The sequence below is a fragment of the Nuphar pumila genome, chromosome 6 (genome assembly GCF_984573655.1).
Source record: "Nuphar pumila chromosome 6, dmNupPumi1.hap1.1, whole genome shotgun sequence".
Lineage (NCBI taxonomy): Eukaryota > Viridiplantae > Streptophyta > Magnoliopsida > Nymphaeales > Nymphaeaceae > Nuphar > Nuphar pumila.
Genome location: NC_143254.1, coordinates 5,320,417 through 5,382,498, shown reverse-complemented (window position 1 = coordinate 5,382,498; position 62,082 = coordinate 5,320,417). Strand labels below are relative to the sequence as shown.

General features: G+C 38.6%; 1 protein-coding gene across 1 annotated transcript; it reads right to left on the bottom strand.

The window, feature by feature from the left end:
- Positions 1-11,656: 11,656 nt before the first annotated feature.
- Positions 11,657-60,262, bottom strand: LOC149833733 (DNA-directed RNA polymerases II, IV and V subunit 6A-like). The gene is made up of 6 exons (XM_090010982.1): positions 60,159-60,262; positions 13,034-13,067; positions 12,780-12,949; positions 12,628-12,679; positions 12,213-12,280; positions 11,657-12,118 (listed from the first exon to the last, which is right to left on the bottom strand). The coding sequence occupies exons 1-6, from the start codon at positions 60,191-60,193 to the stop codon at positions 12,049-12,051; spliced, it is 429 nt and encodes a 142-aa protein (XP_089867108.1). The 5' UTR covers positions 60,194-60,262; the 3' UTR covers positions 11,657-12,048.
- Between the last annotated feature and the right edge of the window lie 1,820 nt (positions 60,263-62,082).

The window sequence follows — 62,082 nt, the reverse complement described above, 5'->3', positions numbered from 1 at the left end:
GACCAAGATCGATCTATCATTCAAGCTCAATGAAAAAATTACATGATGTGGGCATCCGCAATGATAAATAATCTCAAAGGAAAGAAGCTTTGAGGTTATATAATAAGGGATTATTTCGGAACCTCAAATTAAACTCACAAATATGAAAGGAGGTCAAAAAAAAGCTCTTGAGGGAGATGCTCGCCTCAAAGCAATAGAAGACTATCAACGTCAAGTGAAAGATTGGAAAAACAACCATGCGAAAATCCTAGCATGGTTTATGAATAATTTTGAACTTTAGGTATGTGCAAATATTGTAAAATTTTGCTCAGCCAATGAAGCTTGGTTTTCATGAAAGATATGTATACCCAAAAAGATCTTGCAAGAGCATATTTTTTGCAAGAGAAAGTTAAAATTACAAAATAAGAAGATATGGTCATCCAAGCTTACTATAGTGCTCTAAACCTTTTGTGGAAAAAATTGGCTCTTTTAGAGTCTAAATGGGTGGTTATAGAGGATGTTGAGCTTAGACAAAAAAAAAGGGAACAAGATAGATTGTTTCAATTTTTATTTGAGCTTCGTCCCAAATTTGAACAAGTGAGATCCTCACTCTTTCATAGATCCATTCTTCCTCTATTAGAGAATGTCATTGTCGAAATTACTTAAGAAGAGACTCTGCATGGCATGAGTAAAAACATAGATGATGTTCTTGTCGTATCTAAACCCGGCAATCATGTTAAAACATACAAGCTACCTCATTTTGGAAAACAAGAGAATGGTGGAAGGAAGATGATTATATGTCATCATTGTTATGAGCTGGGACACATCAAACCCGCATGCTCAAAATTAAATGGGACTTTCAAGCCTAAGGTAGCTTTTGTTGAGGAATTCTCCACTAAGGAAGATAAAGACAAAAACGGGGATCTTAAAGACACTCTTGGTCAAATATCCATGGCTCTCCAACAAATCTTAAAAGCTACTTCATCCACCTTCGGTGTCATCATTTCCTTTTCATCACCTCCCGGTACATATTCTTGGATTTTAGATTCTGAAGCTTCTTTTCACATGACTCCCTATGAAAATGTTTTAACCAATGTATGCACCAATTTAAAAATATTGTGTGTCTCTACGGTCGATAGAACTTTTCTCAAAATAAATGGCATTGGAATTCTAGATCCTAAAAATTTTTAAAACTTTTTTGTTCCAAAAGTAAGAATAGTTCATAAACTAAATCTCAATCTTTTTTTCGTTTCCCAAATAGCCGACCATGGATGTGAAATATATTTCTCATCTCAATGGTGCTTTATGCAGAATCTCCAGTCTGGAAAGCGGACCGGGCAAGGTCATAGAAAGAGAGATCTTTACTACATGGATCACTTGACACTCTCTACAAAATCTTTTTGTACTTATGTTCAAGATAAAAGTATTGAAACTTGGCATAAAAGACTTAGACATTCAAGTTATTCTAAAATGTATCTTTTTTCTTTTGGAAACAAGTTTTGTAAAGAAAAAGATATCAATTGCAAAGATTGTATTTTTTAAAGAATGAAGTATATTTCATTTCCTACAAGAACCTTTATTTTAACTAGACCTTTTGAATTGGTGCATTCCGATGTGTGGGGACCATCTCTGGTTTTATCTAAAGGTAGTTATTCATATTATGTGACATTTATCGATGATTATACTAGATATGTATGATTTATTTTTTTAACCAAAAATTGGAAGTCTTTACCTTTTTTAATGAATTTTGTGCAAAAATTTAAAATCAATTTCAAGGTCACATATTCATTCTTAGATCTGACTCCGAAGGAGAATACTTATCAAATGAATTTCAAACATATTTAAAACAACATGGCATTTGTCATCAAAGATCATGTCCAAGAACTCTACAACAAAACGGTCTAGCAGAAAGAAAATATAAGCATATCTTAGAAACCACTAGATCATTACTTATTTCTAAAAATATTCCTAAAAATTTTTGGGCCGAAGCCGTGTTAACCTCCACTTAATCAATCGAATGTCGTCTTCAAAACTAAATAATATCCTTTTTTATGAAAAACTTTTTAAAATCTCACCCGATTTCAATCGTCTTCATATTTTTTGATGTAAATGCATTGTTCTTTTACATAAAAGAGATAAATTATCACCAAAGGCAACTGAATGTGTATTCTTAGGATATGGTAAAAATCAAAAGGGCTATAGATGTTATGATTATAATTAAAAACAATAAGTTATATGTTTCAAAAGATGTAACATTTTTAGAAGATGAGAACGGATTTAAAATATTAGACAAACAAATGATGAATTATATGTTTTTAAATGATCTTTTAGAAGATACAAATGATGAATCTTTAAGTTATTCAAAAATATTAGAAAACACACATAATAGTGAAGACACACATAATATTGAAATATCACCAACTAATGGTGACAATCTACATGTTTACACCTGGCATGAGCAAGAGAAACCTATTAGTGCTTTAGAAAAATTATTGCGGCTTAATGAACCTTTAGAAGAAACTTTCCTTAGGCGCTCCTCTAGATAATCAATTCCACCTAATAGGTTTGTTTCATATGAATCTCTCTCACCAAATTATAGAGCTTGTCTAATAGCCTTACATTAATACTATGAGTCTTCTCATTACAATCAAGCAAAAAATATATCGCATTGGATTGAAGCAACGAGAGTAGAACTAGATGCCTTAAAGAAGGCTAAAACTTGGGAAATAATTTAACTTCCTCCAAATAAAAAAGTTATTAGATGTCGTTGGGTTTACAAAGTTAAGACAAAAAGTGATGGTTTTTTAAAATGATATAAAGCAAGATTAGTGACTAATGGATACTCACAAGAATACGACATTGACTATAAGGAGACCTTTACTCTTGTTGCTCGAATGACTAGTGTTTGAACCCTAATTGTTGTAGCATCATCTAAGAAATGACTTATATTTCAATTAGATGTTAAAAATGTTTTTCTTAATGGTCAATTAAATAAAAAAAGTATATATGGACCCTTCGTCGGAAATTACTCTTGAACAAGGTCAAACCCTTAAATTATTAAAATCTTTATATGGTCTTAAGCAAACTCCTAAAACTTGGTATGATAAATTTAGTGTTATCATGATCAAGTTAGGATTTCGTACTTGTTATACTGACACTGCTCTCTTTGTTAAAAGTGCATGTAATAGTATTGTTATTCTTTTACTTTATGTTGATGATATAATCATCAAAGACAATGATGAAGTGGTATTATTGATGTTAAAAATATGTTAAAAAATAACTTAAGGAGGCGCTTGATACATGAGTGCTACGATACTACTTGGGCAGGTCACCCAGGGCAACAAAGGACCTTGGCATTGTTAGAACGTGTGTTTTACTGACCGCAGATGTGCGATGATGTAAATGCTTATGTGCAGACTTGCTTGATTTGCCAACAAGATAAGTCCATCAATCATAGACCCGGTGGACTACTGGAGCCCCTATTTGTGTCAAGTCGTCCGTGGGAGTGCATAACCATGGATTTCTTTGTGAGCTTGCCGAAAGCACAAGGTTGCAGTTCGATTTATGTGATTGTGGATAGGTTCTCAAAGTATGTTGTCTCCGTGTTTGTTCCTACCACCTGCTCAGCTGCAGATACTGTAAAGTTGTTTGTATGGAACATAATCAAGCATTGGAGAATTTTGGAGCATCGTCAGCGATCGTGATGCACGTTTCACTGGTAAGTTTTGGAGAGAAGTGTTTCGCTTAATGGGGACAAACTTACATTTCAGCACAAGTTTTTACCCATAAATCGATGAACAAACAGAGAGAATAAATGGTATGCTGGAGGAATACCTGTGGCACTTTGTCAGTGTCAACCAAAGGGATTTGGTTGATTTACTTGATGCTGCTCAATTCTTCTACAACCTTCAAAAGAGCGAGTCATCCGACCACAATCCTCACGGTCATCTCCCCGTAAAGTTTGAGGAGGGGTGTTAATATATATATATATATATATCTTCTAATATATCATAATACTTGATAGGGGTATTATGATCATTTCACTCAATACCCGATAGGAGTACTTTTTTTGTATTTATTTTATTTTTTCTTTTTTTCTTTTTTTTCTTTTTAGCCACTTAAGGGGGGGGCACCATAGAGTCGTTGGGCCCCCCCAACCGTCACAATTGTAACCGTTGGGGGCTCCCATCAACTCCATGGGAACCCCCTTTTTGGCTCTTCTTTTGAGGTCATGTGGCCTCCCTTCCTCTCATTTCTTTGTTTATAAATAGGGTTGAACCCCTTTGTATTTTCTTCATGTTTGAGAGCTCTCTCTCAATAAAGAGGTTTTTATATTTTTGTCTTTCTCAAGGCTTGTGTATGTATTGTCCTTTAGGGGACTTATTGTCTCTTTTGTTTGTCCATTGTAGGACATTACAAGTGCTTATAGCACTCTTTATATTTCCACATATCTCTTTACAAGGCGGTTTTGGGGATTGAATTATTCAGCTTGCCTGGCTGCTCAATCCATTGTTTTCATGGTGATTTAGTAGCATCCAGAGCCTAGTATGCTATCAAAATGATCGTGGACGCTCACTGTCATGTCCACTTCAAATTCATGGGTGAAGTGAGAATCAAATTCAATCAACTAGAGCGTCTTATTAGCTTTGGACTTCTGTTGACACTCATTTCTTGCATGGTGAATGTTCATTTTTTATACCCTCAAGTGGTGATGGAATCTGAGGTTGTGAAAAAATGGGTCTATATATCTTGTTGAGGAGGAGAAATAGAGCTCTGAATAGGGTCAAACCAGACGCACCATGCACTGACCTGTTTAGGCTGCCTGAGCCCATATTTACTACACTCCTAATCTTATATCTCTACCATATGACTTTGATCTAGCTAGGATCTAATATTTTTGCATTACGTTTAAGAATGTGGTCGTTGGTTTGATTAGAATACTCAAAGTTGCGACTCAGTTCTGGACCTAGGCTCAACTAAGTCAGACCCTTGTTTTGTTGACAGCATTAACTAAGAAAAGAAGAGGGGAAAAACCAAAAAAAAATTACTTATTTTCATTGAATTTTCATGTCAAGTTCATGTATCCTCTTGGCAAGGTCAAATATCCCTATGATGACCATCAAAAAATGAATCATCTTTGTGCTCTCCAAATAGTGGTCTTTTGAGATGTCCAGAGAAATATTTGGTGCTTCAGACTTTAGAGAGGGAAGGCGCTTCTCGTGTCTTGCACCAAATGTTTGAATTGCATTTTGGTAAATTTTCAAGAACCTCGTGACTCGGTTTTTGTGAGAACCTATGTGTAATATTATAGACCGCATGAAGTGGGGGATGATAATGCCCCTTTGACCTCAAATGTACTCGTGGAGGTTCAATAGGTTCATCATTTTTCTACTTATGGTCCCAAAAGCAAGTCTATGAAACAATAAAAATAACATCTCTCTCTCTCTCTCTCTCTCTCTCTCTCTCTCTCTCTCTCACACACACACACACACACACACACGCACACTCATTGGAACGAATGATCAAAAAATTGGTGTCAGGATGGAAGTCTGGTCCTAGATCATGTTCTATCATCGATGCATTCTTTTTCTTCTAAAATAGATCTTGAACCAGGCTTCATTCCCCTCATCATTTTTCTTGTCCAAGGTGACCAGGCAACATTTAATTTGCAACTATGAGATGTTAGGTATATTCCCATTCTCTCTGCCAGAGTTCCATCACATCTAGGTAGGTTCTTCCCTCCATGAGATAATACAACAACAACAAACAACAACACCTACGCCTTCATCCCAAAAAAAATTGGGGTGGGCGATATGAACCAAAAAAGAAAATCATTCTGGGTCTTCCACATGAATCCCTCTCCTCCAATCATTTCTATCCAATGCCATCTAGGTAGGTTCTTCCCTCCATGAGATAATACCATATTAAAATTGTTCCTCCTTAGAAGTTTGTTTAGTCATACTATTAGAGGCATGATCATCTCTGGCTATTGATTTTCCAAGTTTGTTTTGTCTGGTTGATCGGATAGTTTGATTGCAAGTAGATGAGACGCAGTTACAGAAGCTAAGCCATCAGTCTTTTTCACCAGGCATGGCCCTTTCAACAGAGCAAGCTTTGATAAATATTTTTGCATGATGAGTTGAATGAGATTGCCTGATGGTTAGCTGGCACTATCATAATAAATCAGTCTCGGGTTTGAATCTCAATATCTCCTTATGTGTGTGTGTGTGTTTCAAACATTGTTATATCTTGTCTAGTACATATGCTAAGACTTAAAAGGCATGAATATTGCACCAAGAATGGTTTTCTTAAAATTGTTACAAAAAACAAACATGGTCACGAGACTGATTACAATTTATCGATTAAGCGCACTACGCTTAATTTCTTGGGGCACCCACTATCAAATAAACATCAAACATCAAAAGCTCCAGCTGAGTTTACATCGACTCTAGTTCTTATCATTATTGAATCTCATATTCTGCATATTCTTTGCATTGTGCAAAGCAATCTACACAGCAGTTGTGGTTGATGAATCTGAGTTGGTGACCTCTGCAGCTTTCTGGTTGCCCTCTTCTGCCTCCTTAAGCATCTTCATCATCTCTGATTTCTTCTCCGCCAAGGCAGTGATCTTCGCATCAATCTTCTCTATCTTCTGCCTGATCTTGGAAGGATCAGTTAGGTTCTCCTTTGTTCCCTCTTTATCTTTCTTCTTCTTCTTCTCTCCTTTCTTTTCCTTCTCAACCGTGTTGCCATTTTCATCATGGTGGGCTTCCTTGCTCTTCTTGTCTTTCTCTTTCTTTGGTTTTTCCTTGGCTTCACTGTCATTTGTACTCCCATGGTCTTTGTCCTTCTTTGAGTTTTTCACCTTCTCTTTTTTCTCTTCTTTCTCATGGTCTTCCATTGCCTTTGTCTCTTGTTTTCCTTCCATTCCCGCTTGCTGGTGGATTTTGATGCACTAGTGAAGCAAATTCCAAAAGAAATGGTGTAACGAGGGCACGGTTGGAAGCGAGAAAGATGTAGGAAAACTGATGCAAAATGAAAAATCCATACGGGTTGTCCGACCGTTCCAAACAAGCGAGACTTTTTCACTGAAAGAGTTTTTCTAAAAAGTACACTTTTTGATAAGAAACATTCCTCCATGAAGGGAGGTGGAGGAATGTTTCCTACCAAGAGAAAATTTATTTTTGTATTCCTCACCACCCATCTCATCACATCTCACCACCACCTCCCACCATCTCGATCACCACCACCATTCATCTCACCACCATCACCACTACCCTCCTCTTCTCTCTCATTTTTTCACATTTTTTCCTTATGTTTTTTCTCATGCTAAACAAACAAGCAAAAACTTTTTTTTTTTTTTGGAAAACTTCCTATATCAAAAATTCTCATAAATTTTTTTTTTTCCTATGAGAGTTTTTCTTTCTTCCAAACGTGCCCTAAAGATGCTAAGAGATTATTCATGCAAATGCATGAACTCATAATAAAAACAAGTGGTGCTAAATATGATTGATTTTCCACACGAATATTTTTTAGACAAGGAATCTTCTTCGGGACACGTGACTTAATGAGTCCGGCCCCTTACAAACTAAACCCGGTTAGGACCAATTAAGATAAGGTGAGATGTGATTGCATACTTTAAGTGTGTTGCTTCCACCATCTGTTCTTGGTCTCACAGATGACAGGCTGTATCCTAAGTAGTGGGAAGCAGATCAGGTCAACATGAGTGTTTTTTCTCATGCCGACATTGTGACCGTCTATTTGCATTTTGGATGAATGCCACGTGGTTTTGTTGACTTTTGAGCTTTTTAAAATGCAAATCGAATGGCCACGATGTCGGCATGAGCAAAAATGCTCATGTTCAGCATGACCTGATCTGCTTCTTAAGTAGTGCACTTGGTTTGGGCTTCAAAATGTTTTTTTTTTAATACTAGGCCAAGAAAAAAACCTTCATTACTAAAGACACTTTGGCAGGCCTTTAGTTGGTGAAACCCTTGAAGGTCTACCAGGCAAGGGACACTTCCTTTAATTAAAATGCTTTCTTGATAACAAAAAAAAAACTTATCACATTTTGCATGGTTCACCCATTCGGTATATCTTCATCATGATCTTTGTAAGTAAAACATGGATAAAATAAAATTATGGTATAAATTTATCAAATGGTTCAGAACGCAAGTGCAGGTGAAGTTCTCTATACACTTTTATTGTTTGAGCCACATTGTTACTGCCTAAACAAACATGAACACAAAAGCAGACCGAGTGTGGATCTAGTCCTTTGACATAGGATGGGTTTCATCCTACATTCAATCTTAGCCGTCCAATCAATGGCTAGGATTGGTCCACATTTTCACCTGGATGTGGACTAATCCTAGTCATCCAATCAATGGCTAGGATGGGTCCACATTTTCACTAGATGTGAACTAATCCTATCCAGCCAGATGCTTCAGCTGGATGGCCAGGATCGACATAGCCCATCCTATGTCAAAGGACTGGATCCTTTTTTAATCAAACCAGGCTCTCTCTAGGATCGCCTCAACTTGGTTTTGTGTCCACAACCACCGACTAGAGCCATTGTTTCGCCAAAAATGATAAGCTCTTACCTTTGTGTCGTATCCGATGAACAAATCCGGCGAACACTGCTAGATGGTAAAAGATCAACAAGATCCAATCAAAGAAATGAGCCAAACATCCACTGGTATGAGGCAGTCTATGCATACAACTATTTATAGGGAAAGTGGGAGGCTAGGAACCAGGAAACTTGTTCAACCCACGAAACCAATGGAACCAAACATGTAGCTAAACGATCACTAGGGAAGTTGCAACCAATAACCACTCAAAAAGGGGAGCAGATCCAATACTCGGTCGAGTACCTTTTCATTGTACTCGGTCGCAATGAATGAATGCCACGTGTTCATTCAAGAAAGCCCCCTCCCCAATGAATGGATGGATGGCATCCAGTGTTTGGACCGAGTACCTTGCAATGTGCTCGGTCAGATCACTAGATCTCCTCTCGCCCAAAAAGTGGGGCTCCAACGTGAAGTCAGGCAGGCCAAGCATGTGAACCTTACAGATTGACCACACATGTTGGTCTTAATCAATTGTGACCAAGTGAAATGAAGGACAATAAAAAAGAAGGCAGGGTGGTGCATACCCTTACCTATGTCACAATGATTCGTGGACACGAGGATGCATGACTTAGATTCCACTCGCAAGTTTGAATTTGTTTCAAAAATGGAACATGAGAACACGGGATTTTTTAATTTTTAAAATTTTAATCAATAAAAACTTTTTTTGAATAGATTTTTTATTAAAATAAAATTAAAATATAATAAAGTATTATTTGAAACATTAAAATAATGTCATACGTGTCCCTGTATGTGTCAGTGTTTGCTTGTGTCACCAAAAAACATGCAGCCAAAATGGCGTGTCCCTGTGACATAGACCCTTACCTAGGGCTTTAAGAGTTTGACATGGTCAGGCTCCAACCCTGCCCACACCTTATGACCAGCCAATTGAATGTTGTCTAATCTGAGTGGGGTCCACATTTAAATTGCTAAAAAGGGAATGGAAACGAAAAGCAAAGTTTTGGAACTTGATAGTGGAACATTGGATTTGGATCCTGATCAAAATTTTGATCCCATGTGTTTCATCTATGCTTATCGAAGAATAACTGGATGTATGGATTCAGCCTGGCTCTGTATGAAAGCACCATCATATGCTAAACTTGACTATACGGCATCGATCCATGATATAGAGAAATTGGAATATTCTACATCTGTCCAGCAAAAAGGAAATCTTGTTTTTTTTTTCCTTTTTTGTGTATTGAAGCTTTTCTCACTCAACTTTAGGGGTGTCAATGGGTCAGATATGGTTGGGACCCAGGTAGGTTTGAACCCAAATATGACTTTGAGGTGCTGGTACCAGGTCTGGACTTGGGATCGGCAGGACTCGGCATAACAATAACCAGACCAGCGTCCTATAAGAATTATATAAACTAGATCCGGCCTATACGCCCTATACCCTATAAAATAGTATTTTTTATTTTTTACATTTAAAATTTGCAGATCCTTATAAAAATAGTATTTTTTACATTGAAAATTTGCAGATCCTATTCAAAACTTGGGTCAGACCTGAGTCTGGTGTGAAATTTCACAAACCATATCAAGCTCCATATACTAATCAGATTCTTCTGGTGTAACTTAGATTTTAATCGGGGCCTCCTTCTTTATCACCAAACCCTGACCCTATAGGGTTTGGTCAGGGTCGGATCCAGGTCCGAATCAAACCCAATGGTTGACCGCCCTACCCAGTTTGGCGCTGCTTTGATCTTGTTTGGCATTTGGTAGGATCTGGTTCTAACTTTCTTAAAAAACTATAGTATATGAATAATGTACCTAGAATATCTAAGGTCATTTTGAATCGAATGTGGGTTAGGTTGGTCGAATAATGAAGTTCGATTAGTGGGTGATTGAAATCCTGGTTTTCTTGGACATTTTAATATTCATGGGACAACCTGATTTTAACATGCAATGGTTGTAAAAATAGCTGAAAATGTCAGAGAAAATCTAGTCCAATTGGTTTTATTTCGGACATGATAAGTGAGAACCAAGAATGTTATTAAAGAATGGCAATGGATTCATCATTATTTCCAGATATTGATCTGTCACAGTAGCACAACTCGACAGGCTCGGACACAGACATGTTTGATTGTTATTTTAATAAATTTTAGTGGGATTTCACTAAAAATGCTTCTTATGTATTAAATTATAACAAAATAGTTTGTTATTCATTAAAAAAATTTGTCTTCGTGTCCTTTTTTCAAATAACATTTTGAATTTCTGCATTGTACTCACACCACGTGTTGTGACATAGACGAGGACACTATTTTTTAGTTTTTAACCAATAAAAAACTATTTTTAATATTTGAATACATAAAATGCATTTTGAATGATGTATTATTTGAACTGATTAAAACATATCCATAAGTGCCAGTTTTCTGTGTCACGAGTTCGTGCGTGCCCCTGACGTTCCTACTCAGATTTGCTTAATGGGATCAATTTTTGAGATTAAGACCAGCATTTTATGTTCAGATTCGGAAAAAAAAAACTAGCTTTTTGTGGATATTACATGTAAAAAATAAACTTTTTCCAGTCTTCTTTTACTGGATCTAGCATTATCATATGCACTACGAACATGGAGTCAATCTTGCTAAATTGGATCTCATTAAAACTTATACATATTTTGGAAACAGTTTGGATTCAAATTTGGATCAAATATGATGATGGAGTTGGACTCTTGACCTTAAGATGCTCTGAATGAAGCCAAGTCGTTTTAGCGAAAATATTACAATCTTATCACGATTTATACCGTTTTAACTTGGACAAAAAAACATGCGGATTTGCTTTTTATGTACTTTGTATTTTTCTTTATTTTTGCATAATTTATTTCTTTTTACAGATTTTTGTTCAACAACAAGATAAAATAAAATAAAAAATCAGTTTTCAAGAGATTTTCACTGCCATTATTTTTCCAGCAAACAAACTAATGACCAGCTTGGGCGACTGTCTAAGGCCAAACCTGGACCAAGACCCACACCCAACTTGACCCAGCAAACAAACTAATGACCAAGTTAAGTTTAATATAAAAGACAGACGCCAAACATGGAGGATTTGTGTACAGCAGCAAAATTTGAACAATCCATGTATAAAAGTGCAGGACAGGACTCATACCCAGCATGGTACCAGGCCTATAGTATCGCACCCTGTTTTGAATAGTAGTTCAGTGTAGTCTAGTTAAAGTTATTTTGCACAAATCAAGTAGTGCGGATATATAAAACTCAATCTCTCCAAGGACCGCACAGAGCAAAATTAGCCTTAGTAAGAAGAACGAGATAGAACCCTGTCCAAGCAAGGCCATCAAAAAAAGAAAAGGTTCAGAATATCAACCCTACTGTTGACTATATAAGTACTTATCTTCATGGTTATAGTAGAACGTCCTAAAAGTAGGAAAGGAAGAGAGTCCTCATAGACGCATAAGAAATGGCATTGGCCTTCTAAGGCAAAGGCATTTCTAGTCCCCTCCCACCTGCCGCTTCCATGAGTCCTCCACAATCAGTTCATCAACTCCCCAATCTTCGTAGCTGCCAAAATTTCATACCATTTTAGCAAGTTTAGTCAACCATGTACATAGGGCAACTCTAATAAAATAGAAGGTATGGTAGTCCAAAGGTTAACCTTCCATCAGGCAGGTAACGCCGGATTGTGAATGGTATCTTGCGCTCCCGAAGTTCCTTCATAGCAATCTTCACCACACAGAAACAACAATCAGTATTTGTTTGGCGGCGATGTGAAAGAAGCAAAATAATCTCATAAAATTGGAAAATTAGCCAGTGTCAGACTATCTAAAGAAAACATCAGAAATTTAAAGTGCGGGAGAAATACAATACTAACACAACAACATTTGCCTTCCACAGAGGAAGACTAGTTTGTATCATTATTGTAATTACTTTTGGGAGCTCATGCCAAAAAACTCAACAGGGGATTTTCACAACAGGCCTTAGACAAATCATAGGTAACACTGCGTCAAAAAAGTCCAATAGAATCTATAAATCACGCTAGTTTTCAAGAGAACACTAGCTGTCCACAGTACCTCTAATGGATCTGTTTCACCATTCAACTCTACCATGACAGGCGCGTTCATACTGCACAAAAAATGTAGAGCTTTAAAATAAAGAACAGATGTAGAGCCGTTGTCGACGAAAATTGTTTTATGAATGAATTATATACAAGATGAACATAAACCTGATTTGCAGCGCACGTGTACCCAAGATCCTGGCACGCTCATACTTTGTCATGTACTTTGATGTCTTCCGAGGTCGCTCAACTGTTTCCTCTTCTTTTGTTTCTGTTTCAGTTCCAACAACAGTATCTGGAATATCATCAGTGTTCTCTACTTCCTCTTCTGCTCCTTCCTGTATGTAGGTTCATAGGCATTTCATTCATTCCAGTCAAATGAAAAATATTGCAGCCAATTAGTAATGCTTCATGCCCCTTACCTCAAGCTCAGGCTCTGGAGGCTCTTCCTCATATCTGCAACAACAACCATGTGGTTAGGACATGAAAACAAATAAGACAGACAAAAAGGCAAAAGAACTCATTATAGACACTCAATGTAGTTAAAAGCTGCACAAACACATTTCTCCAGAATCAGGACTAAAACAAAGTTCCCACAAGTTAAGCTTACTTTAGATTTTAGTCATTCCTTGGCTGGCACAGAAATCTAAGCGCACGTTGGAAGTGTGAAAATGGGGGTAGGAAAGAAAAAAAGTCAACCTTTTGATGGTTCTAGATGAGAAAAAATACAACAACAACAACTACGCCTTCATCCCAAAACAATTGGGGTAGGGGATATGAACCAAAAAAGCAAATCATTCTGGGTCTTCCACATGAATCCTTCTCCTCCAATCATTTTTATCCAATGCCATGTCCTCAGTGAGGTCAAAGCATTGATATCCTTTCCTATCATCTCCATCCAAGTCTTCTTAGGCCTACCCCGACCTCTTTTAACTAATATATTTTTCCATTTCTCCATCCTTCTATAAGGATCATCATTAGGCCTTCGCCGAATATGTCCAAACCACCGTAAACAATTCGCTTTCATCTTATTTTCAATGGATGCAGCGCCTACCTTCTTACGTATCTCCTCGTTTCGAATCTTATCTTTTATTGTATTTCCACACATCCATCTAAGCATGCGCATCTCAGCTACACGCATTTTTTGAATATGATGTCTCTTGGCAGCCCAACATTCCATATCATATAGTAAAGCGGGCCTAATTGTCGTCCTATAAAACTTTTCCTTCAACCGCAATGGCATTCTACGATCGCACAACACTCCAGTTGCATTTTTTCATTTCATCCACCCAACCTTTATCCTATGATTTACATCTCCATATTTTTGAATGATAGATCCCCAATATTTGAAACAATCATCCACCGGAACTTCTTGCTCACCCATCACTACTTCGTTGCTTACTAAACCGACATTCCATATATTTTGTCTTACTCTTACTCAACTTAAAACCTATGTCACACGGACTCGGCTAAGGAGGTGCCGCACCCGAGTCGACACGCCCCGACACGGGTGCGGACTCGGGTGCGGCTTCGGACTCGGCCCGGACTCGGTCAACGCCGAGTCGGACTCGGTCAACGAGTCCAGGCCGAGTCCGTCCACATTTTGGACTCGGTCAACTTTGACCGAGTCCAAAAATGTCCGTAAAAAACCAATTTTTTTATTTTTTATTTAAAAATATATATATAAAAACTGTGACAGTGCTGCAGTCACAGACTGTGACTGTGCACAGTCACAGACTGTGCAAGGTCTGTGCAGTGTGCACAGTGCACAGTCACAGTGTTGTGGACTGTGCACAGTCACAGTCTGTGACTGTGTTGTGGACTGTGCACAGTCACAGTCTGTGACTGTGCTGTGGCATTTTAAAAATAAAATAAAATTATATATATATATATATATATATTTTGTCGAGTCCCCGTGTCTAAAAATTTTAAAATTGTGCTGCACCCGTGTCGCACTCGCACCCGCACCCATGTGACATAGCTTAAAACCTCTTGCTTTCAATGTCTGTCTTTATAATTCTAACTTAGCATTAACCTCAACTCTAGACTCATCAATCAAAACAATATCATCAGCAAACAACATATACCACAGCACATTTTCTTGAATTGATCTCGTAAGCTCATCCATCACTATAGCATATAGGAAAGGGCTTAATGTAGATCCTTGATGTAACCCAACCGTTATAGGAAAATTGGTTGTCACCCCTCCACAAGTGCGGACATTGATTACTACTCCTTCGTACATATCTTTAATTATACTAATGTACTTGAGAGAAACACCTTTCTTCATCATTGTCCACTAGAGAACATCCCTAGGTATTCTATCGTATGCCTTCTCCAAATCAATAAAAATCATATGCAAATCTTTGTTCCTCTCTATATCTCTCAATAAGTTGTCTAAGAAGATGTATAGCTTCCATAGTTGATCTTCCAGGCATAAAACCAAATTGATTCTCCGATATCATGACAATCTTCCTCAACCTAGACTCAATCACCCTCTCCCAAAGTTTCATAGTATGACTCATGAGTTTTATATCACGATAGTTTGTGCAATCTTGTATATCACCCTTATTCTTATATAGAGGCACCAAAGTACTCTTCCTCTACTCATTAGGCATCTTATTTGTCCGCCAAATCTTGTTAAAAAGATTTGTCAGTCATTCTAAACCTTTCTCTCCCAAGCATTTTCAAGCCTCGATAGGTATACCATCTGGGCCAACTGCCCTTCTTGATTTCATTTTCTTCAAAGCCTCTGCAATTTCTTTCTTTTGAATCTGGCGCATGAAGTCACGATTCATCTCATGAAAAGGAATGGAGAAGTCTCCAAGATCCTGAGCATGACTTCCATTAAATAGCTTATCAAAATAATCTTTCCATCTCTCCTTAATCTCCTCATCTTTGACTAAAACCCTTTGTGTTTCATCTTTGATACATTTAACCATACCCAGATCTCTCGATTTCCTATCTCTCATCTTTGCAAGCCTATAAATATCCTTCTCGCCCTCTTTGGTATCCAACTTGTCATAAACCTTCTTATATACCTTATCCCTTGTGTTTCGAACTACTTTTTTAGCTTCCTTCTTTGCTATCATATACTTCTCCAAATTCTCATTATCACAGACTCTTACTTAGATTTCTATAACACTCGCTTTTAACCTTAATAGCTAATTTGACATCCTCGTTCCATCATGATATATCTTTACCTAGCGGTGCACCGCCTTTAGACTCACCCAATACCTCCTTAGCCACCTTTCTCATGTCACTCGCTATCTTATTCCACATTGATTTTGAATCCTCCTCGAGACACCAATCAGTTTCCTTAACTACCTGCTCTACAAACATTCCTTGTTAAGCTCCTTTCAGTGCCCACCACTTAATTCTAGGATATATCTTATGTCTATCCCTTTTGCGGCATTTTCTAATTCTAAGATCTAAAATTAAGATTCTATGTTGTGTAGCTACACATTCTCCCGGTATAACCTTACAATCGATGCAACAACCCCTATCTCTCTTTCTAAGTAGGAAAAAAATCTATCTGACTTGTATTAACCCCATTTTAAATGTTACTAGGTAAGACTCCCTCTTCCTAAGCTAAGATCATATCATAGGACAAACCAAAATCTAAAATCCTTTCTCCACTTTCATTTCTTTCTCCTATACCATAGCCTCCATGGATACTCTCAAATCCATCCCTACTAATGCCTACATGTCCATTAAGGTCACCGCCGATGAAAAGTTTTTCCCCATAAGATATCCCTTGTACTACTTCATCTAAATCTTCCCAAAATTGATGATTAATGGAATCATCTAAACCTACTTGAGGTGCATAAACACTAATAATATTAATAATATTCGTACCTAATACTAATTTAATAAGTAAAATCCTATCACCCTTCCTACGGACCTCAACTACATTATCTATAAACTCACAACTAATAACAATTTCTACTCCATTCCTATTCCTATTCCTATTTATTCCTTTATACCAAATCTTATATCTCCAAGGTTCTATCATTTTTGCTTTCTCATCTACCATTTGGTCTCTTGTAGACATAAAATATCTATCTTTCTCCTACTCATAACATCTACTAACTCTGCCAACTTACCAATTAAAGACCCTATGTTCCAAGTGGCTAACCTAATTTTATGGTCTTGAACTATCTTCTTTACCCCCACCCGTCCAACAAAGTGAGGGAACCCTTGCCTATTTGACACCACACCCGACGCCGGTGTGACGCATCGCTTCTGGGCGATGACCTAGCAACCCTTGCCCATTTATCACTGCCTCCGGGCCTATAGAGTACAGTGTGTCGCTCAGTAGGGAACGCCCCAACGAAATTCTCATATTGGTTCATATTCATAGGGTGTGAATAAGTTTTTATGTTGGTTGTCACTGGCCTACCGCAACCCTCCTCCTTTATCCAGGCTTGGGACCGGCAGTGTATAACTAAACAATTATACACAGGCGGAGTATAACTTTTGTAAACTGTTTTTTTTTTTTGGAGAAAAACCGCTTTTGCTTTTCATATTAAAAATTTCTCCATCTCAAGACAGAAATTTTTCACATAAAAAATTTCATATTTGTTCTCACACCCTAATCCACTTTGTGGACAGGCTAAGACGCTGCAAGTTCCTCCTTGCCCTGCTGACTTCCTCCCTGTTAAGAAGTGTAATATGTGCTACCCCTTCTTATGTACATGACATTATTTATAAGGGTACAATTGTATTTTGCCTCAATTAATTGTAGGGCTGTAGAGTCCACCATTTTTGTCTTGTAGTGCCATAGAGGGATAGACCTTCATATATTGTTGTAACCATTCATTTGGTACCCTAATGAAGTTTCCTTTGTTTTGAGCCTTCTACTTCTCTCCTTAGTGCATCTTCTTCTTCCTTTTGCGATACTCCCTCCTTCCTTAGCTCTCAGGTTCTCCTCTCAGAGAGAGAGAGAGAGAGAGAGAGAGAGATTCTTCTCCTTGCAACTTTCTTGAGTTAGAAATTGGCCTAAGAAAATTGTCGAGATTCTTCTCTTTGCAACTTTCTTGAGTTAGAAATTGGAAAATGACAATTTTCTGATAGTCCTCCACATCCATTACTTTTCAAACAAAAAAGTTCCAAGATTCTGAAAATGATCTATATCTACCTACTTGTATGCTGCTACATTCATCTATTTCACCTTTAAGCAACCCTCATCGATAAAGGAACTTGAAGCACTTTATATTAGACCTCCCATCATATTTAAATCAACAGTAGCTACTTATACATAGGAAGCACATGAATTGAAAATGGTTAAATGGGATGGTACTTGGCAACAAGCGATAAAAGCAGTTGGAAAGAAAATGGATGCTCAAGAGAGATTCAGTTACTCCTATAGTATTATTATGGTAATAACAACCTACTATCATGTGGAAAGTGCAGGATGTTAGGGGCTCCAGTGACAGTATATGCCATGAAATCAAAACATAAACCACCGTTGTTAAAAGAGTCAAGACACTCTCTTGCTAGAACCTCAACAGGTATCTCCTTTTTCCAATCATGCATTAGCCTATACCCGAGTTCATTCCTGTATAAGTATGTTTTTTATTTGTATGTTTTTATTTGTATCCAGACCCAAAACACTATTCACCTTTTTCACCCCCCCTCAAGTTGATCATGGTTATGGACCATGCACAACTTGCCTTTAAGCGTCCAAAAATGATCCTTGGTTAACCCTTTCGTAAATAGGTCTGCAACTTGTCTTTCAGTATTGACGAACTCTAGATGTCTGATCCATGTGACTTCGGCAGTAGCAGCAGCCATAGATCTATACTCAGCCTCAGTACTTGATCTAGCGATAGCCTTTTGTTTTCTACTGCTCCAAGAGACTAAATTTCTTCCAATGAAGACACAATATCCTGATGTAGATCTCCGTTCATCAGGATCTCCTGCCCAGTCTGCATCACAATATACAGTAAGTCTATGATCATCTTTGCCATATGGTTGTGGTGAGTATATCAATCCATCCCCAATAGTCCCTTTCAGATATCTAAGGATTCTCTTGACAACTTCTATATGTCCAGTACGTGGCGCATGCATAAATTGAGACACTTGATTGACTGAATAAACAATATCAGGTCTAGTGAATGTGAGGTACTGTAACATTCCTATTATGCTTTGACACCTGGTGGGGTCATCATACATATTTTCATCATAAGCGCTACGTTTTTTATGAAGCACGCTCGGAGTTCCCAGAGGTTTGCAGTCTTTCATGCCTGCCTCGCTGAGAACATCTACGGTGTACTTGTGCTGAGTGAGTGTCAAGCCATGAGCCTGATTATCAACTTCTACACCAAGAACATAGCGTAGAGCTCCAAGATCTTTTATTTTGAACCTCTGACCTGGTAAGTCTTTTACTTCTTGGATGTGGGCCGCAGAGTTTCCTGTGATAACAATATCATCGACATATATTAATAACAAAGTGGTCACAGTCTCACTTCTAAAAATAAATAATGAGTGGTCCAGCATGAAACGTGAAAATCCATGTTTCTGAATCTCTAGTGAGAAGTTGTCAAACCAAGAGCGAGATGCTTGCTTCAGACCATAGATAGCTCTTTTTAACCTGCACACATGAGTTTTACAATTTTGTTCTTGATATCCAAGGGGTTGCTCCATGTACACTTCCTCCTTCAAGTCCCCATGCAAGAAAGCATTTTTTACATTAAGATGACTCAACTTCCATCCATGTTCAACAGCCACTGAAATAATAATTCAAATTGTTCCCATTCTTACAACCGAACTAAAAGTCTCATCATAGTCTTGCCCTGCTTCTTGAGTGAATCCTTTTGCCACGAGCCTTGCCTTGTATCGTTCAATGGTTCCATCTGGCTTGTACTTTATCTTGTAGACCCATTTACATCCGACAACATTTTTGTCAGGTGGTCTAGGAACAACTTCCCAGGTTCCACATTCATGCAAGGCTTGCATTTCATCATTCATGGCTTCTACCCACTTGGTAGAAGTAGTTGCCTGATAGTACATAGTGGGCTCATCTTCCTTATTGAGAGCAGTTAAAAAGAGTTGAAGATCCAAGGAGAAATTGTTGTAGCTAACTCACCTGTCAATGGGATGTCGTATGCGGCTTGATTTTCTGACCTCAAGAGTGTGAGAAGGAGTCGGATTACTGACTGAGACATGATCTGAATGGCTTGATGTTGTCGGTCTCTGTCTAGAATAGACAATGCCTTTGTATATGCCCGGTACTTTCTCTGAATTTTGTGGCCCCGACGTCTCAGTGTTCTCAGACATCTCTTATTCTTGCTGCACGCAATCTGATGAACATGCTTCATTGGAGCGAGCAAAAAGTTCTGAACTCAACCAAGGATAGTAAACTTCAGTTGGTATATTCGTTGCATCAGCTCTGTCATAAAAATTTTGTTCATCAAAGACAACATTTCTTTAGATTCTGATACGTTTGTTGGTAGGATCATAACACTGATATCCTTTGTAGTCATCTGTGTATCCCACAAACCTACACTTCTGGGCCTTGTCCTGAAACTTGTTTCTCAGCGACTGATCAATATGCACATAGCAAACACATCCAAAAACACGCAGATCATGATAACTAGGATGAGCTCCAAAGAGACAGTGATAAGGAGACTTATTTTCCAGAACGACCATGGGCAATCTATTTATCACATACAAGGCAGAATGAAAAGCTTATGTCAATAGGTTGATGGGAAGATTGCTGTCATGAAGCATACTCATGGCACTTTCAACAATATGTCTATGTTTTCGTTCAGCAATGACATTTTATTGAGGAGTGTGAGAGCATGACACCTTTCTTCCTATTCCGTTATTTCGAAAAATAAAAAAATAAAATCACGAGATGAGAATTCCCCACCTCCATCACATTGGAAAAATTGAATGGACTCAGAAAATTGATTTTTGACCAAGGAAAGGAAATTTTGAAACAAAGAGAAGACTTCTGACTTATTTTTTATGAAATATATCCAAGTGTATCGAGAATAACTATCAACAAAGATTAGATAATATATGCTTCTAGACCCAGAGACAATTGGGGCAGGTCCCCACACATCAGAACAAATAATCTCAAAATGTTTTGAAGCTCTCTTATTAATGGAATGGAAAGGCAATACATGACTCTTGCATGAAAGACAACTAGAACATTTATGACTACTCTCATCCCCATTAAGACTTTCTTTTGGAATGAGATTATTAGAAACAAGTTTCTCAATAAAATGACTCCCACAATGTCCTAACCGACTATGCCATAAGAATGGCTTATTACATTCAGAGATACTAAAAACACTGGAAGAAGAGGATGAACACGACTCTAACGAAGGCTTCGAAATCAGGTGAGCAGGGCGAACATCATGACATGGAGCTTCTTCAAAGACATACATGTTGCCTCGTCTCTTTCCTTCAGCGAATGTTTCCCTCGTGCGTAAGTCCTTGACCTGCACAGAGAAGGGAGTGAATTCAACTGAAGCATTATTATCATCAATAAGTTTGGAGACGGAGACAACATTTTTCTTAATGTCAGGAGCATGAAGAACGTCAGAAAGAGTAAGAGTGGAATGTGACATGAAAATGACAGTCTTTCCAACATGAGAAACAGGATGGTGGGATCTGTCTCCAGTGACAATCTTACTTTTTCCGAAATAAGGAATATGGTTAAAAATTTTACTTGCATCGCCGGTTACATGAGTTGCTGCCCTTGAATCGACAAACCATGTGCCTTCATCACTCTGCTTCAATTTTAACTCTGACAAGGCAGATATCAGCAAATCTTTAATCTCTCCACTGTCTCTGGTATTTGTGAACTTTCTTTTGGTTTCTATCTGTGGACCCTTTCCTTTATTCTCTGGATTATGCCAACAATTCGGCTTGATATGCCCCTTCTTGTTACAAAAGAAGCAAGTAGGAATGGATCTTGGTCCCTCCGCATGAGCTGACATGTTTAGAGTGGGAAGCAAACCACGCCATGTAAAACCCATGTTTCTTTTAAAAAAAAATTGTATTGGACCCGGGTCGGTCGGGTCCGGACCCGACCCGGGCTTCTTTTCATTAGGGTTTTAATAACCCGACACAGGAGAAAGGGTTTTGAGAAAACCCTTTCCCCTGTGCGCCGCAACCCTTCCCGCGCCTGCGACCCGATAAGGGAAGCCAATCGAGGCTTCCCCGATTTTTCGCCCTCGAGCTCTTTAAGAGCACTGTAGGGAGGGCGAGGGGAGGCACGCCTCTCTCTCGAAGCCTTCGAACCCCTCGCGACGACCCCCCTCCTCTGTTGTTGCACTCGACACCAGCGCCATCGCTGCGACCCACGCCGACGCCGGCCACCGCCTCCGAGGTACGCCATCTCCAACCTCTCCTCCTCCCTCTTCTTCTCTCTCTTTCCCCCCTTTTCTCTGTCACCTCGCCGGGAGGCCGACAAGCGGCGCACGGCCCCTGCCCCCCCCCCCCCCCCTCTCCTCTGTGTTCTGCGAGGGAGTCGACAGGAGGTTGGTGGCTCCTGTCGCCCCAGTCTCTCTCTCTCTCTGGCAGGGGTTAGTCCCCCCCGTCGCCTCTCGATCTCATGAAGGCAGGGGCAATGCCCTGCCGCTTCCTGTTTCTCGGCTGGCAGGGGCAATGCCCCTGTCGCCCTTTGTTTTGCTGGGCTGGCAGGGGCTCGCCCCCTGCCGCCTCTTGGCATCTGGAAGGGCAGGGGATATCCCCCTGCTGCCCCTTGATTCTCGGCACGTAGGGGGCTTGTCCCCCTGTCACCCCTGTTCCGATCTCCCCCTCCCCATTGGGGTTGTTGGAGAGCCGGCAGGGGGGGCACTCAACCCCTGCGGCTCCGTGAATTTGTCAGGCAGGGGCCGAGGCCCCTGCCATCCCTTGATTCGTCAGGCAGGGGCCAGCCCCTGCCATTCCCTATTTTGGTCAGGCAGGGGCCAAGGCCCCTGCCATTCATTTTTGTGCCAGGCAGGGGCCGAGGCCCCTTCCATTCCCTGTTCTTCAGGCAAGGGGGCTGAGGCCCCTGCTGTTCTCTGTTCTGCGAGGTAGGGGTCGATGCCCCTGCCCTTCATTAGTCTGTCTGGCAGGGGCCAAGACCCCTGCCATTCTGAGCTGGCATGCAGGGACCAGGGTCCCTGCCACTTGTTACCTTCGTGAGGCAGGGACTGAGGCCCCCGTCGGCTGTTTTGTCAGACAAGGGCCGAGGCCCCTGCCATGCGTTACCTTGTTTGGCAGGGGCAGAGGCCCTTGCCCTTCGCTTATTTGTCAGGCAGGGGCTTAAGCCCCTAAGCCCCTGCTATTTATTGTTCAGTCGGAAGGGGCCGAGGCCCCCTGCCGCCTCGTTGCTGTCGGCAGGGGCTGGCCCCCTGCCACCTCGCTATTTTCGACAGGGGCTCATCCCCTGTCGCCCCGCTGTTGTCGGCCGGCAGGGGCTCGCCCCCTGTCACTTTTCTGTTTTCGGCCAACAGGGGCACACCCCTGTTGTCTCTCTCTTTTTCGATCGACAGGCCTGTTTTTCTATTTCTCCGCATGATAAATAAAGTAGCGTTGAATTCTCATACTTTTGCAGACATCGCATCGAACCCCGCTCTAGCTCCGCGGCCTGAACCTCGTATCATCTACACTCGTAGACGCACACAGTTGCACAACATCCCGAGGTAGGAGAAAGTCGCACGAAGAGTTTGTATGAATGAAATAAGCTATAAGGATTTCATGATCGATTGGTTTATTTTGGCATACATGCTTACCTATAGGATTACTTAACTGGTGATTGTTTGTGTTGTGTTTCTGCATCCGTATTCTTTGAAATTACATGCTTATTGTGAGCTCTACGAGTAGACTTGTTGCTAGAAAGATCTTCTTACTGTGTTTTCGCCTTGCTCACTGTTGTAAGTTACTGTAGATGCCTTACTGGTTATTGTCTGATAAATCTTGTATGAGACTTCTTGCTTCTTAGTATTCGAGCATGCCAAGTATAAGACTGATTTTATGAAACACTGTGATGGGTTATCTATCGAGAAACCCACGAACTTACTATCGTAATCAGACCTTAAGGCAGGTATAATACAAATAGTACGGGAGGTCATTGAGTACCTCGAAGTGAACCATCAACACTTTATTGATATCAATGAGATAATATCGGCCTCCACAGGCCAATTGCTAAGAGAGCAATACATGTCATGTATGAACCAAAAGAATCATAAAACATTATATGTTGCCCTTTCATCGTAGTCGTACCTCTAGGAAGGTACGATCGTACTTTTGGACAAGTACGTCCCATGTGGGTTACGATTGTTGGATGATGAGGTTGTAGCAACCTCGATGCGTGCATTTAGCACAATGCTGAGATCACATAAATGGTGACAACTCACCTTCACAGGCAAGATGCTCGAGTGAGTCTAATAGACCAGAGCATGTAGGATGGGGTGGCGGTTAAGAAACCTCCGTCGTGCCCATTCGACCTTCACGGTTCATCAAGGGAGAGGATTGATGGTACAAAAACTCTGATGGACAGGTTGTTAACAACCAGCCCACGTGCAAAAGACTCGGCTTCCCCAGTCATCGGAGTTAGGGGAAATGGGATTACCATAAATTATCCTAGGTGGTAACTCCCAGTTACTTCTGCAGAAGTTGGATACATCCATGGGCCACGAATGCCTTTGGGGATTTACTCTCTTGGTCACTGACCGTCCCCTTAGGAGCGGACTCAGTCAGCCATCCGGGTTTATGAAAACACCTGACATAATAAACACCTGGATCGGTCTCGGCTGTTTATACGTTTCGCGTCTGTGCGTACCCACAGGACAGTTAATATCATAACTTAAAGAATATATTTTTGAATAGTTGTAGCTGATTGAGACTTACACTGCTTAAAATGCTTCAAATAATAGCTCTTTGCACATATTACACTTGTTAGAATAGATTACAATTGTATTGATTGTTTTAATATCATAATTGTTTATCTCATGAATGTCCTGCTTTATTTTCATTCTACTTATCTATTCGTGCACCTACTGGTTTGTTATGAAACTGACCCATTTCATGGGCAGGTGAGGAGTAGGACTTCACAGGCGGCCGATGGCGTGGTGCAATATGGCTCAAGATTTATCTTCTTTCTGCTGGCGGCTTGGCTCTGAGTCTTTTTGAGTTTTTCTTTAGATTATTGAACTTTGGGAAAATGCTCATTTTATAATAAACTGCAGATTTTTAATTTATTGTCTTATTTCCTCGATTCCGTTAAGTGGTTATTCATGTGAATGATGGTTTTTCAGCTAACGTACCCAGGATTGTTGACTTGTGCTCCTTTCTAAATGTCTTCCGCTGTCATTTTTAAAAGTTAAAACTTTAAATCTTTGAAAGGTTTTTCGATAATGTTTTCGAAATCACAAGTCAAAATTTTGGGGCGTTACACGCCCTCCGTGTCCACTTCGCCCTTGTCCTTCTCGTCCCCGTCCTCTACCACAAGTCACTCCTGTGGTCAAAACTTCTTTGAGTAATTGGATGATTATGAGTTTCTTCAGAGAATCCCTTCAAAGTCATTTCATACTGGATTAATTTGGCTCGTAGCTCATCGAAGGTGGGAAGAACAGGAAGGCACAGTAGTGATATAACTATCATATTGTAGTCAGATCCCAATCCACTCAGAGTTTGTTGCACCATGTCATTATCACTAACGACACACCCTATAACTGCAAGCTGGTCTGTGATGATCTTTATCTTGTTCAAATATTCCATGATGGTCATAGAATCTTTTCTTAGCAACTGAAATTCCCTTTTTAGAAAAACCACTCTTGCTTAAGAAACCTGCGAATACGACTGAACCAGTCGTTCCCAGAGTTGTAGCGTTGTACAGTTGTCAGGAATGGCAACGAGAATCTCTTGAGACAGAGTTGATGTGATGTATGCAACAACTGATTGATCTTTCCTTTCCCAATTGAGAAATTCAACATTTTTGACATACACGATTGAACTCGCCTCTTGGTCATCTTTTTCTTCTCTCGGGATAAATTCTGGTGGGACTGAAGTGGTTCCATCCAGGTGACCTAAGAGGCCTTGACTCCTTATGAAAGGAATAATTTGTCTCTTCTAAATCAAGAAATTTGAGGTGTTTAACTTTTCAGAAACAAGCTGGTTGAGAAAACTTGAAGAAAGGTTTGATTGAGAGTGATAAGAATCCATTAAGAATTAGAATCAACAGAAGTATCCACAAAAATTCTAACCCTTTTTTTTTTAACAGAGGGTCGTAAATTGTCAGAATCAAAGGATGCAGGAACTCAGGTTCAACTTGTGAAAACTGCTATTCAACGACGTGTGAAAAACACCTTCACACGTTAAATATATTTGCAAAAATAAGAATCAGGAAGGGAACTATACAGTAAACATATATTTGAATGTGCAAGTACGAGGAGAAGGGTGGACCCAGGAAGATCGAACAGACAAGCAATAAAGAAATGTCAAACAGGCAATATCAATAAAAGAAGCAGGGATCGTGATTGGTCTGGTGTTTCACGTGAGTCGATTTCAGCGATTCACGTGAAACACAGCCACTCCTTTTACGGTTTGGGCTCGCGTGAACAGAATTCACGTGAGCCTCAGATCCAAGAGAGAAACAGACCCACTTGAGGTGTGGGTGCACATAATAATTCAGGAAAGAGAAGAAGAAGAGTAGATAAGGGGAGAAGCGAAAAAAAAAACCTCAAATTTTCGATTGGATGTCAGAACCTGTTTAGAAGAGATGAGTGTTAAAATATGATGTACACATATATATCTATATATTTAGATTATGACATATACACATATATATCATCATATATATGTCTATATGTCTATCTACATATATAAATATATTTATTTATTTTGTAATACCCGATAGGGGTAATTCTGTCATTTCACTTGTACACGCATATCCTAGATATGCTTCATTTTCTTTTTTTCTTTTTTTCTTTTTATTCTTTTTCCTTTTTTGTTTTTTTTTTTTACTTTTTTCTTTTTTTATTGTTTGAGAGGGGTCCACATAGAGACGTTGGACCCCTCCAACGGTCATAAATATGACCGTTGGAGGGGCTCCAACGTCCCTATGGGAGCCCCTCCTTGGGTCCCTTGCTGTGTATAAATAAGGGGCATGGCCCCATGTATTCTTCAAGCTTCTTATGAAGCATTTTATGAGTGAAATATATTTTTTTACCTCTTTATGTGTTTGACCACTTTTTGTGGTTTATTTTGCCCATTTGTGGCCTCTTGTGTATGTGTGTGCTTTTGTGCTTACTCTTGGAGATTTCGCCTCTCTCGTTTCGCACTTCATTACATGGTATCAGAGCCTTGGTTGTGAAGGCTTCATTGGATCCTCTCTTGACAAGTAATATCTCTCCTCTCTCTTGTCTCAAAATTCTTTTTCTAGAAATGGCCAACAAAGATGCAAAAATTGATCTCTCATTCAAATTGGATGGGACCAATTACCGCATGTAGGCGGCCGCTATGAAAAATAATCTCAAAGGTAAAAAACTTTGGGGTTATGTATGTGGAACCATTCCGGAACCACAATTGAAGTTAACTAAGTTTGAAGGAGATGAGGAAAAAGCATTGAACGAAGAAGAAAAAGAGAAGGTTGTTCTTGATTACTCTTCTAAAATGGAAGATTGGGAAAGTGAGCATGCTAAAATTCTAGCATGGTTCATGAATAATGTCGAATTGAAGATTTGTGCAAATCTTGCAAAATTCAAGAAGGCTAATGAAGCTTGGTCTTTTATGAAAGGCATGTACACCCAAAGAGACCTTGTTAGGCATTTTTTTCTACAAGGTAAGAGCTACTAAGCAAGGTGATATGAGTATTAGGGATTACTATAGTGCTCTATCCTCTTTATGAGATGAGTTTGTCCTTCTCGAACCGCAATGGGAAGGAAGTGCTATTGCCATAAGACAAGAGCAAATGGAAAAAGAAAGGTTCTTTCAATTTATTCATAGGCTTTGTCCCGAATTTGCGCAACTTAGAGAATCCCTTCTTCATAGGGCCTCTACTCCTCTAAGTGATATTTTGGCCGACTTATGTCAAGAAGAAACTCGTTTGGCCTTGAAAAGAGATGTTGATGAAGTACATGCCGTGTCTAGACCCGACAACAATGTTAGATCATATAAAACACCACATTTTTGGAAGAATAATGACGGTGGAGGAAGAAAAATCATTTGTCATGATTGTAATGAACCGGGCCATATTCATCCGGATTGTCCTAAATTAAAAAAGAAGGTGGCTTATGTGGGTGAAACTCCTCCAATCATCAATGAAGACTCAAAGAAGGATGGAGACATAAAGGAGTCCATCGCTCATCTAACTGAAACCCTTCAACAATTTATAAAGATGAACTCATCTACATCATCCTCTTCACCTTCCACTTCTGATGTCGTCATCTCCTCCTTTCCAGGTATGACTTCTTGGATTCTTGACTCGGGTGCCTCCTTCCATATGACTCCAAATGCATCTCTTTTGTCAAAACCAAGTCTCAATAAATTTAAATCATATGTATCCACCGCCGATGGAACATCCTTGAATGTTGAAGGCATTGGAAATCTTGAGAAAATTTATGACCAAAACAAAGAATGTTTTGTTCCCAAAATCCGAATTATTCCAAAACTTAATCTAAATCTTTTTTTTGTTTCTCAAATTATCGATTTTGAGTGTAATGTCTCTTTTTCACCAACCCATTGCTATGTGCAGGATCTCCAGTTCGGGAAGCGGATTGGGAAAGGCCATAGAAGAGGGGACCTTTATTATATGGATTTTTTGTCTTTGCCATCCAAATCATTTTGTAATCATGTTCAATCTAAAGATATTGAGACTTGGCATAAGAGGCTTGGACACCCTAGTATTTCCAAGTTGTACCTCTTTCCATTTTTGAAAAAATTTTGTAATACAAATACATTTACATGCAATGATTGTATTCTTGGCAAAATTCATTCTCTTCCATATTCACATAGTAATTTCGTGTCAAAAAGGCCTTTTGAACTTGTGCATTCCGATGTATGGGGACCGGCACCCGTTATGTCTAAAGGGGGCTATTCTTACTATGTTTCTTTTATCGATGACTTTACTAGATATACTTGGGTTTACGTTATTAAGAATAAATCCGATGTCTTCACTAATTTTAAAGAATTTCACGTTCTTATTCAAAATCGATTTCAAAACAATATAGCCATATTTAGATCTGACTCTAGAGGTGAGTACATGTCTATAGATTTTCAAAATTAATTTAAAACAAATGGGATTTTGCACCAACGATCTTGTCCTAAAACTCCGCAACAAAATGGTCTTGCGAAAAGGAAACATAGAAATTTAATCGAAACCACAAGAACTCTTCTCGTGTCTAAAAATGTTCCTAAAAATTTTTGGGTTGAAGCTCTTCTTACCGCAACATATCTTATAAATCGTATGCCCTCTTCTTCTTTAAAAAATGTTTCACCTTTTGAAAAATTATTTAAAATTACCCCTGATTTTAATAGACTAAGAATCTTTGGATGCAAATGCTTTGTACTTAGTCAAGGACAAGATAAATTGTCACCTAAAGCTCTTGAATGTGTGTTCATTGGCTATGGTGAGAATCAAAAATGCTATAGATGCTATGATGTTCGAAACAATAAACTGTATGTGTCAAGAAATATAAACTTTCTTGAAGAACAAAATGGTTTTGATATCCACACATCTAAGGAAGACATTGATTATTCTTTTCTATTTGACTTAGCTCCTAGAATTGAGTCCCTCGAGGCAATTAGTTGTGATACTACTTGTGATGGCATCTTACATTATAATGATATATCACAACATGATAATGTTTCTCAAAATGAAAACCTTAATGATATAAATGTTTACACCTGGCGGTTAGGCAATGAACATCAACCTGCTATTAACAGATACTCTCAAGACTTCTCTTTAGAAGAATCTATTGATAACAACCCACCTAGGAGATCTTTTCGTACTAGTAGGCCACCACAAAAATTTGTGTCTTATGAATCCTTTTCTCCAAATTATAGGACTTGTCTCATGTTAATACATTTGTATCATGAGCCTACCTCATTCAAGGAAGCTAAAGATCATCCACATTGAATTGAAGCTATGAAAGTCGAATTAGAGGCTCTTAACAAAGCCCAAACTTTGAACATTATTCCTCAACCATTAGGAAAAAAGGCAATTGAGTGTAGATGGGTATATAAAGTCAAAACCAAATGTGATGGGTCTCTAGAAAGATACAAAGCTCGCTTGGTTGCAAAAGGCTACGCCCAAGAATATGGGATTGATTATGAAGAAACCTTTGCTCTTGTAGTCAGAATGACTAGTGTACGAACCTTAATTGCTTTAGCCTCCATCAAGCAATGGCCGATATATCAACTTGATGTTAAAAATGCGTTCCTAAATGGAACTCTGTGTGAAGAAGTTCTTATGGACCCTCCGCCCGGACTTGAAATTGGGAAAGGAAATATTCTAAAGTTGAGCAAAGCTCTCTATGGTCTTAGACAAGCACCAAAAGCTTGGTATGATCTTTTTAGCAAAGTAATTCTTGATAATGGTTTTTCCTCATGTTACACAGATACTGTTTTGTTTGTTAAATCTTCTAATGAATACATAACAATTTTGTTACTATATGTTGATGATATGATTATCACAGGTAATGATAAGAAAGGTATTGACCTTATTAAAAATATTCTTAAGAAAAATTTTGATATGTTTGACCTGGGTTTTCTGAGGTATTTCTTAGGAATTGAAGTTGCATACTCCCCCAAGGGGTATGTCCTATCTCAGATGAAGCTTGCCTCTGACATTATTGCCCGGTCTGGGCTGACAGATAACAAAAGGGTGGAGACTCCAAAAGTGATCAATGCCAAGATGAGAGTCAGTGATGGCACTCCTTTAGCAGACCCCACGCCTTACCGTCAATTGATTGGATCACTAACATATTTGTCTATCACCAGGCCCGACATTTCACATGCAGTTCATAGTGCAAGTCAATTTCAGACTGCTCATTCTACTGTTCACATGGCAGCAGTAATGAGGATTATCAGATACTTGAAAAAATCCATAACTAAGGGAGTATTCTTATCCTCTTCTTCACCTCTTACTTTACTTGCATATACCGACTCCGATTGGGGGGGTAACCCTGATGATCGTATTTCTACCACAGGTTATTGTGTGTTTCTTGGTGAGTCACTTATCTCATGGAGGTATAAGAAGCAGCATAAAGTCTCTCTCTCTCGTCTACCGAAGCAGAATATCGTGTGATGGCCACTACCATAACTGAGATTATATGGTTAAGAAGCTCCTTCTACTGTTCACATGGCAGCAATAACGAGGATTATCAGATACTTGAAAAAATCCATAACTAAGGGACTATTCTTATCCTCTTCTTCACCTCTTACTTTACTTGCATATATTGACTCCGACTGGGGGGGGGGGGGTAACCCTGATGATCGTATTTCTACCACAGGTTATTGTGTGTTTCTTGGTGAGTCATTTATCTCATGGAGGTGTAAGAAGCAGCATAAAGTCTCTCTCTCGTCTACCGAAGCAGAATATCGTGTGATGGCCACTACCACAACTGAGATTATATGATTAAGAAGCTTGCTTAAAGATATGGGTGTCTCATTCTCAACTCCTTCAAAGCTGTGTTGCGACAACAAGAGCTCTATCTATATTGATAGCAACCACACCTTTCATGAACAAACAAAGCACATTGAGATGGACTGTCATTATGTTCGTGATGAGTTCTTACGGGGCACCATTCAACTCCCATATGTTCCTACCGAATATCAGTTGGCGGACTTCTTCACCAAAGCCTTGCCATCGCCTCGCTTCCTCTTTCTCCTTAGCAAACTCTCGGTGATTTCACTGTGTGTTTGAGGGGGGTGTTAAAATATGATGTATACATATATATCTATATATTTAGATTATGACATATACACATATATATCATCATATATATGTCTATATGTCTATCTATATATATAAATATATATTTATTTTGTAATACCCGATAGGGGTAATTCTGTCATTTCACCTATACACGCATATCCTAAATATGCTTCCTTTTCTTTTTTTTCTTTTTATTCTTTTTCCTTTTTTTGTTTTTTTTTTACTTTTTTCTTTTTTTATTGTTTGAGAGGGGTCCACATAGAGACGTTGGACCCCTCCAACGGTCATAAATATGACCGTTGGAGGGGCTCCAACGTCCCTATGGGAGCCCATCCTTGGGTCCCTTGCTGTGTACAAATAAGGGGCATGGCCCCATGTATTCTTCAAGCTTCTTATGAAGCATTTTATGAGTGAAATATATTTTTTTACCTCTTTGTGTGTTTTACCACTTTTTGTGGTTTATTTTGCCCATTTGTGGCCTCTTGTGTATGTGCGTGCTTTCATGCTTACTCTTGGAGATTTTGCCTCTCTCGTTTCGCACTTCATTACAATTAGGGCTTCAGATTGGGTTGTTGATGGGTTCGGCCGAAGGGGATGGAGAGGACTCGTTGAAGGATTTCGGCTTTTGATGCTTCGGCTGAAGAAGATGAAGGAAATGAAGGGGGCTCGCTGAAGGAAGAAGATGAAGACGTGTCGCACCTGACGAAAACCTTTTCCGGCCCTTAGACAGATCTCGGCTTTGATACCATGTTACAATTCCACCTTGGTACCTGTATTGAGAAAACGAGAGAGAGAGAGACGAAGAAAAGATTACGAAAGGGGGGCTGCGGCTCACAATTTCTTCATTACCGAAATCGTGACCTAATGCCTATATTAATACACTTAAGTGTACACAGTGGGTCGGGTCGGGTCTAGTGTATTATCCGAACCTGGATACAAATAAAAAACATACAAATAAAAAAACAGACTTATACAGGAATGAACTCGGGTATGGTACAGGATCCAGACCCGAAACACTATTCACCTTTTTCAGTAATTGCTGGTCATGTTGTCAGTGCTGATGCTTCTATGATTGTTATTTGTGCTAAAATGGCTATGGAAAATCCTCATTTGAAAATATTTAACAAGATTGTTTCAAGTGAAAATAATCAGTGTTGTTAGCATATATTAGATCAATCAACTTTATAACCAACTTAGAGGTTAACTATGCAGTCCACAGACAAACTAGGCATCAGCTAAAAACTTTAAAATCCATAAATAAATATTTCTAGAGTAGAATTATAATATTTTCTAACATTATAATTAAAAAATGGGAAGCACAAGTTGCCTATCAAGGCTGTCAACCTGGTAATGCTTCTTTTTACACCATTAATAAGCCAAATGAGATCTGCATGACTTCCACAAAAAATGTGACTTTCCCAATTCTCTTCGCTATTAAGAAGTTGAGTCATGTTCGAAGTAAAAAGTTGTTTTACATATGAAGGGAAGTATCACTAAATATAATAATATGAATTTACATTTGCATGGCAGGATTTCATCCATGGCAACCTGAACATAAAACTCAATCATCAATGCCCTGTTCTCTGTCTCCCGATCCAAGCTAAGCCATCCTCAAGCAAGTCACTTATTTAGCACATAGGTAAATGAAATTTTGTGTGCTCCACTGCAAATTTTCAAATGATCATCTCCAGTGTCATCAAAGATTATTCAGTTCCCGTTTTTCATGTGAGCCACCAGGCCAAGAACATTCACCATCTCCAAAGCGTTTCTGGGGATGTTACCAGTATGGTTTGAATTGGATATCCAACTGACTTAAACCATTCACCAGGTTTGGTAAGGAATAATAATACATTTGAATATGTAATGGGCCAAACACAATGTCAAACAATAAAAACCGGATTCAAACTTGGATTCAGCTTTATCCACGAATACAATTGTATGTTTACTAGTTTGAAAAGTAGATGTATTTTAGACTGAAACCAAGTGTTTTAGGACCACCATAATGTAGCCACACGTTCTACTCTGAGGTGTCACCGATATTGCGATAATATCAGAAATTTCAAGGCAGCTGATAGTATCAGAAATATATCGCGATATTTTAGAAATATCGGCAAAATATATTTATCGCTACAGGAACAGGGGTCGGCTGCGGCAAGGAAAGGGAAGGGAAGGAAAGGAAAGAAGAAAAGGAAAAGAAGGGAGGGAAGGAAGGGAAAGAAGAAAAGGAAAGGAAAAGGAAAGAAGTTGGTAGTTGCTAACTTAGCAGTTCATTTATCATTTTATCTTGTCTATTTTAAGGTCTTTATCTTAGTTCTCTTTTTTTTATTTTTTGTATTTTTATTTATTTTTTAGATTATTTTAAATATTCCCGATAGAAAATATCTCCAAGAAATACCCTCGCCAAGAAATTACCTTGAAAAAAGAAATAATATGAGAACTGAATAGTAATCGAACAAGAAGCAATAAAAACTAAAATAAAATTGATTATTCTTATATTCCCTGACTTTTCAGTAAAAGAATCAATTTTTTGTTAAAATATAACAATGATGGTTACCAATTTAAAGAAAGCACATGGAAAGTGAGTGAAAGCATGAGAGAAAGCACATAAAAAACATGAAAAGAAACATGAGAAAAATATAGGAAAGCATGTACAATGTGTGTGGGGAGCATAGAAGAAGAATAGGGGAATCGATATTCCCCTGAAGTTTCAGAAGCAAGTTTCTAAGAAGTGTGATTCCCACCTACCTAAGAAGCTTCTGCAGTATAGCTTCTAGACCCCTTTAGAAAACATATTTACATGTGGTCTCTATGTTTATTTAGCAGAAAACATGTATTATATTAAACATTTTTCATGTTCTTATGTGTCTTTATCTCAACAAACAATAGTTCATATTACACCAAAAACTTGATTAACTAAGAAATAAGAATTCTTATGAAATTGACTCTATCCAAAGCATGATTTTCAGTGAATAAGTAATGATAAATCCATCTACAAGTTTAGGTGAAGTAAAAAATGCATACAAGTATGTTTTAAAAGGGGTCTAGGAGATAAATGGTTTGGAAGCTATATATATATATATATATATATATATATATATCATACATTTGTTTAAATCCAAAGCATGATTTTTAGTGAATAAGTAATGATAACTCCATCTACAAGTTTAGGTTAAGTAAACAATGCATGCAAGTATGTTTTAAAAGGGGACTAGGAGATAAATGTTTTAGAAGCTATACATTTCTCTCTCTCTCTCTCTCTCTCTCTCTCTCTCTCTCTCTCTCTATATATATATATATATATATATATATATATATATATACACACACATGTTAAAATGTACCTATTATATATGTATATACATATATATATATATATATATATATATAAATTCTGTTTATTACATCAATACCCGATAGGGGTATTTTTGTAATTTCACAGTTGTTTTAGAAAACAACTGTTTTTCTTTTTTTGAACAAATGTAATTTTTATTTTTTATTTTTTCATTTCCTTTTTTATTATTTTTGAGGACCTAAAGGGGCTCCAACATAGAAGTCGTTGGAGCCCCCAACGGTCACAAATGTGACCGTTGGGGGCTCCCAACGACTCTATGGGAGCCCCCTTTTGGCTCTCCTTTTGAGGCCCTTTGGCCCTCCTTTTTCCTCTTTCTCTTGTATAAATAGGGGTGATCCCCTTGTGTATTCTCATCTTGGAGAGCTCCTCTCTCTTTTCAATAAGAGGCTTTGTATATTGTTGCCTTCTTAAAGGCTTGTGCTTGTATTGTCCCTTCGTGGACTTGTGATATTTTCTCTTTTATTCATTGTTGTATGTGCTTGCATGCACTCTTTATATTTCCGCAATATCTCATTACATGGTATCAGAGCCACTCGATTCTTGAAGGAAATGTGTGGTTCGTGTATCTCTTATTTTGGTGGACATCTTCTCACTTCTTGGCAACATCATGGAGACAAAGATTGATCTTTCTTTCAAACTCAATGGAAAGAACTATATGATGTGGGCATCGGCAATAGAGAATAATCTCAAAGGGAAGAAGCTTTGGGGTTATGTCATGGGGACCGTTTCGGAACCTAAGCTTATGCTCACAAAAATGGAAGAAGATCAAGAAAAAGCTCTTGAGGGAGATGCTCGTCTCAAGGCCATTGAAAGTCATCAAAAGGAAGTAGAAGATTGGGAAAGCAATCACGCAAAAATCCTTGCGTGGTTTATGAACAATGTGGAGCTTAAGGTATGTGCTAATATAGCTAAATTTCGTAGGGCCAATGAGGCTTGGTCCTTTATGAGGGGTATGTATACCCAAAAGGATCTTGCAAGAGCATACTTCTTGCAAGAAAAAATTAGAACCACCAAGCAAGGTGATTCTAGCATTCAAGACTACTATAGTGTCCTTAACCCACTATGGGATGAATTGGCTCTTTTAGAGCCAAAGTGGGTTTCTATGGAAGATGTTGATTTAAGACAAAAACAAATGGAACAAGAGCGATTGTTTCAATTTCTTTTTGGGCTACGCCCCGAATTTGAGCAAGTGAGATCCTCACTTCTCCATAGATCTATTTTTCCTCCTATTGAGGATGCTATTGCCGAAATCACTCAAGAGCAGACAAGGCTTGGCATGAGTAAGCATGTTGATGAAGTCCTTGCCGTATCCAAACCGGGTAACAATGTTAGAACCTATAAGCCTCCTCATTTTGGGAAACAAGGGAACTTCAATGGAGGAAGAAAAATGATTGTTTGCCATTATTGCAATGAGCCGGGTCACATTAGACCCGTTTGTCCAAAGCTTATGGGAGCCTTCAAGCCTAAAGTAGCCTCTCTTGAAGAAACCACCTCCAAAGAAGATGAAGGCAAAAACAATGACATTAAAGAAACTCTTGGACAAATATCTATGGCTCTCCAACAAATGCTTAAAGTTTCTTCCTCCACATCGGGTGCGGCCATTGCTTCAACATCATCACTCGGTACGTATTCTTGGATCCTTGATTCCGGAGCTTCTTTTCATATGACCCCTCATGAGAATGCACTTAGTGATGTTTGCATCAATTCAAAGGACTCTTGTGTCTCAACGGCCGATGGAACCTTTTTGAAAATTTCAAGTATTGGCTCTTTTAAAGATTCTCAAAATTTTTGTGTTCCAAAAGTAAGAGTTGTTCCCAAATTAAATTTAAACCTTTTTTCGGTTTCTCAAATTGCCGACCATGGATGTGAAATATCTTTCTCATCTAATGGTTGCTTTGTGCAGGATCTCCGGTCCGGGAAGCGGATTGGGCAAGGCCATAGAAAGGGAGACCTCTATTATATGGACCATCTTGATCTCCCTACAAACTTTTTTTGTTCTTATGTCCAAGAAAAAAATATGGAAACTTGGCATAAAAGACTTGGTCATCCAAGTTATTCCAAAATGTATCTCTTTCCTTTTGGAAACAAATTTTGTAAGGAAAAAGAAATCAATTGCAAAGATTGCATTTTTGGAAAAATGAAGTCTATTCCTTTTCCAACTAGATCTTTTTTCTCATCAAGGCCTTTTGAATTGGTGCATTCGGATGTTTGGGGTCCTTCTCCGGTTATGTCTAAAGGGGGTTATTCATATTATGTTACGTTTATTGATGACTTTACTCGGTATGTTTGGATTTATTTCCTTAGTCATAAGTCAGAAGTATTTACTTTCTTTAAAGATTTTCATAAAAAGGTTCAAAATCAATTTCAAAGTAACATATCTATTTTAAGATCCGATTCCGGTGGTGAATACTTATCTCACGAATTCCAAAACTATTTAAACCAAAATGGCATTTGTCATCAAAAGTCATGTCCTAGGACTCCTCAACAAAATGGCCTAGCGGAAAGGAAACATAGGCACATTATAGAAACCGCTAGAACATTGCTTGTGTCTAGAAATATTCCAAAAAAATTTTGGGCGGAAGCCGTTCTTACCTCAACCTATCTAATCAATAGAATGCCCTCTTCTAAGTTAAAAAATGCTTCTCCCTATGAGAAACTCTTTAAGTTTTCACCCGATTTTAATCGACTTCGTATTTTTGGTTGCAAATGTTTTGTCCTACTACATAAAAGGGATAAGTTATCTCCCAAAGCAATTGAATGTGTATTTTTTGGATATGGTGAAAATCAAAAAGGGTATAGATGTTATGATTTTAAGAATGATAAACTATATGTTTCAAAAGATGTAACATTTCTCGAAGAAGAAAACGGTTTTGATAAAATAGAAGAGACAAATGAAATCGATTATGTATTCTTATATGATCTTATTGATGACATACAGGAAGATTCTCTTGAAAACATAGATGACACTACCGAGGTATCCCCTCTTGACATAACACTCTCAAATGATAGTAATTCCAATACAAATGTTCATGATAGCAATGCCAATATAAATGTTTACTCAAGAAGAAATCAAGAAAAACCTATTAGTGCCCTCGAAAAATACTCTCAAACTTCTGAATCCATTGAGGAACCACAAGTTAGGCATTCTTCTAGAATATCAATACCCCCAAATAGGTTTGTCTCCTATGACTCTTTAACTCCCAACTATCGGGCATGTTTGATAACTCTACACTCTTATTTTGAACCAACTCACTATAATCAAGCTAAATCTATACCTCATTGGGTTGAAGCAATGCAAGTTGAACTAAATGCTTTAAAAAAGGTCAATACTTGGGAAGTAGTTGATCTACCCTCACACAAAAAACCTATTGGTTGTCGTTGGGTCTTCAAAGTTAAAACTAAAAGCGATGGCTCTTTGGAACGATATAAAGCAAGATTGGTGGTTAAGGGATACTCCCAAGAATATGGTATTGATTACGAAGAAACATTCGCCCCCGTAGCTCGTATGACAAGTGTCAGAACCTTAATAGCTGTCGCATCAACCAAAAAATGGCCTATTTATCAACTTGACGTAAAAAATGCTTTTTTAAATGGAAGTTTAAGTGAAGAAGTGTATATGGATCCACCACCCGGAATAAATATTAAGCAAGGTCAAACACTTCGGCTTTTAAAGGCATTATATGGTCTTAAACAAGCTCCTAAGGCTTGGTATGATCGTTTTAGTGATATCATGATAAAATTAGGATTTCATTCTTGTTATACTGACACTGCTCTTTTTGTTAAAAATGCAGGTTCTAGTATCGTAATTTTGTTGCTTTATGTTGATGATATGATTATCACTGGAAATGATCAAAGTAGTATTATTAATGTTAAAAATATGTTAAAAGATAATTTTGATATGTCTGATTTAGGTTTTCTCAGATATTTTCTTGGAATTGAGGTTGCATATTCTCCTAGAGGATATATTTTGTCACAGATGAAGCTTGCTGCAGATATATGTTCTAAGTCTGGGATTTCTGATGATAAGAAGGTAGAGACTCCCGAGGTTATTAATGCCAAGTTGCGGTTAGAGGATGGGGTTCTTCTGGAAGATCCTACACCGTACAGACAACTCATTGGGTCTCTTACATATTTAACCATCACCAGACCAGATATCACTCATGCGGTTCACTCAGTCAGTCAATTTCAGCATGCTCCTACAACCGTGCATATGAGTGCGGTTCTTCGAATCATCCGCTACATTCGGAATACCATCAATAAAGGGCTATTTCTATCCTCCTCTTCCCCTTTGAATCTTCTTGCTTATACTGATGCAGATTGGGGAGGTAATCCCAATGATCGAGTCTCAACTACTGGTTTTTGTGTCTTTTTAGGGGACTCATTAATTGCCTGGCGATGCAAGAAGCAGCAGAAAGTTTCACTATCATCCACTGAAGCTGAGTACCGGGCAATGGCAACCACAACAATGGAACTTGTATGGCTTCGCAGTTTGCTTAAAGATATGGGAGTTGATATTACTGAAGCCTCAAAGTTGTGCTGTGACAATAAGAGTGTTATCTATATTGCCGGCAATCATACCTTTCATGAACGTACGAAACATATCGAAATGGATTGCCACTATGTTCGTGACGAATTTCTACGAGGAACTATTGCTCTGCCATATGTCACTTCAGAATATTAGTTGCAGACTTCTTCACTAAAGCTCTTCCGGCTCCTCGGTTCATGTTTCTTATCGGCAAACTTTCCGTCCTTCCCCCGTAAAGTTTGAGGGGGGGGTGTTAAAATGTACCTATTATATATATATATATATATATAAATTCTGTTTATTACATCAATACCCGATAGGGGTATTTTTGTAATTTCACAGTTGTTTTAGAAAACAACTGTTTTTCTTTTTTTGAACAAATGTAATTTTTATTTTTTATTTTTTCATTTCCTTTTTTATTATTTTTGAGGACCTAAAGGGGCTACAACATAGAAGTCGTTGGAGCCCCCAACGGTCACAAATGTGACCGTTGGGGGCTCCCAACGACTCTATGGGAGCCCCCTTTTGGCTCTCCTTTTGAGGCCCTTTGGCCCTCCTTTTTCCTCCTTCTCTTGTATAAATAGGGGTGATCCCCTTGTGTATTCTCATCTTGGAGAGCTCCTCTCTCTTTTCAATAAGAGGCTTTGTATATTGTTGCCTTCTTAAAGGCTTGTGCTTGTATTGTCCCTTCGTGGACTTGTGATATTTTCTCTTTTATTCATTGTTGTATGTGCTTGCATGCACTCTTTATATTTCCGCAATATCTCATTACAACACACACATTGGTTTAAATATAATGTTGATTGAATTCAGATTTACTCTTATAAGCAAACTCGAATTTAGTTGGAGCATTTTCATATCCAAATTTGACTACGACTCAAAACCCAAACAAACAAGATCGAATTAGTCGGATATGGTAACACCTACACCCAACCAAATCCAATTTGTTTACATCCCTAGGAGTCCCACACTTCTTCCCTCTCAATCTAGCTTAAGCAGTCAAGATCAAGGTTGTACGTATCGTATTGTAACCCATATCGATCAGACCCAAAATAAGATATGTAACATATCGTATCGTATAGAAACATAAATTTAAAACAATACATAAAAAAATCAGAAAATTATAGCAAAAATTCTAAAAATCATAATACAAAACAATGATGAAATGCACAAAATGCAACCATAAAATCACGTGAAGCATTTATGTCTCTATGAGCTACATAACACATCATCAATCATCAAATCTCATAAGAACAATGCAAAATATTAATATCTTCAATTAAGAACATGCCACAAGATTCATAAAAAGCAAAAAAAACAAGTTTATGAATACTTGACAGTTACAAATTACAATACATAACCAAGTTTTTAAGAAGTATACCATCAATCATCATTATCTTCTTGTTCTTCATCATCTTCTTCTTCATCTCCTCCTTCGACATTCAAATCGTCTCATATTTCTACCTCATTCATCTTTCTTATTTTATTTTTCTCAGGGTAGCTAGTAATTGTTGGCATTGTCATTTCACGGCATCCGACAAATTTCTTGACATGGATGGGGCAACATTTTGTCGCGTCCCGACTAAATAATTGCTTCAACCGAGAGATACTCTAAAGTCCACAAAAATTTATGTGTTTATTTTCAGTATTCATCAACCATAAATAAATCGATGAACTTTTGGATGTTAAAAAGGTTTAGAGCTTAATCAAATGCTTTATGGATCTGGATCTTGATAGAATATCCACAGATATCGACATCCAAGAAACCCAGTTCTGATGATACATGTGACACTTGAGAGAGATTCACTGAATCTCTGAGTTTATCTTGTTCAAATCCAGTATGGATCCGATCTCATAGAATATATAACAAGAACTCGAATCCATTTAGTGAACTTGATCCGGGTTCAAAGTACATATAAAAGAGAGAATGGAGCTCTCGGGAGATCCGGAGCAGTCATGGCATAAGTCTGGATCCAACCTCAAATCATCTTTGATCCAAAAGAAGATCCATATTGATTTGGAGTCCATAATTGGACTCAAACCAATTAAAAACACAAATACACGAGTTGGTATTGGAATCCAATAGTGACCCGATCCGACTACAAACCTCTTCTTAAAAACTTTTCTTTCAAGATTGTTTTTATTTGGATCTTTAAAAGATCCAAATCCAAAACACCATTTTTGGCTTTTTGGATATATATATATATATATGTACAACAACAACAACTACGGCTTCATCCCAAAACAATTGGAGTCGGCGATATGAACCAAAAAAGAAAATCATTCTGGGTCTTCCACATGAATCCTTCTCCTCCAATCATTTCTATCCAATTTCATGTCCTCGGTGAGGTTCAAAGCGTTCATATCCTTTCCTATTACCTTCATTCATGTCTTCCTAGGCCTACCCCGGCCTCTTTTAACTAATCTATTTTCCCATTTCTCCATCCATCTAACTAGAGCATCATCAGGCCTCCGCCGAATATGTCCAAACCACCGTAAACATTCTCTCTCATCTTATTTTCAATGGGTGCAAAACCTACCTTCTTACGTATCCCCTCGTTCCGAATCTTATCTTTTATTGTATTTCCACACATCCATCTCAACATACGCATCTCAGCTACAGTCGTTTTTTGAATATGATGTCTCTTGGTAGTCCAACATTCCGTACCATATAGTAAAGCGGGCCTAATAGTCGTCCTATAAAACTTTCCCTTCAACCGCAATGGCGTTCTACGATCGCACAACACTCCAGTTGCACTCTTCCATTTCATCCACCCAACCTTTATCATATGATTTACATCTCCATCAATTTCTCCATACTTTTGAATGATAGATCCCAAATATTTGAAACAATCATCCACCGGTATTTCTTGCTCACCAAGCTTCACTACACTCTCATCACTACTTCGTTGCTTACTAAACCGACATTCCATGTATTTTGTCTTACTCTTACTCAACTTAAAACCTCTTGCTTCCAATGTCTGTCTCCACATGGCACATTTTCTTGAATTGATCTCGTAAGCTCATCCATCACTATAGCAAATAGGAAAGGGCTTAAAGCAGATCCTTGATGTAACCCAACCGTTATAGGAAAATTGGTTGTCACCCCTCCACAAGTGCGGACATTGGTTACTACTCCTTCATACATATCTTTAATTATACTAATGTACTTGAGAGAAACACCTTTCTTCATCATTGTCCACCAGAGAACGTCCCTAGGTACTCTATTGTAAGCCTTCTCCAAATCAATAAAAACCATATGCAAATCTTTGTTCCTCTCTCTATTTCTCTCAATAAGTTGTCTAAGAAGATGTATAGCTTCCATAGTTGATCTTCCAGGCATAAAACCAAATTGATTCTCCGATATCATGACAACCTTCCTCAACCTAGACTCAATCACCCTCTCCCAAAGTTTCATAGTATGACTCATGAGTTTTATACCACGATAGTTTGTGCAATCTTGTATATCACCCTTATTCTTATATAGAGGCACCAAAGTACTCTTCCTCTACTCATTAGGCATCTTATTTGTCCGTCAAATCTTGTTAAAAAGATTTTTCAGTCATTCTAAACCTTTCTCTCCCAAGCATTTTCAAGCCTCGATAGGTATACCATATGGGCCAACTGCCCTTCTTGATTTCATTTTCTTCAAAGCCTCTGCAATTTCTTTCTTTTGAATCTTGCGCATGAAATCACGATTCATCTCATGAAAAGGAATGGAGAAGTCTCCAAGATCCTGAGCATGACTTCCATTAAATAGCTTATCAAAATAATCTTTCCATCTCTCCTTAATCTCCTCATCTTTGACTAAACCCCTTTCTGTTTCATCTTTGATACATCTAACCATATTCAGAGCCCTCGATTTCCTATCTCTCATCTTTGCAAGCCTATAAATATCCTTCTCGCCCTCTTTGGTATCCAACTTGTCATAAACCTCCTTATATACCTTATCCCTCACGTTTCAAACTACTTTTTTAGCTTCTTTCTTTGCTATCATATATTTCTCCAAATTCTCATTATCACGACTCTTAGATTTTTATAACACTCTCTTTTAACCTTAATAGCTAATCTGATATCCTCGTTCCACCATGATGTATCCTTACCTAGCGGTGCACCGCCTTTAGACTCACCTAATACCTCCTTAGCCACCTTTCTCATGCCACCCGCTATCTTATTCCACATTGATTCTGAATCCTCCTCGAGACACCAATCAGCTTCCTTAACTACCTGCTCTACAAACATTCTTGGTTTAGCTCCTTTCAGTGCCCACCACTTAATTCTAGGATCTATCTTATGTCTATCCTTTTTGCGGCATTGTCTAATTCCTATGTCACATGGGTGCGGGTACGGGTGCGGGTGCGACACGGGTGCGGCGCAATTTCAAAAATTTTGGACACGGGGACTCGGCTATATATATATTAAAAATAAAATAAAATATATATATATAAGACTCGGTCAAAGTTGTGCCCATTAGGGGACAGGTGATGAGTTGTGAAGGCATTCTGTACACTTTCTTCATACAGGAATAATTCACTTTTGGGCACTTTCTTCATACACTATAATAATTCACTTTCTTCATACAGGAAAAAACCACAAAAACTTGAGTTGTGCCCATTCTGTACTAAAAACTTGAAAGTGTACAGGTTTTTTAGTTGTGATGGGTTTTTTTCCTTACAGTTGTAGCCCAGAAAATTTTAAAAAAAAATTCCAAAAAAAAAAATTCCAAAAAATGCACCAAAATGACCCTGGGTGTGTTGGCCACACCCAGGGTCGGGTTGACCGAGTCCGAGCCGCACCCGTGTCCGCACCCGTGTCGGTGCGTGTCGACGCGGATGCGGCGACCTTGGAGCCGAGTCTGTGTGACATAGTCTAATTCTAAGATCTAAAATTAAGACTTTATGTTGTGTAGCTACATTTTCTCTTGGTATAACCTTACAATCGATGCAACAACCCCTATCTCTCTTTCTAAGTAGGAAAAAATCTATTTGACTGGTATTAACCCCACTTTTAAATGTTACTAGGTGAGACTCCCTCTTCCTAAACCAAGTGTTTGCTAAGATCATATCATAGGACAAACCAAAATCTAAAATCCTTTCTCCACTTTCGTTTCTTTCTCCTATACCATAGCCTCCATGGATACTCTCAAATACATCCCTATTAATGCCTATATATATATATATATATATATGCACCAACAACAACAACTACGCCTTCATCCCAAAACAATTGGGGTCAGCGATATGAACCAACAAAGAAAATCATTATGGGTCTTCCACATGAATCCTTCTCCTCCATTCATTTCTATCCAATGTCATGTCCTCGGTGAGGTTCAAAGCATTCATATCCTTTCCTATCACCTCCATCCATGTCTTTCTAGGCCTACCCCGACCTCTTTTAACTAATATATTTTCCCATTTCTCCATCCTTCTAACTGGAGCATCATTAGGCCTTCGTCGAATATGTCCAAACCACCGTAAACGATTATCTCTCATCTTATTTTCAATGAGTGCAATGCCTACCTTCTTACGTATCTCCTCGTTCCAAATCTTATCTTTTATTGTATTTCCACACATCCTTCTCAGCATACGCATCTCAGCTACACTCATTTTTTTAATATGATGTCTTTTGGCTGCCCAACATTCTGTACTATATAGTAAAGTGGGCCTAATAGTAGTCCTATAAAACTTTTCCTTCAACCGCAATGACATTCTACGATCGCACAACACTCCAGTTGCACTCTTCCATTTCATCCACCCAACCTTTATCATATGATTTACATCTCCATCAATTTCTCCATACTTTTGAATGATAGATCCCAAATATTTGAAAGAATCATCTACCAGTATTTCTTGCTCACCAAGCTTCACTACACTCCCATCACTACTTCGTTGCTTACTAAATCGGCATTCCATGTATTTTGTCTTACTCTTACTCAACTTAAAACCTCTTGCTTCCAATGTCTGTCTCCATAATTCTAACTTAGCATTAACCCCAACTCTAGACTCATCAATCAAAACAATATCATCAGCAAACATACACCACGGCACATTTTCTTGAATTGATCTCGTAAGCTCATCCATCACTATAGCAAATAGGAAAGGGCTTAAAGCAGATCCTTGATGTAACCCAACCGTTATAGGAAAATTGGTTGTCACCCCTCCACAAGTGCGGACATTGGTTACTACTCCTTCATACATATCTTTAATTATACTAATGTACTTGAGAGAAACACCTTTCTTCATCATTGTCCACCAGAGAACGTCCCTAGGTACTCTATCGTAAGCCTTCTCCAAATCAATAAAAACCATATGCAAATCTTTGTTCCTCTCTCTATTTCTCTCAATAAGTTGTCTAAGAAGATGTATAGCTTCCATAGTTGATCTTCCATATATATATATATATATATATATATATATATATATATATATATATATATATATATATATAATAGAAGATTGAGTTGGGTCCTACTGGACCCAACCCAATCCAAATTTGGGTCTCAAACCCAAAGCATTGGGTCAAATCCAAGTTGGATCCAACCGGATCCGAGCAAGGATGTCGACATCCCACCCTCTTGCCTCCCTATTTAAACCCCTTGGGGAGGGGGGCTTTTTAAATTGCACGCCCTCCACTCTCTGCTTACTCTCTCCCTCTCCCTGGTGTCACCTCTCTGGTCTTGTCCCAGTTTGGAACCAAAAGTGGCTCGGCCTGACTGCCGAGTCCTCACCCCAGTCCCCTTGTTGTGCTCGAGGGGCAGCAACTACTATTGTTATGGTCTCGAGTCAAGCCGAACCGAGCTAAGCCTGATTCGGTCCAGTACCCCCAGGTCGGCTCGAGTGTGCCAAGTCTGACTCGGTTTCACCAAGCTAGCTCAATCGGACCCTGCCAGCCCTCCCTCGGCCTGACTTGTTAGGCACTCTGACCTCAACTAGCACCGAGCCCAGCTCAGTTCTCCTTAGACCAGCTCGGCTAGCCGCCGAGACCGGCTCGACTTCTTATACTCAGACAGGCTCGACCTGGGTTCGAGTTCGACCCCAGCGACACAATCATCGTCTCGTCCGCTAATATAAGATTTTAACATCATTCTTTATGCACCATGATAAAATCTTTTTTTTAGCGCTCCACATTGGCACAATGGACGAGACACGCTTACCGAGGCACTAGCCTTTAAGAATTTACGCTCAGAATCGTCAGAGATTCGGACCATCTCTGAGGTAGGGAAAAGTTGCACACGATGACGACAGCGAAATATTTTTCATATATATGTATTATATTTACGTTAAATATGTATATATATGCATGCTCTTAACTCAAGGACACAGTTTTGTGTATTTTTGTCCCATTTAAATTTTGTTATTTACTTTGTTGTCGCGTTATAACGTGCACAAGCTCCTGCTTTACGCAATTTACTTAGCCCAATGTATGGTTTCATACACTGGGCTTTGCTTACGCAATTTACTTAACCTGATGTAAGATTTTGTACATTGTGTCTTGTTTATGCAATTTATTTAGCCTGATGCGTGGTTTTACACACCGGGCCCTGCTCTATGCTATTTACTTATCATCGCACTGTGATGTGCACAGGCTTCTGCTTTAATATATATGTATCATATATACATAATATAATTATATAAGGTACATAGTTTTGTGTACTCTTGCTCTATTTTCAAATTGCAAGCGCATTTATTTAGAGTACGCAGTTTTACATACTACTGCTTACTTTAAATTACGCCAGTATGTTTTTAAAGATGCAAATTTGGCATTCCTTGATGTAACTCAATTTCAAAAGAATCTTCATGTGATATTTTAAGCGCGCATACTCCGATGTCTCAAAAAAAAAATAAGTTTTTATGTTCGCATATTCACGATATTCAGCATTCATATGTGTCGCTTATCCTACAAATAAAACAAAGCTCTCATGCATCAATGTTATTGTGTATGTGCTTATTGGACAACTACCAAGCTTTGGGGTGTCCATGGAAACACCTTTTCAACCTGGTTTGAACCTTTAAATAAGTTGAGATTGGCATGACTCAGGCATTCGCAACTCAGTTTTCTCTTCAAACCAATGTCACGAAAATACCTCGACAAGGTAGACTTCGATCGTACGTATGTCAAGTCCTTTTTTGTATCCGGAATGACTCGGATATGCCCTTAGTCTAAGGCATGGAAAATCGTGATTTTCAGTGTTGTGATTGGTGTTCTTCCTGAGAACTCAATATCATTCTCATCGTTGTAGTACTATCAGACATGCTCGTACGACGATGAATGGATTTGAGGTTTATGACAAACCTCGTTGTGGGACAATGCACCATATTATAGGAAAATCACATAAAGAGAGATGATCGCCTTCACAGGCAAGATGCTTGATTTGGTTTAAAAGATTAAACCATATTGAATGGGTTGTAAGTTAAAATAAGACCCGACGTACTCATTCATCCTTTGGTTCTCTCAAGAGAGAAGATATGAGGTACAAACTTTGATGGATAAGTTGTTAACAACTATTCTTCTCGAGTGGCAAGGGCTCGACGACCCCGATCATCGGAGTTAGGGGACTAGGCTACCAAATATTATCCTAGGTGGCAGATCTCATTGACTTCTGCAGAAGTTTGGATGCATCCCTCAGTTACAAGTGGCCTTGGAAAATTCTCTCTCAGTCATTATATCATCCTCTTTGGAGCAGATTTAGCTAATCGTCTGTGGTATTAAAATACATGGAATAATAAACCCCCGATTGGTCTCAGTTGCTTCTACGTATTTGTGAGTACCCACAGGTCGTTAATTATCGAAACAAAATTATGATGTTCATTTTGTTTCTCTTGAAACCGAATGTTGTGAAATTTGATAATGCATATGTTAGTCTTGTTCTGACGTCTGATATCAATGCACCTACCAGGCTTTTATGATTCTGACCTGTTTTATAGGATACAGGTGACGAATAGACAGATGCTTCAGGCGATGGCGCGATGATGCAATGACATCAAGAATCTACTCTGTTGTTCACTCCTAAGCACGTTTTGTAATTTTGTAAAATGACTTTTGTATACTCTTTATATCTAAAACCTTGTTTTGAATCTTCATGGTTTTGAATTGATGTATGAAAATGTGGACCCAAATCAAAGACATTTAGGGACCCAATTTGTTGGATGGGAATTTCGCCTGTAATCCACCCAAAATTTGTCGACTTGTTCCTTCCAAACATTATCTTATGCTGAATTATTATTTTCGACTCTAGAAAATGATTGATTGTTAAAATTTCAAATTTTTCATACAAAATTTACAAGTTCGGGATTTTGGGGTGTTCTAGATACTGAAAAAGGTGCAAAAGTGTCACTAGGATCCAACCCGATCCATGTAAAGATTATGTACAATCTGGATACATTAGGACCCGAGCCATGTAACCTTTCCTTTTAATCGGGTCTGGATACACCAGACCCAGATCCACAACTCTATAATGTAAAATTATAAATGCACAGTTTTAGATCACGATTTCTATTCGTGACACCTCTATATTCAGAAATCGTGACAGTCGCAGTCATCTCTTTGGATTCCCTTCTTCGTCTCTCTCGCTCTCTCTCTCTCTCCCTCTCTCTCTCTTTTCTCTTTCTCAATACAGGTACACGTGAAAATCTAACATGGTATCAGAGCGGAGATCCATCTAAAGGCCGAAAAAGATTCCGGTAGGGGTGACAATCAGACATTTGAGGTTTTTCGTTCCTCCCTTTCTTCCCTTTTGTTCTTCTTCATTTCTTTCCTTCTTTACTCATTCCCTTATGTCTCCTCTTTCTGAAATCTCCTGTGTACTCACACCTCGCGTGGGTTTTACTTTTTTTGTGAATTTGTGATTCACGTGAACCCAGATCGTGGATAAAAGGTGACAGTATTTCACGTGAATCGATTCACGTGAAACACCAAATTTTTTTTTATATTAATTGCTTGATCTTCCTTTGCCCTATCTTCTCCAAATCTACCTTTGCATATTCGAATACTACAGTGTTTCTCATGATTCCTTACTGTTATGATGTGCAATTTACTTCTTGATTATCCATTTCTATACTTGTCAAAAAAAAAAAGAGGTATATTTAACATGTTATCACTCTCAATCAAATCTTTCTTCAAGTTTTCTCAACCAGCTCGTTTCTGAAGAGTTGAATACCTCAAATTTCTTGATTTAGAAGAGACAAAGTATTCCTTTTATAAGGAGTCAAGATCTCTTAGGTCACCTGGATGGAACCACTCCAGTCCCACCAGAATTTGTCCCGAGAGAAGAGAAAGATGATCAAGGGGTGAGTTCGATCGTGTATGTGAAAAATGATGAATTCCTCAATTGGGAAAGGAAAGATCAATCAATTGTTGCCTACATCACCTCAACCCTGTCTCAAGAGGTCCTTGTTGTCATTCCTGACAATTGTACAGCACTACAACTCTGAGAGCGACTGGTTCAGACGTATTCGCAGGTTTCTCAAACAAGAGTGGTTTTTCTAAAAAGGAAATTTCAATTGCTAAGAAAAGATTGCATGACCATCATGGAATATTTGAACAAGATAAAGATCAGCTTGCAGTTATAGGATGTGTCGTTAGTGACAATGACATGGTGCAACAAACTTTGAGTGGATTGGGATCTGACTACAATATGACAGTCACTTCACTATTGTGCCTTCCTGTTCTTCCTACCTTTGATGAGCTACGAGCCAAATTGATCCAGTATGAAATGACTCTGAAGGGATTCTCTGAAGAAACTCACATTCACCCAAATTCTCAAGAAGTTTTTGCCACAGGAGTGACTTATGGTAGAGGACGGGGACGAGGAGGACAAGGGCAAAGTGGACACGAAAGGCGTGGTCTGCTTCCCACTCCAAACACGTTAGCTCATGCGCAGGGACCAAGATCTGTCCCAACTTGCTTCCTTTGTAACAAAAGGGGGCATATCAAGGCGAATTATTGGCATAATCCAGAGAATAAAGGAAAGGGTCCATAGACAGAAACCAAAAGAAAGTTCACAAATACCAGAGACAATGGAGAGATTAAAGAAATGTTGATATCTGCCTTGTCAGAGTTTAAATTAAAGCAGAGTGATGAAGGCACTTGGTTTGTCGACTCAGGGCAGCGACTCATGTGACAGGCGATGCAGGTAAAATTTCTAACCCTATTCCTTATTTTGGAAAAAGTAAGATTGTCACTGGAGATGGATCCCGCCATCTTGTTTCTCATGTTGGAAAAACTGTCATTCCCATGTCATATTTCACTCTTACTCTTTCTGACGTTCTTCATGCTCCTGACATCAAGAAAAATATTGTCTTTGTCTCCAAACTTATTGATGATAATAATGCTTCAGTTGAATTCACTCACTTCTCTGTGCAGATCAAGGACCTACGCATGAGGAAAACATTTGTTGAAGGAAAGAGACAAGGCAATATGTATGTCTTTGAAGAAGCTCCATGTCATGTTGTCTACCCTGTTCATCTGAATTCAAAGCCTTCATTAGAGTCATGTTCATCCTCTTCTGGTAATGTTTTTAGTATTTTTGAATGTAATAAGTCATTCTTATGGGAAGAAGGGTGTCTTGCCCTCACACTCCTCAACAAAATGGGATTGCTGAACGAAAACATAGGCATATCGTTGAAAGTGCCATGAGTATGCTTTATGACAGTAATCTTCCCATCAACCTATGGACAAAAGCTTTCCATTCTGTCGTACATTTGATAAATAGACTGCCTATGGTTGTTCTGGAACATAAGTCTCCTTATCACTGTCTTTTTGGAGCTCATCCTAGTTATCATGATCTGTGTGTTTTTTGATGTATTTGTTATGTGCATATTGATCAGTCCCTGAGGAACAAGTTTTAGGACAAGGCCCAGAAGTGTAGATTTGTGGGATATACAGATGACTACAAATGATATAGGTGTTATGATCCCACCAACAAACGCATCAGAATCTCAAGAAATATTGTCTTTGATGAACAAAATTTTGATCACGAAGCTGACGCAACGAATATGTCAACTAAAGTTTACTATCCTTGGCTGAGTTCAGAACTTTTTGTTGGCTCCAATGAAGCATGTTCCTCAAATTGTGTGCAGCAAGAAGAAGAGATGTTTGAGAACACTGGGACGTCGGGATCACATAATGCAAAGGAAGTACCAGGCAGATACAAAGGCATTGTCTATTCTAGACAAAGACCAACAGCATCAAGCCATTCAGATCATGTCTCAATCACCAATCCTACTCCTCATGCTCTTGAGGTCAGAAAATCAAACCGCATACGACATCCCATTGACAGGTGGGTTAGCTATAACAACTTCTCCTTATACCTTCAACTCTTTTTAACTGCCCACAATAAGGAAGATGAGCCCATTATGTACTATCAGGCAACCACTTCTACCAAATGGGTAGAAGCCATGAATGATGAAATGCAAGTCTTACATAAATGTAGAACTTGGGAAGTTGTTCCTAGACCACCTGACAAAAATGTTGTCGGATGTAAATGGTCTACAAAATAAAGTACAAGCCAGATGGAACCATTGAACGATATAAGGCAAGGCTTGTGGTAAAAGGATTCACTCAAGAAGCAGGACAAGATTATGATGAGACCTTTAGTCCGGTTGTAAGAATGGGAACAATTTGAATTATTATTTCTCTGGTTGTTGAACATGGATGGAAGTTGAGTCAGCTTGATGTGAAAAATGCATTCTTGCATGGAGCAACCCCCTGGATATCAAGAACAAAATTGTAAAACCCATGTATGCAGGTTAAAAAGAGTTATCTATGGTCTGAAGCAAGCATCTCGCTCTTGGTTTGATAGCTTCTCGCTAGAGATTCAGAAACATGGATTTTCATGTTCCATGTTGGACCACTCATTATTTATTTTTAGAAGTCAGAGTGTGACCACTCTATTATTAATTTATGTTGATGATATTATCATCACAGGAAACTCTGCGGCCCACATCCAAAAAGTAAAAGACTTACTAGGTCAGAGGTTCAAAATGAAAGATCTTAGAGTTCTACGTTATTTTCTTGGTGTAGAAGTTGATAACCAGGCTCATGGCTTGACACTCACTCAGCATAAGTACACCGTAGATGTTCTTAGCAAGGCAGGCATGAAAGACTACAAACCTCTAGGAACTCCGAGTGTGCTTCATCAAAAACTTAGCGCTCATGATGGAGATCTATGTGATGACCCCACCAAGTATCGAAGCATAATAGGAATGTTACAGTACCTCACATTCACTAGACCTGATATTGTTTATTCAGTCAACCAAGTGCCTCAATTTATGCATACGCCACGTACTGGACATATGGAAGTGATCAAGAGGATCCTTAGATATCTGAAAGGGACTATTGAGGATAAATTGATATATTCACCACAGTCATATGGCAAAGATGAGCACGAACTTATTGTATATTGTGATGCAGACTGGGCAGGAGATCCTGACGAACGACGATCTACATCAAGATATTGTGTCTTCATTAGAAGAAATTTAGTCTCTTGGAGCAGTAGAAAACAAAAAACTATCGCTAGATTAAGCACTGAGGCTGAGTATAGATCCATGGTTGCTGCTACTGCCGAAGCCACATGGATCAGGCATTTACTAACTGAAGTAGAAGAAAAGATCTCCCACACTACCTTGCTATGTGACAACCAAAGTGCTATCAACATGTCATTCAATCCAATACATCACAGTCGTGCTAAGCACATTAAGATCCATTAACACTTTGTGAGACAGAAGGTTGAAGAAAAAGAGATTGAGCCTGAGTTCGTCAGTATTGAAAAACAAGTTGCAGACATATTTACCAAAGGGTTAACAAAGGATCGTTTTTGGATGCTTAAAGGCAAGTTGTTCATGGTCCAAAACCATGATCAACTTGAGGGGGGCTGAAAAAGGTGCAAAAGTGTCACTAGGCTCCGACCCGATCCATGTTGATTCATGTAAAGATTATGTACAGTCTGGATACATTAGGACCCAAGCCTATAACCTTTCCTTTTAATCGAGTCTGGATACACTAGACCCAGATCCACACCTCTGTAATGTAAAATTATAAATGCACAATTTTAGGTCACGATTTCTACAGCCGCAGTCATCTCTTTGGATTCCCTTCTTCGTCTCTCTCTCTCTCTCTCTCTCTCTCTCTCTCTCTCTCTCTCTCTCTCTCTCTCAATACAGGTACACATGAAAATCTAACAGATACCACCCGAAAAAAATGTATGGCAATAGTTGCACTTGATTTGCAATTGGTTTTCACTCATTACACGAGTTCCCCATTGTCATGTGGGATCATTTAAAGTCATCTTCCTCCAAAATAACTCAATAAGAGTAAGAAATAAGGTTTATTTACCTTAACCCACTTCTTTGGGTGAAAAAACAGTAGAAATGCACTCATGACGAAATCATGAAAGCCCTCTCCCCGATGCAAAGATCGGCCCTCAAAATGGTCTCAAGGCTTCTAGGGTGTGTGGGAAGCCCTCTAGTATGTTATATACGAATAAAGGTTTTGGCCCTTAAAAGTCTTTTAAAACCAAAAACTTAAAACCCGAGTTTTGCCCTTTTTAAAGTTTGTTGGTATCGTATCGTACGATATGATACAAATTGTATCATACAATATGTGTGATACACATACAATACACACTTGTATCGAGATACGGATGTGATTCATATCATGCCCTTGCATCGATACAATATGTATCATAGCATACTGTACCATACGAACAACATTGGTCAAGATAATTATCTTCAAGCATTAGTGATGCACAGCAAGAGAAAGTTTCTACCCAGTGTCATAGGGTCTATCTAGCTCCATTTTGTATTTTTATATTTTTTTTAATTTGATTCAAATTTATATCGAACTATCATACCTAATCCATATTGATAACTAGGATAAGCATGTTTTGGTTAGAAAATTCATCGTTAAAATTAGAATTCTCATCTATAAATAGATGAGAGATCTAGGGGGTTCAAACTGCAATTTGAGATTTTTTAAAGTAATTCCTTTTTCAATTTAATTTCTAATTATTTTCTATAATTTTGCTTTCCTAGATAATTTTGGATATTCTTAGTTTCATAGTTGCATTTGGGTGACAATCTATGGCATCTTAGGAGCACTCTTCTTGATTTCTCTGCATCAAATTAGCATCAAAACAAGAGAAATTGTTCACCTTGATTCATTCAAACAAACGAAATTGAGAAAATGATCCTATTGGCTTCAAGATTCACCAGATGTTCAACCCAAGGAGTGGGTATTGATAGGAATGTGACTAATAACCTGTGACAGATTCCTCAACCAATGGATCCAATGTCATCCGCTGACAGATTTCATGACAACAATACATGACCTTGTTAGTTTAAATAGATATTTGGGTCACATTGAGTTGGTTCTAGTGGATAATAGGATGAATATGGATCTACATAGGAGGTGGAAGGTTGTGTGAGGGATTTGGATCAAATAGGGTCAATTTTGGAGGATTTTGGGATGGACTCAAGCCTGAAATCGGATCGGATGGAGCACGTGAAGGTTGAAACAGGTTCTAGTTATTTGAAGCGATCCCAAGATGGCATATTAAGGAAGAACAAAAAGGAACCCATTTGATTCATAAGCCTAAACCCTATGATAGGGTAGCAAAGATGTGGTGGTTGAGATATGGTTTTGGAACCCACCCAACCTCACAACCGATGGGGTCTCACCAAAAAGGCCAGCCACTGGTAGCTAAGGCTGCCATTCCTAATCGAAGGCATCCCATAGACTCTATCTCTTCCAATGATTGGCCTTTCAGTGGTTGCTTGAACATTCTACAGAAGTGAGAAGAGGGTGATTGGATATAACTTTCAACCATCAACCAATGGTGTCCAACATGCCAGGAAACCTTCCAACCATCAACCAATGGTGTCATTGATCATATGACATACTAACAACTTGCACCTCACCTTGCAAGGCTACACGAGAAGAGAGGTACGCAACTGAAGGGAAGAGAGATCAGAAAGAATCAGAAGTGCAGGTTTGTTGGATATGCGGATGATTACAAGGCCTACCGGTGCTATGATGCTGCCAGTAGACGAACTAAAGTCTCCAGAAACATTGTTTCTGATGAAAATGATTTTGCAAATGAAGAAGATGCTTTTACTAAGCCCGAGACAGACACACTTTTCTATGATCCATGGCTCAGCATGAGTATTTTTTCTGGAGTTGGCGGTGAATGATCTCACTCTTGTGTACTGGAGTCACCACAGCATCTTGGGGCAGAAAATCAGACTTCCACAAATGTCAATAAGTTTATTGGTCATGTTTATACAAGAGGAGAAAGAGGCACGTTTTTCTCTGAAGATACATGACAAGATCTTTCTTCTTCTTCTTCAGCCGACTATGACCCAATCAATCCCATAGCGAGAAGCACCATTTGTCAGACGGTCAGAAAGAGTTCGACATCCTATCGAGAAATGGGTCAACTATGAGAATTTTACTTTGGACTTTTAATTATTCTTATCTCAAATTGAGAAAGAACGTGAACCTATCAATTTTCATCCAGCTATCAACTCTAAAAAATGGATTCAGACCATGAATGAAGAAATGGAGGCATTGTATCAATGTCAGACTTGGACGATAGTTACTAGACCTTCAAATAAGAATGTTGTCGGGTCTCGATGGGTATACAAAATCAAATACAAACCAGATGGGAGTGTGGAACGATACAAAGTGTGCCTTGTAGCGAAGGGATTCACACAAGAGTTTGGGCAGGACTGATGAAACTTTTAGTTCAGTTGTGAAGATGAAAACGATTTGTATTATGCTATCATTGGTTGTCCATCATGGATGGGGGATGAGTCAATTAGACGTAAAAAATGTCTTTCTTCATGGACACTCGAAGGAAGAAGTTTACATGGAACAACCTCCGGGATATACTGAGGGAAATCCTAAAGGCTATGTTTGCAAATTGCAAATTACTACATTTTGGCTGATATATGTTGATGATATAGTAATTAAAGGGAGCAGTGCAAGTCATATTCAGCAAATTAAAGATCTCTGAGTCAAAGATTCAAAACGAAGGATCTTGGGGACCTTCAGTATTTCCTTGGAGTAGAAGTGGATAAACGAGGGGAGGGATTGACCTTGACACAACACAAATACACGATGGATTTGTTGGAAAAGGCTGGGATGAAGGACTGTAAACCCTTAGCCACCCCGAGTGTGCTTAATCAGAAATTAAGTATGCAGGATGGAGAGTTGTATCATGATCCAACAAAGTATCAGAGTCTAGTGGGAATGTTACAATATATGACTTTCACTAGACCTGATATCACATATTCAGTTAATCAAGTCTCTCAATTCATGCATGAGCCAAGAACGGGGCATATGGAAGCAGTGAAACGAATATTAAGATACCTAAAGGGCACTATTGGGGATGGGCTCCTATATTCCAAAAGTCACCCTCATAAGCCCTTCCATGACATTTGTGTTTATACAAATGCAGACTGGGCAGGGGATCCAGATGATATAAAGTCAGTTTCAGGGCATTGTGTTTTTATTGTACCTAATCTTGTCTCTTGGAATAGCAGAAGGCAGTGGCTCGATCTAGTATAGAAGTTGGATATAGAGCAATGGCTAGTGCTACAGCAGAGGTATCATGGATTAGGCACATGTTGACAGAGCTACAAGAGCCGATTTCTAATTGTATGCTTTTATGTGACAATCAAAGTGCCATTCAGATTTCCCTCAATCCCATACATCATGGCAAAACCAAGCACATTGAAATTGATCAACATTTCATTCGACAGAAGATTGAAGATAGAGAAATTGAGCCCCATTATGTCTGAACAAAAGATCAAATTGCAGATTTACTTACTAAAGGGCTCACGAAATGCCGATTCTGATTTTTTAAAAGCAAGTTGTCCATGGTCCAACACCATGCACAACTTGAGGGGGGTTATTAGAGCACGTGTGTATTTGATTATTAAAAGTTGTAGATAGATATTGGATCTGGGTTTTGGATCCATTGTTAATACCTTAGATATAAGGGTATCTTGTAAAGCATATTAGGGCACTCCCTTTATTTTAATAACATTGATTCACATCATGTAGTGAGTGGACGTTTTCTCCAAGGCAGCTTCATTTTCTCCACTACTTCTTCTTCCTGATTGCAGTAGGCGTTGGTGGTTTCTCCCTCAATTTCTGACGGAGATCAGAAGGAATCAAGAGGTCGTGGCAGACTTTTAGCTAGTTAGTGGGGGTCCTACCAATTAGATCTAGCTGGCAGCATGTTCGAAGAGGCCTTTGCTACTCTGAATATTGATCGATTGTGTTGTTCTAACATTGAATATGATGGTTTGCAATAATGGTCAAAAGCAGCAATAGATTGATGTCATAAAGGGTCGTGTGGCCATATATTGTTGCCAGGAAACCCACCAGAAATGATGTTGGATGCCCTCGATTTGAGAAATATTTCGGCAAACTACAAATCACGTTCTGATCAATATCTGCTCTGAGGGTTGAATATGGCAAATCTTGAAACCAACAAGAGTGTTTTCTTGAATAGTTCATTTGAGCGAATCGAAATGAATAATTCTCTTGTTCTGATAGCAGTTTGATGTAGAGAGGTCAAAAAGATTGTTCCTAAAATTTTACATATTGATACTTAAGCACAGGTAGGAAACTAAATTATCTGAGAATTTTTAAAACTATCGACAAACGCAAGAAATAATTGGAATTTAAACTAAAAATGAAAATTAACTTATAAAATCTCAAATTGAAATGAACTCCTTAGATCTCTCGTCTATTTATAGATGGATATTCTAATTTTAACATATTACACCTTAATGTTGATAAACTTTCTAACTACAACATGCTTATCAATATAAATTGGGTACAATGATCCAATATCCACAAAACAAAAGAAGATCCAAACTAAAAAATCAAAAAATACAAAATGAACTTAGATAGACTCTATGGACATAGGTAGAATTTTGCTCCAAATTTGCATCAATTAGCACTCAAAAATCCAAGTCCCAATCAGCCAATACCAAGCCTTTTAGAACTTAAAAGAGTAACATCTTCAAAACAAATGCCATGAGGTTTCCTCTACAGCATGGAATAAATCATTCTCACCTTAACAAGTTGTGGCGCTTGTACATCGTATTGCCAGTTGTTGGGACATAACTTTGAACATTGAACAAGAGCCAAGTAAATACCCTTATCCTAGGATCAAGACTTTAATCAAAGTAATTTTCTTTCCAAAAATCAGTTCTGATTGGGAAAGGTAATATAATTTGACCAAGAGAATTTTAGAGGTTGAGTATGTCCAAACAATGCCATCTACTCTTGTAGTTGGGCACCAATTAGAAAGGAAGTTCATCAACCATAATGCACTCTTTTGCTTCTTGTTTGGTTGTGTATCTTCTTCAATTAATACTTCAACCCCCCTCTCATCCTCAACATTCAACCAGTGAGTAGGTCTTATAAATTACAATGAGCACGAAACTTGTAATAGTGACAAACTAGTGGATGTCCCAATATCTGGATCTTCATAAAAAAACAACACTAAGAAGTTGCAGGGTGGCAACAAGGTGCAGTTGCAACAGTCCTAAGTGAGATACAAAGACCCATGCCTTTTGAAATCTAATCTAGCTACTTAAACATTAAACATGGACCCATTGGAACTTGCATATACCCAATGCCAAATTACCCCAGTAAGAGTGTGCAGTTAGGACCATTTGCACGTAACTTATACATAGTAAATTGAAGATAGTTTTCCCCAAATGCCAGTTATATAAAGATCCAATGATTTGATAAGATCTTCCATAGCCAGCTTTCCAGCTCAATAGTTCTGTACCTTCATAAGTACCAAATATTTTAAGTTTAATATTTTGATTTGATTATATAATAGTTGCTAATTGCTATGTTCAGTATTAACTAGTCCACCTCACAACCTGTATAATGAACTCATATCTGTACAGATCCCAAGGAAACAAGAAAACAAAATGATCCAAGGATAAACTTTATATGCTACACTTTGACAGCAATAGTCTCCCCAAAGCCTCGGCCATAGGAAGAAAGCATCAAAACAAGTGGCAGATAAATACAATTAGAATGTATGACACAGGAAGTTATTTAAAGGGACTACAAAGAGGAAAACAAAAGCAAAAAAAAAATCAGGGATTACTCCTCTTTAAATTGGTTTTTATAACAAGGAATCTCCTAACTAAAGGAAGGTGAAGGATCCAGTTATCCCGTTGCTAAAAGAGCGGATAAACTAGACCAAATAGTTCATCCACAATCAATTTAGTACAACACGTATGAACGAGGAAACCCCATTTGGCCTACTAAAACCCAAACTAAACTAATTAGCCATCATTTTTTCCCATATGCAATGATTCTAAGATATTCGCACCACAAACCACAAACCCATCCAAATAGACCATGAAATCTTCATCCAAATTTTAAAAGAAAAGGAGAAGAGAAACAGAAATAGCATTATGAAACAAAGAGAGACAAAACGAACACTCAACTGAATCCCACAACCTCACCCTACTTTGAAATCCCTCGATCGTGCAGAAAAACCAAACCCCAATACGCACAGTATCAGCACAAAATCCACCAAGAAAACCATCAAATAGTGAAAACCATATAAGACAAACAAATTTATTCATGCATGCCCAAAAAAAATTGCAACCAACAAAGTGAGTAAAAACGATGAAAAGAACATACGGGCAAATCTTTGCAGGATTTGCCAGAAAACGATTAGATGAAAGAATCTACCAAGATGTGGTGGGGGATCAAAAAATCCTATGAAAGAAGAGAAAATTTTACCCCATATCCATGTCGTTGTAGTCTTCGTCTGCCATTTTCGGATTGAAATCTCTCTCTCTGTCTCTCTCGCTCGCTCGCTCTTGCCCGCGCCCGAATGGAGGAAGAAAACCGAAGGAGGGGGGGTCTCTACAAAAGCCTAAATATAAATCTCCCGTGAGCCAGCATAAGTTATGAGAGTACTCCTTGCTTTACGAGATAATTACCAATTATGCCAATACGGTTTCTAAATCAACTCGGTTTTCTAAAAAACTGAACGATCCGAATTCAAATCGGTTATAATCTAACTATTAAAATAACGATTTTTCAAATTCAAAAATATCAGAAATAACAAATTTTATATATGTTTTAATTCGGCCCATTGCAGTGGAATGCAATTTTTTGTAGGAGTCGGCAACGGGCCGGACCAACATCCCGGTTCGGCCCGGCCCATTAGCAAAGGTTCGGCCCATGGCCCGCTCATGGGCCTATTGGGCGGGCCGGGTCGGGCTGAACTTATTACCGACTGCAATGATGGGAAAAAAAGACAAATGAAAAATGAAAAATTCTTCTAGTTCCTCTCTCCCCATGAGGAAAACTTAAAAACAACCCACTGTAAAATAACAGGCTGGACCAGGCCGATGTCGGGCCCACTCCGTGTCTGCCCAGTTCGGGCCAGGGCCGCCAGGCCAGGCCAGAGGCTCGGTTCGGGCCGAGCCATGGCCAAGTATAATGGCCCAGGCCCGACCCATGGCGGGCTGGACCGAGCCGGACCGCGGTCCACCTCTAATATTTTTTGCATGATATTATTAGCACGTTAAAAATGAGATATTTTCAAAATAACCATATTTTTTACAATATCACAATTTTAACAGCGAAATAATGGCTATTGAATAGATCGTTTTTAATTAGCCATATTTTCATAATATCGGCCATGCTTTTGACTTTGATTTTAAGTGTAAAATTCCAGGACTCAAATGGATCCTAACCTTATCAATCCAAATCCAGTGAAAGAGTTTCGGGTACGTTTATTATGATGAAGATCCAGCTGAAAGTGCATTTCTAATAGACGTTAAAATGCTTGTCACCAGGGGCGTAGCTAGGATTCATGTGAGGGGGGGGGGCAAACTAGCAAAAAAAAAATTATCTGTGCGATAGTTGGGAGTTCGGGGGCAGCGGCCCCAAAATTTTTTTTTTTTTAGATAAAATAAAAAAGGGCTACAATTATTAAAAAAAATCTATTTCATATGGACAAATCAAACTATTTGCTGCAGTCAGGGCTGGGCTAGGACGGGACTGGGCTACAAAAATGGATAAAAATCTATTTCATATGGAATCAGGGCTGGGCTTTAAAAAAAAAACAAAAAAAATTAACTGTTTTGGGAGGCAGGACTGGGCTACAGCCCAGTCCTGCCCCCCCTAGCTACGCCCCTGCTTGTCACACGAATAGGGCTGTCAACAGATCAAGTATCCGATCCATTCAGCTATCCCAAAGCTAACCAGATAACCCATTATCGGGTTTGGATTTAGACAGCTGGATCAAATATTAGAACGCTTTTATCCAACCACATTCATTATTTTATGTTCTCATACCCATTTATTACTTACTGGGAAGTGTTTATTTTGATGACGGCGAACCTTAGCCAAGAACCAGGTGACTTAACGGGTCTCCCCAAATTTTATTTTATTTTTTTGAAAGGCAAGCTGGGGTTAGCAGACCCCTACCAATTATACAACTATACCATTGGATTTTGAACCAGCAACGTCCCAAGATAATTTAACGTGTGTTGGATATAAGAAGAGATGAGGAAAAATAATTCAAATAAGAAAACAATTTGGGGACCACTCCTCTTATGGAGTACCTTTGTTTGGACTTTGATGATGTAGAATAGTCTTATATTGATGAATCACAAAATGGTGGCGGGGTTTATATCCTACATGGTGATTC

Excerpts from the sequence above, each read along its gene's own strand:
- LOC149833733 (XM_090010982.1), bottom strand. The coding sequence starts at position 60,193 with ATGGCAGACGAAGACTACAACGACATGGATATGGG. Across the intron at positions 12,680-12,779 it reads ACACGTGCGCTGCAAATCAG|TATGAACGCGCCTGTCATGG; the intron begins GTTTATGTTCAT and ends TTTTTTGTGCAG. Across the intron at positions 12,119-12,212 it reads CGTTACCTGCCTGATGGAAG|CTACGAAGATTGGGGAGTTG; the intron begins GTTAACCTTTGG and ends AAATTTTGGCAG.